This window comes from Muntiacus reevesi, chromosome 8 (genome assembly GCF_963930625.1).
Source record: "Muntiacus reevesi chromosome 8, mMunRee1.1, whole genome shotgun sequence".
In the NCBI taxonomy this organism is placed as follows: Eukaryota; Metazoa; Chordata; class Mammalia; order Artiodactyla; family Cervidae; genus Muntiacus; species Muntiacus reevesi.
Window position 1 is genome coordinate 29,328,673 of NC_089256.1, and position 72,089 is coordinate 29,400,761.

Genomic DNA, 72,089 nt, shown 5'->3' on the forward strand with positions numbered 1-72,089 from the left:
ATTACTCAGTGGGTTCACTGGGTCCTCAAACCCATCCTGTGGTTATTTCCCCAGTTCCGGAGTGCATAATTGGAATAGTCATCTGAGTTATCTGAGGCAAACCATTCAATATCACAGTAATCCAAGTCTATGCCCCAACCCATAAAGCTGAAGAAGCTGAAGTTGAACAGTTCTATGAAGACCTATAAGACCTTCTAGAAGTAATACCCCCAAAAGATGTCCTTTTCATCACAGGGGACTGGAATGCAAAAGTAGGAAGTCAAGAGTTACCTGGAGTAACAGGCAAATTTGGCCTTGGAGTACAGAATGAATCAAGGCAACGGCTAACAGAGTTTGCAGAGAACTGTTTTGCAGCAAACACCCTCTTCCAACAACACAAGAGAAGACTCTGCACATGGACATCACCAGATGGTCAATACCAAGATCAGATTGATTATATTCTTTGCAGCCAAAGATGGAGAAGCTCTATATAGCCAGCAAAAATAAGACCGGGAGCTGACTGTGGCTCAGATCATGAACTCCTTATTGCCAAATTCAGACTTGAAGTTGAAGAAAGTAGGGAAAACCACTAGACCATTCAGGTACGACCTAAATCAAATCCCTTATGATTATGCAGTGGTAGTGACAAATAGATTCAAGAGTTTAGATCTGATAGACAGAGTGCCTGAAAAACTATGGATTGAGGTTCGTGACATTGTACAGGAGGCAGGGATCAAGACCATTCCCAAGAAAAAGAAATGCAAAAAGGCAAAATGGTTGCCCAAGGAGGCCTTACGAATAGCTGAGAAAAGAAGAGAAGTGAAAGGCAAAGGAGGAAAGAAAAGATATACACATTTGAATGCAGAGTTCCAAAGAATATCACAGAGAGACAAGAAAGCCTTCCTCAGTGATCAATGTAAAGAAATAGAGGAAAGAAATAGAATGGGAAAGACCAGAGATCTCTTCAAGAAAATTAGACATACTAAGGAATATTTCACGCAAAGATGAGCAGAATAAAGGACAGAAATGATATGGACCTAACAGAAGCAGAAGATATTAAGAAGAGGTGGCAAGAATACACAGAAGAACTATACAAAGATGACCATCATAACCCAGATAACCATGATGGTGTGATCACTCACCTAGAGCCAGACATCCTGGAATGTGAAGTCAAGTGGGCCTTAGGAAGTATCACTATGAACAAAGCTAGTGGAGGTGATGGAATTCCAGCTGAGTTATTTCAAATCCTAAAGATGATGTTGTGAAAGTGCTGCACTCAATATGACAGCAAATTTGGAAAACTCAGCAGCGGCCACAGAACTGGAAAAGGTCGGTTTTCATTCCAATCCCAAAGAAAGACAATGCCAAAGAATGTTCAAACTATGGCACAATTGCACTAGTCTCACACGCTAGCAAAGTAATGCTCAAAATTCTCCAAGCCAGGCTTAACAGTACATGAACTGTGAACTTCCAGATGTTCAAACTGGATTTAGAAAAGACAGAGGAATCAGATATCAAATTGCCAACATCTGCTGGATCATCAAAAAAGCAAGAGAGATCCAGAAAAAACATCAACTTCTGCTTTATTGACTATGCCAAAGTCTTTGACTGTGTGGATCACAATAAACTGTGGAAAATTCTGAAAGAGATGGGAATACAAGACCATCTTACCTGCCTCCTGAAAAATCTGTATGCTGGTCGGGAAGCCACAGTTAGAACTGGACATGAAACAACAGACTGGTTTCAAATCAGGAAAGAAGTATGTCAAGGCTATATATTGTCACCCTGCTTATTTAACTTACATGCAGAGTACTTCATGTGAAATGCCGAGTTGGATGAAGCACAAGCTGGAATCAAGATTGTTGGGAGAAATATCAATAACCTCAGATATGCAGATGACACCACCCTTATGGCAAAAAGTGAAGAGGAACTAAAGAGCCTCTTGATGAAAGTGAAAGAGGAGAGTCAAAAAGTTGGCTGAAAGCTCAACATTCAGAAAACTAAGATCATGGCATCTGGTCCCATCACTTCATGGCAAATAGATGGGGAAACAGTGGAAACAGTGAGAGACTTTATCTTTTTGGGCTCCAACATCACGGCAGATGGTGACTGCAGTCATGAAATTGAAAGATGCTTGCTCCTTGGAAGGAAATTTATGACCAACCTAGACAGCATATTAAAAAGCAGAGATATTATGTTGTCAACAAAGGTCCGTCTGGTCAAAGCTGTGGTTTTTCCAGTAGTCATGTATGGATGTGAGAGTTGGACTACAAAGAAAGCTGAGCACTGGAGAATTGATGCTTTTGAACTGTGGTGTTGTAGAAGACTCTTGAGAGCCGTTTGGACTGCAAGGAGATCCAACCAGTCCATTCTAAAGGAAATCAGTCCTGAATATTCATTGGAAGGACTGATGCTGAAGCTGAAAGTTCAATAATTTGGCCACCTGATGAAAAAGGACCGATTCATTGGAAAAGACCCTGATTCTGGGAAAGGTTGAGGGAGGGAGGAGAAGGGGATGACAGAGGATGAGATGGTTGGATGGCATCATTGACTCAATGGACACGAGTTTGAGTATACTCAGGGAGTTGGTGATAGACAGGGAGGCCTGGTGTGCTGCAGTCCATGGTGTCGCAAAGAGTTGGACATGAGTGAGCAACTGAACTGAACTGAACTAGACTGATTTGGAAGAGATAAACCCAACAACTGGCAGAATCTCCATATGGGTCCCCTGAGCTATGGAGTGGGGATTTCCTGATGGCTCAGCAGTAAAGAATTTGGGTGCAATGCAGGAGACCCAGGAGACATAGGTTCAATCCCTGGATGGTAAGATCCCCTGGATGAGGGCACAGCAACCCACCCCAGTATTTTTGCTTGGAGAAACCCATGAACAGGGTCGCAAAGAGTCAGGCATGACTGGAGCCATTGAACACATATGCAAGCACAATCTCTGGAGTAAGGGCGTCTGGTAGGAAAGGTCAAATGGTAGCCCTAGAATTGCCTTTACCCACAAAAATGGTAAGTCAAATGTAATGTCTTATATTGGTGCCAGCACTGAGGACTGATGCTGAAGCTGAAGCTCCAGTGTTTTGGTCATCTGACGCAAACAGACGACTCATTGGAAAAGTCCCTGATGCCAGGAAAGATTGAGGGCAGAAGAGAAGAGGGTGTCAGAGGATGAGATGGCTGGATGGCTTCACTGAAGCAGTGGACATGACCTTGGGCAAACTTCGGGCGATGGTGAGAGACAGTGAGGGCTGGCGTGCTACAATCCATGGGGTCACAGAGTTGGACATGACTGGGCGACAGAAGAACAACAACAGTAGTGATGATTGCCACCACCGCCCCATCCAAGTTGCCTATTAGTGCAGGAGACAGATGTATCTCAGAGAATGACAATGGATTTACCACTCAACCAGATGACAAGTCAAACTGCAGCTGCTGCTCCAGATGTGGTTGTGTTGCTTGAGCAAATGAGCACACCCCCTGGGTGCCCAGTGTGCAGCTGTTGATTTGGAAAGTATTTTCTTCTCTACGCCTGCTAATAGGGATCACCAAGATAGTTTGATTTCAGCTAGCAAGGCCAGCAGTACACCTCCCTCATCCAACCTCAACTCTGCAGTCTAATGTCGTAATACAATTTTCAGGGACCTTGATCACTCTTCCTTCCTATAATACATCACACTGATTCATTAAACTGGTGTGTGCATGCGGGTTCACATGTGTGTTCACATGCGTGTTCGACTCTTTTCTGCCCTGCGGACTGTAGCCCACCAGGCTCCTCTGGGATTTTCCAGGCAAGAACACTGGAGTGGGTTGCCACTCCCTATTCCAGGGGATCTTCCTGACCGAGGGATCAAACCTGCATCTCTTGCATTGGCAGGCAGATTCTTTTACCACTGTGCCACCTGGGAAGCCCTTAACTTGGTGTATGCTGATTGGACCTAGAAGGAGAGAAGCAGCAACTGCTGTAGACATGTTGGTCAGATGTTTGCAAGCCAGAATCTGGGAAATCAGTTCCACAAAAAGTTCAGGAGAATCACACCTTGATGAAATTGTTTAGGGTTCAGTGGGGCCGGGCACGTCAAGACATCCTTTCCAAGTTGAAGAATAGATTGTTGCATCTGGTCCCTCTTACAACCTAAAATGAGGCACAGTGGGCCTCTTTGGATTTCAGAGGCAGCACAGTCATCACTGGGGTGTGTCTACTCTGGTCCATGTGCTGAGTGACCTGAAAAATTGCTGGTTTATAATGGGGCTCAGAATAAGAGAAGGCTCTGCAACAGGTCCAGGCTGCTGTAAAAGCTGACCTGCCCCTCGGACCCTATGATTCAGCATATCCGATCATGTCTGAAGGGTCAGTGCAGGTTGGGATTCTGCCTGAAGCTGTTGGCAGCGCCTACAATTGAATCACAGTGTGGATCCTTAAGATTTCAGTAACTGAGTTATCATGTGACCTCAGCTGTCCAGCACATATCGGTTATTGCCTCATTCATTGAGCGATCAAGTTGGGTGTGCATGGCAGGACTCCACAGTCAAGTGGAGATGTTACATACAAGGTGGGTATAAACGGGAGTGCTATAAATGTCAGTCTACACCTGGTGATTCATTTTTCTGGAAGGAGACTAGCCAGGCGTGTGATTATATCCTGCCTCATGTGGTGTGGCCAGTAGTGTGGCTGACAGGTAGAGACCTGGAACAAACATGATCAAAAAACTGGTGACAGGGGGCCCTGGGAAAAGGTATGTGGTTAGACATCCTTGAATGGACAAAGAATGGGCCCTTTGTAAATGCTCATCAAAGGTTGACCTCCGTCAAGGGATGTTTTAATTATCAAATGGACAGGGTGGTCTGTCCTGTGGATACCAGTCTGCACCTTTTTCCAGCCACTCCTGTCATTGCACGGTGGGTTCATGGACAAACTGGCCACGGTGGCAGGGATGGAGGTTAGGCATGAATCAGGAACTCACAGGCCACTGTGTCTACAGCCATGAATGAAGGCCCAATCTGTGAGAAGTAATCGGCTCCTTGTGAATTCCCCAACGTGGCACACTTCCATGAGGGTAGCCAGTCTGCTACCTGGTGACAGATTGATTACACTGGACCACTTCCATCATGGAAAGGGAAGCACTTTTTTAAAAGACATGAATAGACACTTAATCTGGATTTGCCTTCCCTATGTGAAATTCTGCCAAAACTGGGATGTCCTTTAGGATGCAATATGTGCTCTAAATAGTGTCGGATATGTGGTACTGTTGCTCCTATAGATTCACAGATCCACTCACTATTAAACCTAGCAAACATTTTTGCTTCCCAGTCTCTCATTTTTCGGCTCTGCTGGTCCAGAAGTCTTGGTCTCTAAGAAGCAGTTCTTCCACCACAAGACACTAGGATCGTATTGAACTGAAAGTTACGACTGCCATCGGCCACTCTGGGCATCTCGTGCCTCTGAATTAACAGGCAATGAAGGGGGTTAATGTACTAACTGGGGCACTTGATTCTAATTACCAAGGAGAAGTTTGATTGTTACTACACAGGGGGTTAATGAAGAGTATGTCTGGAATACAAGAGATCCTTTAGGTCAACTCACAGTACTGCCATACTCGGTGATTAAAGTCAGTGGGAAATTACAAAACCCAGTACAAATTTGCAGGACTGATAATGGTCCAGACTCCTCAAGGATGACGGTTTGGGTCACCCACTGGGCAAATGTGAGTCATTCAGATACACCAATGTGGCTAAGCTACAGTCCCTAGTTATTCGCTCAAACCCCAATCTCGAAGTTGCCATGAAGGTATTTTGTAGATGTGATTAAAGTCCATAGTCAATTGACCTGAAGTGAAGATGATTATCTTAGATCATCTGGTCATGTGAGGAGTTGTAGAAGTGAGGACTGTGATAGTTATGAGTGTTTCTTCCTATTTTTAAGGCATATATTTGTATTATGTATTAACCAGCTAATTTTCTTTTCTTAGTCTCTTATCATCTAACATGTTCTCAGTCGCTTCAGTCACGTCTGACTCTTTGTGACCCTTTGGACTGTAGCCGGTAAGGCTCCTCTGTGCATGGGATTCTCCAGGCAAGAATACTGGAGTGGGTTGCCATGCCTCCTCCAGGGGGTCTTCCTGACCTAGAAATGATGGAATTCTAGGTCTCTATCCAATGGAATGCTCATCTCCTGCAACTCCTGCATTGCAGGTGGATTCCTTACCGCTGAGCCACTGGGGAAGCCCTATTATCTAACATAAAATCCATTAATAATCATTAACGTTCCATCTCAGATTTGAGGTACAGAATGTCAAAGAAGACAGAACATCACTTGAGGGCTTTGCCCTACACATTTCAGACTGGCCTCCACAACTACACAAACCAATTCCTTACAGTAAGTATCTTAATATGTGTCTCTTACTTGTTCTTCTTCTCTGGTAAACCTTAACAGATACACTTGATTTAATCTTCTTGTGGGTTTGGCAATGAGTATCTGCTCATCAACCTTAGCAATGGGGCTGAAAGACTGCTGGATTCAAGGAAACTTTCCAGATGGGTAATTTTGATTTATAGTAAAGACGGTAATGACCACCTCCTCTATAATGAGTATCTTTTGGTTGAGGTACACATGCATCACTCCCACAGAGTATGCCTTTTGGGGACAAAAGAGGCAGGGGTTTCTCTGGGCAAGTAAGTTTGAGAAATGATGTTAAAAAGATGTCTCTATTTCAGGATACCTTATACGGTGATACTGGGCCTGAGAAGTCCAAAAGGAACATAAAATAAGGTACCTTCTCATCTTGTTTGAATATGGAATAATTTCTCCCCCTTGGGGTATTGCAACACTAGAACTGCATGAGAGATATTTTAGGAAACACTTATCCATACATTCATGGTCCTTAAATAAAATTCTGAGTGAGAAGAATCTTATCTCCTTAGGTTGCCTTTTTCTTTAGCCACAGTAAATTAGACTATAACCCTACTTTTAAAGGCATTTTATAGTAAAGACAAAGAACCAAGAATTAAAGAGTGTTCTGAAATTATATTTGAGAGAAGAATTTTTGTATCCTAATCTCAAAAGGATACCCAGTGGAAGCGGTATGTCAGGAGAATTTATCATTATCTGCACATATTATTATGCTTATACCCAGCTGGTGAAATGGAAATCTTGTAGTTTGTACATTTAGGATTCCTTGATAGAAACCCACACATGCATGCACGTGTGTGTGCATGTGCACCCAAATACACACATCTTAGAGTACACATTCAACTAATTTACAGGTTATAGTAGATGAAAATGGCTTGTTTTTATTCAGGCACTTAATATTTATTTTGGAATTATCATACTTTTAAATTCCCCTCTCTGATTTTTCCAGCAGTGAAAAAAAAAAAAAGAAATTAAAGCAATGCTGCAAAATTAAATATTCTAAATTGGTTTAATTTTAAAAGACTAAATTATAAAGCTCAAGAGACTTGGGTAGAATGTCTCAGATTATGCTGCCACCTTAGTATTTTCCAATTTTTATCTGTATAGCATATGTTTCTCTTGCTCTTTACTCTCTCCTTGCCAAAAATTTTGGGGAGTTTCTTTAGTTTTCTCATTTTTATATTTTTTACTTTACATTCTAAAAAAACACTATTCTCCACTAAATCTGATAAAGTAGATTTCAAACAGGATAAAATCTAATTTACATATTTCAGTAGCATGAAGATACTGCTGCCATTTCTTTATGTTATACAGTAGTATATGCTCTGTGTGTATGCTGGACCACAGCATCAGTTCATCAGGGATGCTGTGAAATAATTGCATCTTCTCAGGAAAAGTGATGAGTTTCTGGGAAAAATCCTTTTCATCCTTAATTCATTAGCAAATTTAGTAGCAACTCACACACATACAGATTTATGCTCTTACTCCTCTAGCAAACAAAGGCCACTGCTGTTTGCGACCCCTGCACCTTATCTCTTCAGCGCCAACTCTGCTGTCTTTTGTCCGATGCATGGCTTCATTATCCCCAAGTCCTCTGAGTGACCTTGCCCAGCACTGGTCCAGCGCTTGCATTTCTACTCTCAGGACCCCTGGTCTGTACCACTGTATTACTTTTTTCTTGGGTTGTTACACTGGCTTCTTATATTTTGTCCTCTCACAGGTGTTGTCCATGCCATCATGCACTCCAGCACTTAGAATAAAGCTAAGCTCATGGTTAGTATTTTTAGAAGCTGAAACTCCAATACTTTGGCCACCTGATGCGAAGAACTGACTCAGTGGATAAGACCCTGATGCTGGGAAAGATTGAAGGTGGGAGGAGAAGGGGATAAGACAGAGGATAAGATGGTTGGATGGCATCACCTACTCGATGGACATGAGTTTGAGTAAGCTCCAGGAGCTGGTGATGGACAGGGAAGCCTGGCGTGCTGCTGTCCATGGGGTCACAAAGAGTCAGACATGACTGAGCGACTGAACTGAACTGAACTGAAGTACTTTTATTAAGTATTAGAAAGTGAAAAGTGAAAGCGTTCATCACTTAGTCATGTCTGACTCTTTGTGACCCCATGGAGTGTAGCCCACTAGGCTCCTCTGTCCATAGGATTCTCCAGGCAAGAATACTGGATTGGGTTGTCATTCCCTTCTCTAGAGGATCTTCCCAACCCAGGGATCGAATCCGGGTCTCTTGCATTGTAGGCAGAATTCTTTACCATCTGAGTATGCTTAGTTAATTGAAGGTGAAGAATTGGTATCTTGTTTTAGAAGGTGCATTGCTTTTTTAATGATAAGCATTAAGTGGAATGAACAGCCACCTATCAGCTGCCACTTCTGTTATGAACTCAAGCGTGCATGCTTGGTGGCTCACGTCCAACTCTTTGAGACCCTATGCACCATAGCCCGCCAGGATCCTCTGTCCACAGGATTGTCCAGGCAAGAATACTAGATTGGGTTGTTGTGCCCTCCTCCAGAGGATCTTCCTGACCCAGAGATCAGACCAGCATCTCTCATGTCTCCTGCATTGGTAGGTGAGTGAACTTCACAACACAAATCTTGCCTATTCTTTTGAAGGAAATGAAGTGTCTGGTGCAGACTTCTCACTCTGGCTCTTTTACCGGTGTTCCTGGTATTGGTTGATAGCAAGAAATGCTTCATAGTTTCTTGGAAAGGACTCTTAACCTTTACAGAAGAAAAGGGAGCAATAGATCCCGTAGGTGGAACCAGGAACACCAACCTTGACAGCAACCTCGCCCACTGGCAGCCCATTTTATCAAGAGCCCCAGGCATGGTCGCTCTCTGCAGCTCAGAGACTCAGGAATGATGCCTGTCTCAGAAGGACAGGAAAATGTTCCTAATATTCTGACCATCAAGCTGGTAACAGCTGTTTGAAAAGAGGGAAGAAAAACATGACCCAAAGCATCAAGGCCATCCTGCTTTTTCCAAGCCAGAAAAAGAACTGTGTTTGATCTATGGCAGGGGTTTATTTGAACTGAAGTTTCTAAGGGATTTGGAGTATAATTTTGTATGCTAGGGCTTGCCTGGGTGAGAATTCCCAAGGGAAGGACCTATTCCCCTCACGCATTGCTCTGTGCCATGTCAAAGTCAACGTTTCCGTATACATGGCTTTGAGCCTTTTCTGTTTCCAAGTTTGTTACACTAGCCCTCCAGACATAACTACCTCTTCCTAGAGAACTGCCTCTTCCTGGAAAATGTGGGAAAAGAATACATCACACTTCTGAAAGTGTTTCTCTTTTTCTTTTTTTGTGTTTTCCTAATTTTACAGAATGGAGCCACCAGGCTCCTCCATCCATGGGATTTTCCAGCCAAGAATGCTGGAGTGGGTTGCCATTTCCTTCTCCAGGAGATCTTCCTGATCCAGGGATTGAACCCCGGTCTCTTGCATTGCAGGCAGACTCTACCATCTGAGCCACTAGGGAAGCCCCAATTTTATAGAATGAGCTTGTATTATTTTTATGATGGAAAAAATGTGTGTATATACCTATACCTCTAAAGGCAGCAACAGGATTGGTTCTGTTCACAGCTCTTTTCAAATTTTTAAAGATTGTTTTTTTTTGTGTGATGTGGACCATTTAAAAAGTTCTTATTGAATTTGTTACAATATTGCTTCTGCTTTATTTTTTGCTTTTTTTGGCCACGAGGCAACCGAGATTTTAGCTCCCGGACTAGGAATTTTAGCTCCCGGACTAGGGATCGAACCCAAACCCCTGCGTTGGAAGGTGAAGTCTTAACCATTGGACTGCCAGGGAGGTCCCTGTTTGTTAGTCTTGCTTTTCAATTGTCATTAGAGAATTCTGTGCTCGGGATACTATGGCTATTGCTTCCATCTCAAACTCTGATGGAACTGTTGGGACCCCCCCCAGACTCTGGCCCTTCTCACTGTATTTCTTTTCATGTCTTTAAGACTCCTTTTCTATTTGAATTAAGACAACATCTCCCCATATGTCCTGTGTCCCCTCCCCTGCAGCACATGTCTGTCCCTTCGCTCTGTGCTTGCCTGCCCTTGGTGGCCTCCCTTCTGCCTCTGTGATGCTACCCGCCTGTCAAAGCTCATCACCGATTCACGGCACTTCCTTGAATCTCCTGAGTCCATTCAGGCATAGCTGTCTTTTCTCTGAATTGTTACTACCCTTATTATCTGCAGCAATAGTATCCTCCTTGCAGTATCACCTTGCATTTGAGCAGCCCTGTGATATTTTCAGAGCCTGTTCATACCCATTACTTCATCTGAGGACCCAGATTAGGGGAAGTGAGGCACTCACCCTCAGGCTTCTGCAAGTGCTGTGAGTTGGGTACCATCTTTTTTAAAATGTTGAACTTTTGTCCATGGGGTTGCAAAGAGTCGGACATGACTGAGCGACTGAACTGAACTGAACTGAATTTTGTTCACCGTGAAGTTTTCAGCGTTCATTTTAGTTTTTTAGTATATTGCATCAGAATAGGATTTGTCTTGATTCCTTGGTTTTTTGGTGCTTTTTGAAAGCTTGCACCTGTGGCCAGTGGCTCACTGGCCCCACCCTAGTCCTGACCCTACTTCAGGAAGTCTATTCAGTGAGGGGTGCCCAGGATATCACAGGTCCATTTTGCACACAATAGAAGTCCTCTTTCCCACTTGACTCTAAGTTTGTAGGCATCTTTGTGGTTGATTTTGTCTTGCCTTCCCATGTCAACATGCTGAGGTACCTGCTGGCGGCTTACTTCAAGGTGTAGCAATGTGGTTGGGACCATGTGTGATTGGGACCACTTAGCAGGACGCTATGGGACCTTCCCAGAACAAACTGCCCCCATGCCCTCTGCATGCCTTTTGTCTGTAGAAAAACTTTAGTCAAAGAATAAATTTAATCAGAGAAGTGAGAACATGCAGAAAGTAAAAAAGGCAAGCAAGACAAAATAATAATAGTTTAGCTATTAAACAAAGTCAAGGACCTTTAGTTCCTCATCAAGGCTGTAGATAATATCATGGCCAGGTCCTTTGAGCTGTTTTGCAGATGCTAAAACCCCCACCATGTGGAAGAAGTTAACTGCACTCTCTGCCCACCAGCAGAGACCCCAGACTGGTTGGAACCAGAAGGCTGATGATGGTGACTCCCAATTACCTCACCACCAAATGAGAAGAATGTTCATAAGCTGATCAGGTGGCCCATAACCCCTCTCCCTCACCCTGTCTTTAAAAACCTTTCCCTGAAAGCCTTCAGGGCCTTAGGACTCTTAAGCACCAGCTACCCAGACTCCTTGCTTGGCACCTGAAATATACACTGCACTTTCCTTCACCAAGATCCAGTGTCAGTAGACTGGCTTTACTGTGCAATGGCATGTGGGTGGACTTGAGCTTAGTTCAGTAACACACGTGGGGACCATGAACTTGTAAAAAGCCCAGTCGTTGCCTTTGACCTGTCCATGAGTGCCTCTGTCTGTAGACCTCCCTGCAGATCCAGGAAATGAACTTCCTCTGCTTTAGAAGTCAAGTGACCAAAGCTGGATTCTTATCCTACTAGGTTATGGAGACTTCCTTGTCATCTCACTGCACAGCTGTGTGTGTGTGTGTCTGTGTGTGTGTGTGTGTCTGTGTGTGTGTCTGTGTGCATGTAGGGGAGTCCCTGACTGCTGGTTATTCCTCTGTTGGTCTGAGATCATTCTGCCTGTTTGAAAATTGGAGACAGAGCGTGGGTCTAAATTATTACCTCGAGAGAACAAAGATAAGGAAAGAATGTGTTTCATTCAGTGATAAAAGAAATGAGCTATCATGCCATGAAAAGAGATGGAGGAATCTTAAATGCTTATTACCAAGTGAAAGAAGCCAATCTGAAAGAAGCCAATATGTGTGATTCTAACGATATGACATTCTAGAAAAGGCAAAACTATGGAGACAGTGACAAAGATCACTGGTTGCCAAGGGTTATGGGCTTGGAGGGGGAGAGAGATGAACAGCTTGAGCACAAAGGATTTTCAGGGCAGTGAAAGGATTCTGTCTGATACTATAATGATGGATTCCCTGGCGACTCAGAGGCAAAGAATCTGCCTTCAATTTAGGAGACGCAGGAGATGAAGGTTCAACCCCTGGATTGGGAAGATCCCCTGGAGGAGGAAATGACAACCCACTCCAGTAATCTTGCCTGGGAAATCCCACGGACAGAGGAACCTGGTGGGCTACAGTTTAAAGGGTCACAAAGAGTCACACACGACAGCAGCTGGACACAGAACAGCACATAATGATGGATAGATGTCATTTCCTTTGTCAAGACCCACAGAATGTGCAACAAGATAGGGTCCTAATGTAAACCATGGGTTTTAGTTGATGATCAAGTATCAATATCATTTCATCAATATTATTATAACTGTAACAAATGTACCATATTTAATGCAAGATGTTAATAATCTGGAAACTCTGAGGTGGGGAGGAAGGGTGTGTAAGGAAATTCTTGGTACTGTCTGCTCGATTTTTCTGTAGACCTAAAACTTAAAAAAATTAAGTCTCTAAGTTAAAAGGAAAGCAAAAGAGTAGGAAAGAAGCCTGGTTGTCTCATCTTCTAACCAAGGGCCTTGGTTCTAAACAGGGTGTTAGCAGGAAAGCTTGGTTGGGATGGGGTGAAGCAGGCTCTTTTGACAGGCAGCACACATCTGTTCCTGTCAGCCTCGCTCAGAGCAGCCGGGTTTCCATTTCCAACCCACCACCCATTCTGCACTTAGTCCAATGGAATTTTCAGCGATGTGGGTCATGAGGGAAGCTTCTTGACACGGCAGATGTTCCCCAGAGATGTCAAGTTTGATCCCCATTGGAGCTGCTTTGGTTGCGTGACAATGTTTTTGCTCATAAGCGTCATCCAAACCTTGGCAGAGGCTGGGGTGAAGAGGCAGACAGGGCGGTGTTCTCAGAGCCTGGAAGTGTTAGACTGAGATAGAGGAAAGTGTTTACACCTAGACAGCAGCCCCGGGAGGTGACTCAGAGCTGGGATTTCTTGCTAATGAAAAAGGGGTAACTGATACTTGCAGAGGGGTCCACATGCATGAATGATGAGGGTATGAGGAACTAGATGAGAATGGCCCCCACCCACCCAACTATGGTGATGAAGAACAAGATTAGAGTGACACCCACCAATGTTTCCCATGAGCCAGGCCCCAGGGTAAGCGTTTTATAAACAGAAAATTATTTAATCATGACAAAAACATGATTGGTAGAGAGGTGAGCTCTACCAATCTCCCACTCTACAGACGAGAAAACTGATATTCTCTGTCTAAGGAATTCTCCAAGCAAGAATACGAGAGTGGGCAGCCATTCCCTTCTCTAGGAGATCTTCTCAACCCAGGGATTGAACCCAGGTCTTCTGTATCACAGGCAGATTCTTTACAGTCTGAGCCACTAGGGAAGCCCCCCTAACAACAACAGAGGTGGGGGTCTACCAATATCCCATTCTACAGGTGAGAACACTGATACTAGATTTGGTTGCATGGATAAGACTGCATAATCAGTAGAAGCAGAATGAAATTAAAATCCAGTCTTCTAGCTCAAGACAAAGGCCTTTCCCCAAACCACATGGCCTCTGCTGCCCCACACATTAGCCCCCTGCTGCCACCCAGAGCCACGGATCGCAGCTCTATAAGTTAACATCCCCCCCTCGCTATAAGGACCTGCTGGAAGATTAGTTGGTCCATGGACTTTCCTGTTCGCAGCCAGACTCATCCCTCTGCCTATGATACTTGAGGAAGTTTAGGTTTGCAGTGGCCATGTGTAGAGGGGTGAATGTGTGTGCATGCTAATTTGCTTCAGTCGTGTCCGACTCTTTGGGACCCAATGGACTGTAGCCCGCCAGGTTCCTCTGTCCATGGGATTTTCTCCAGGCGTGAATACTGGAGTGGGTTGCCATGCTGTCCTCCAAGGGATCTTCCCAACCCAGGGATCAAATCTGGGGTGTGGGTGAACAGTGTCCCCCAAATTCATGTGTGATCAGAACCTCGGAAGATGACCTTATAGAAATAGTGTCTTGGCAGATGTAATTAAGTATCTTGATGGGATCATGGTGGATTTAGAGTGGATCCTAACTTGTCCTTTTGAGAAGAAAGGAGCCCAGAGAGAGAGGGAAGGAGCCATGTGAAGATAGAGGCAGAGACAGGAGTGATGTGGCCACAAGTCAAGGAATGGCAGGAACCACCGGAGGCTGGAGGAGGCAGAGAAAGATTCTCCCCTAGAGACGCTGCGGGGAGTGAGACCCCGCTGACAGCTTGATTTCAGATGTCTGGCCACCAGAATTGAGAGAAAATCATTGTTTCTTGTTTTCACCCACCAAGTTTGTGTGATTTGTTCTGACCACCCTGGGAAACCAATACCCCAGTGTTACAGGTATTTGAATCCACACCTGCCCTTCAGGAAAGGTGCCTCATTCCAGCTAGCATGGGGCCTTCCCTAGCATCCTGACACTCTGTGAGCTTGTAAACTCTCACGCTGTGCTGAGACAGTGAATGTCCCTTGGCTGCTCTCTGTCACTTGTTCTGCTGCTCAGAGGTCTAGTGATTGGGTCTGGGTTTCTCAGCACGGGCTGTGTGCCCACCCAGCCCCAGGGACGTATGAATTGCTAGCAGAGCTGGATCCTACAGTTCCCAACCAGCACCCCAGATTCTCCATCTGCTTGTTATGACTTGCATCTGAGAAACGCTCTCAGGATTCTCATAAACTGTTCTTCTAGGTGGACTTAAAATTTTCCTTCAGAAACTCCCCTGTTCCTTAGCTCTTCTAAGACTCAGTCATTAAGGAGACATGTTATTCTGAGCCCAGATCAGGGTTATTCTAAAGATATATCTCTTAAGAACCTCTAGACTCATATCCACCCCTTTTGAGATCAGCTGTTTTGTTAAAACAGAAGGGAGGAAGGGAGCACCTTCTTAGACCACAGAGCCCCAGGAACAGCAATTTCCTCCAGTTGATTGTCTCCAGAGAGGTTAAGGGGAGTTATGGAGGCTGATTCAATGGGGACTCATGGTGAGAATCAGTGCATTCCATGTATCAAAGTTCCATTGGCTCCATACACACCCAGGAGTGAATAGGACCAGGAAAACGTAGGTTGCAAACAAGTTCTGAGCAATAGAGAAAATTCTAGAAACACATTTAAAAGGAGATTTTAGACACTGGCACTGTTCATAAGTAAACCTCATCACAGTTTGCAGAGACACACTGCTGTGCTGTTATAATTAGCAGGCATCCAGGTCTTAACGTCTGGGAATAATGCACCAAAACTGCATTATCTCAGTGCATTGGATTTTTGTCATTGTTACATTTTGTTTATATGTTGTTAATACAGAATAACATGTACATTTGTTAGTGTGCAATATTAACAAATAAAAACAATATCTGTCCCTAGTTGAGTGCTTACTAGGGAGTAGAAAGGCAATGGATAAAGTGGTTTATGTGTATGTGTTTGCTCTGGAGGTTATGACAAAATGCCATAGGCTCAGTGACTTAAACAATATTATTTCTCACTCTTCTGGAGGCTGAGAACTCCAAGATCAAGTTGCTGGCAGATGTGGGTTTTGGTGAAGGTCCTCTTCCTGGTTTGTAGACCACAGTCTTTTCTCTGTATCCTCATTTGAGTCCCCTTTTCTTCTTATAAGGGCACTAATCCTATTCTGGGGGCTCCACCCTCAAGACATCATCTAAAACTAATCATTTCCCAGACGCCCCACCTCTCAATACTTTCATGTCGGGGGTTAAAGGTTTCAACATATAAATTTTGAGGCAAAGCAAACTTTCAGGCTATAGAACCTTATTATTTTTTTAACCTCTGAAATAGATCTTTGAGGAAAGTTTGTGCATTTTGCAGGTAAAGAAAGTAACGGTGAGAAAGGTTGAATTTGCTTGCTGAGGGTCACACAGGAAGTGGAGGCAATGTGAACATAGGTCTGGGTGGCCATTGCCCAAGGGTCATTCAGTAGGCAGTATGTATGCGACACCTCCCTTTCCCTCTTCCATGGGAGGCATTGCTAACGAGCATGGTGCTTTTTTTCTTTTTCTTTTTTTTGTTTTTTTGTTTTTTTTTTGGTGCTTTTTTTCTTGATGAGTTCTGATGTCCTACCACCCTTTTCAGCCCAGCCCTCCAGGCAGTCAGAATTAATCAGCTGGAATTGGTGTCGCCACAGGAGATGCAAACTCCTTGCTCTCTTTTGGACACAATGCTTTCCATTTTGGTGTGATGCTGGTTCATTGCACTCAAGCCAGAAGTATTATACTAGCTGCCACAGTGGGGAAGAGGTAGAGCTAGGGAACTTTTATGTGCAATGGAATATTGCTCAGCCATAAAAAAGAGCACATCTGAGTTAGTTCTAATGAGGTGGATGAACCTAGAGTCTATTAAACAGAGTGAAGTAAGTCAGAAGGAGAGAAAGAAATATCGCATATATATGGAATCTAGAAAAGTGGTACTGATGAACCTGTATGCAGGGCAGCAATGGAGACTCAGATTAGAGAATGGACTTGCGGACACAGTGGGGAAGGAGAGGCTGGGATGAATTGAGAGAGTTGCACTGAAACATATACATTACCCTAAGTATAATAGATATCCAGTGGGAATTTGCTGGATGACTCAGGGAACTCAGACCCAGTGCTCTGGGACATCCTTGAGGGGTGGGATGGGGTGGAAGATGGGAGGAGGTTCAAGAGGAAGGGGACATACGTATACCTACAGCTGATTCATGTTGATGTATGGCAGAAACCAACACAATATTGTAAAGCAATTATCTTCCAATTAAAAATAAATAAAAAACTTAAAAAACTTATTTAATTTTGGCAAGAACATTTAATATGAGATATACCCTCTAAGGGCTTCCCTGGTGACTCAGAGGTTAAAGCGTCTGCCTGCAACGTGGGAGACCCAGGTTCGATCCCTGGGTCGGGAAGATCCCCTGGAGGAGGAAATGGCAACCCACTCCAGTATTCTTGCCTGGAGAATCCCATGGAGAGAGGAACCTGTGGGCTACAGTCCACGAGGTCGCAAAGAGTCGGACACGACTACGTGACGTCGCTTTCACCTTTGCTTCATACCCTGTAAACAAAGTTTTGAGTGTACAATATAGTATTGCTTACTATAAGGACAGTGCTATACATAAGATCTCCCAGAGCTAATTCATCTTGCTTAACACAGCGTCTTGAAATGTGGCCAGCACTCAGGTGGACTAACACCTTCCTCCTCCACGTGGGGCATCAGACTCTGGGCACCTTTGCCTGCCCCACAATTCAGCCGAGCGGGGAGGTCAACAGGTATAATACAGCTGCCCCAACTCTGGCCGCCTCAAAGGCCACGTACAGAGCCTGGATCCACTTCTCCACCCACCTCTCTGCCTGGTTGATGCCTGCTGCTGTCCTAACTTGGAGGGACGGGATGGGGCTTCAGAGTGAGGTCAGGTGGCCTTTGACTCTCGCATCTGCTGCTTGCTAGCAGTGTGCCCCGGACACCTCATCTAATTTCTTTCAGCAGTGATCTCTTCATTTTATTTAATTTTTGAATTTTTTTTTCTAAAAAAGATTTATTTACTTATTTTGTTTTTTGACGACAGTGGGTCTTTGTTGGTGCTTGGGTTTTCTATAGTTGCAGTGTGAGTGAAAGTCGCTTGGTCGTGTCTGACTCTTTGTGACCCCATGAACAATACAATCCATGGAATTCTCCAGGACAGAATACTGGAGTGGGTAAGCCTTTCCCTTCCCCAGGGGATCTTCCCAACCCAGAGATGGAACCCAGGCCTCCCGCATTGCAGGCAGATTCTTTACCAGCTGAGACACCGGGGGAGCCCACAGTTGCAGTGAGCGGGGGCTACTCTCTAGTTGTGATGTGCGGGCTTCTCACTGCGGTGGCTTCTCTTGTTGCGGAGCTCGGGCTCTAGGGCGCTCAGGCTTCAGCAGTTGCAGGGCAGGGGCCCAGTAGCTGCGGCTCCCTGGCTCTAGAACACAGGCTCAGTAGCTGTGGCTCCCTGGCTCTAGAACACAGGCTCAGTAGCTGTGGCCCAGGGCCTAGGTTGCTCTGTGGCACGTGGGGTCTTCCTTCTCAGACCAGGGATCGAACCGGTGTTCCCAGCATTGCGAGGTGGATTCTCAACCACTGGGCCACCAGGGAAGCCCAGGCTCTTCATTTTACAATGAGGTCATTATGAGGACTGGACGTGATAATAAGAATACGGTGATCTTGGCAGCTGATGGGCACTCAGTAAATGGAAGATACACATTTCAGCCGTGATTGCTGACAGCTACTTTCTCTGTGTCTGTTCTATTGACGTTTCTCCGAGTAGAGGGTAAGTTCTTTAAAAGTGAAGGCTCCCTGGGAGCACCTCGCAGAGCTTGCTCTGCACACAGTAGGGCTGACTGAACAGTATCCCCTGAATCATGGTCGATGCAACTATTTTTAAATTCTGGCCTCAGTTGACCTGGATTTTGTTCTCTTTTGTCCTCTACCTTGAATCCAGGCCAGCATCTGGGAAAATAGTTTAAACGACAGCGAGTGAACAGGGGGTTGGGACGTTCTCCCATCAGCTGTGTATGGAACGGTCTACAGCTGTAAACAGACTTGCTTGGAGGCCCTGGTGGGATGAGCTGAGCCTGGGAGAAGGGTGGGGGGAGGGTGGTCGAAACCCAGGAGTGTCCTGATGGGCCTGGGGCTCTGCATCTCTGGACGCTCACTGCAGACCCCTCTAATGGGGATGTTGTAAAGGATGCTGATGTTTTCATGTTGAGGAATACTGAATTTTTATGCAGCATTTCAAGAGGATGGATCTGCTGCTCTCCCTTGGAATCCCCAAATACATGAACGCATTTCTTTGGGAGTTTGCAGTGAATTTTAATGAACACAGTCATGCTGGGAATAAAACAGAAAAGGTGGTGCCTGATGCCCAGGGGAATCTAATACTGATTATTTTTGAAAGTAGAAGGGAATTGGACTACAAAAAAAAAAAAAAAATCAGCAAACACATTTAAAATGGAGTTAGAAAGAGCTGGCAGAAGAACTATGAGGAATATTAATAAAGTGATAAGTTTGAGCCGAGTCATGGAAAGGTCAGAAATGTTTTCCTTAAGGTCGTGGATCCATCCATAGTGACTTTAATTAAGAATAATAGGGTTGGATCGATGACGACACCCTCTCATGCATTCCTTGGAAAATCTGAACAACATGAGTGAGAACTCACTACCGTCTCCTCATCGAAACTGAGGTCCAGCACGTTGAAAAAAAAAAAAAAAAAAAAAGAATAATAGGGTTGGAACACCTCTGCTCTTATCCCTGAGTCACTATCATCCCAGGTGGAGAGACCCCTTCTTTAAGGACTTGAACAGAAAGCTAAAGTGATGAAGGCCTGATTTTTACATTTCTCCAGTACCAAACGTGTGGGGACAGGAGAAGGTGACAAGAAAGATCTCTTACTGCTCAAGGCACTTGCTCATGCAGTTTTGGAGCCATTCAGTACTTACTGATCACATAAGGAAGCTGCTAGTGGATTTCCAGCTTTCCTCCTGCATTAATTTTAGACAAATAATATCCATCAAAGGGCTTGTCATTCTTGCTTGGATTTAAGTATATGACAGTTTAGCAGAGTTTGGGACCCATGACAGAAGCTAGTCATGGAACAGGGAGCTTCTTTTTAAAAAAAGCTAAAAAAGAATTATTTTATTTATTTGTTTACTTTTGGCTGTGCTGTCTTCGCTGTTGCCCAGGCTTTTCTCTAGTTGTGGTGCATGGGCTTCTCATTGTGTGGCTTCTGTTGTTGTGGGGCTTGGGCTCTAGGGCGCAGAGGCTTCAGTAGTGGTGGCCCGCAGGCTCTGGAGCACAGGTGTGGTAGTTGTATTGTACCAGCTCAGCAGCTACGAGGCATGTGGGACCTTCCAGGACCAGGGATTGAATATGCGTCTCCTACATTGGCAGGTGAATTCTTTACCACTGAGCCATTTCAGTCCATCAGTTGTGTGACCCCATGGACTGCAGCACAGCAGGCCTCCCTGTCCATCCCCGACTCCCAGAGTTTACTGAGCCACTAGGGAAACCCTAAAAATGTTTTTTTTGATGTAGGCTAGAATGTTTACTTTATTTTGCTCTGGGAGAGTTATTAATGTAACACAACAAAATATCTTCTTATTAAGAACATCCTTCTTATTCTCACTTCCACATTTGTTCACATGCTTCATACTAGGTGACCAATGTCCACATGACCATGATCGATTTAAGACATGCCCTCCATATTCCCAGTCTTTACAATGTGACCTTGCCACTTCATCCAACAATGGGCAGAGTCTGATCCCCTAAACCCTTCACCTTAACTCTGGGCTGCTCTTGGGATTCACTTCGGACAACAGAGGTAAAGGTGCCAGTTCTCTTTGTCTCTTGGAAATGAGCCCAGGTTGGCCTGTGTCAGGATAGAGAGACCACGTGGAGCAGAGCTGAGCCATCTCGGCCAACGTCATAGCTGATCTGGATGCGTGTGTGACTCCCGTCAAGACTGGGAGGAGAATTGTCTACAGCAGTCCAACTCAAGTTGCTGACCGCTGAACTTTGGAGAGCTTTGTTATGCAGCAAAAGTTAGCTAATAACCTCTCTCTAACCTAACGGAGGTTCTTCTGATAATCTATCAAGAACTCCTTAAAAAAAAAGTGACCCTCATTGTAGAGTCATCATCATAAAGATTGGTACTTCTTTTGGAAGCTTTATCATTTCATTACTTTAAAAAAAAATTAGGGTAAATAGTTACATCGCTTTTGTCAGACTGTGAACATGGTCAGTTAAAGCCTCTTCATTTCCAGTCACCCACCTCCCAGTTCTAAGTCTTCTTTGCAGCTGGGGAAGGACCATAGGACATAAAGTGGAAGTTAGTCAAGGAGTTCTTTCCTAGGTTGTGGAATTCTAGTTGAACTATTCAAAATTCTAAAAGATGATGCTGTTAAAGTGTTGCACTCAGTCTGTCAACAAATTTGGAAAACTCAGCAGTGGCCATAGGACTGGAAGAGATCAGTTTTCATTCCAATCCCAAGGAAGGGCAATGCCAAAGAATGTTCAGAATACCATACAATTGTGGTCATTCCCCATGTTAGCAAGATAATGCTCAAAACCCTTCAAGCTAGACTTCAGCAGAATGTGAACTGAGAACTTCCAGACGTACAAACCGAATTTAGAAAAGGCAGAGGAACCAGAGATCAAATTTCCAACATCTGTTGGGTCATAGAGAAAGCAAGGGAATTCCAGAAAATAATGTCTACTTCTGCTACATGGACTCCAGTAAAGCTTTTGTGTGGATCATGACAAACTGGAAAATTCTTCAAGAGATGGGAATACCAGACCACCTTACCTGCCTCTGGAGAAACCTGTATGCAGGTCAAGAAGCAACAGTTAGAACTGGACATGGAACAACAGACTGGTTCAAAATTGGGAAAGGAGTACATTAAGGCTGTATGTTGTCACCCTGCTTATTTGAATTCTATGCAGAGTACATCATGAGAAATGCTGAGCTGGATGAATCAAGCTTGCTGAGAGAAATATCAATAACCTCAGGTATGCAGATGACACCACCCTTATGGCAGAAAGTGAAGAAGAACTAAAGAGCTTCTTGATGAAGATCAAAGAGGAGAGTGAAACAGCTGGCTTAAAACTCAACATTCAGAAAACAAAGATCATGGCATCTGGTCCCATCACTTCATGGCAAATAGATGGGGGGGAAAAGCAGAAACAAAGACAAATTTTATTTTCTTGGGCTCCAAAATCGCTGCAGATGGTGACTGCAGCCATGAAATTAAAAGGTGCACTTTGGAGGGAAAGCTATGACAAACACAGAGAGCATATTAAAAAGCAGAGACATCACTTTGCTGACAAAGGTCCATATAGTCAAAGCTATGGGTTTTCCCATATGCACGGATGGGAGAGTTGGACTATAAAGAAGTCTGAGCACCTAAGAACTGATTATTCTGAACTGTGGTGTTGGAGAAGACTCTTGAGAGTCCCTTGGACACCAAGGAGATCCAATCAGTTCATCCTAAAGGAGATCAGTCCTGAACTTTCATTGGAAGAGTCAATGTTAAAGCTGAAACTCCAATACTTTGGAGTTTGGAAACTCCAATACTTTGCAGTAAGTTTCACTTACTGCAAAGAGCTGACTCATTGGAAAAGACCCTGATGCTGGGAAAGACTGAAGGCTGCACAAGAAGAGGTAGACAGAGGATGAGATGGTTGGATGGCATCATGGACTCAATGGGCCCAAGTTTGTGAAATCTGGGAGATACTGAAGGACAGGGAAGCCTGGCGTGGTTCAGTCCATTGGGTCCCAAAGACTCAGATATGACTTGGTGACTGAACAACAACAAAAATATTTTTTTGCACTCCTTTCTTCTTTCTATTAGAATTGCAATGCCTAGATTATGTCAGCCACATTTACCCCTTACTATGCACTGAACTGTATTCCCCTATAATTCATGTTGAACTTTTAAGTCCTAATCTGATTACATTTGAATACAGGGCTTTTTTTTTTGAGATTAATTGAGGTTAATGAAGTCATAAGAGTGGGGATCTTAATATGACTGGATTAATGACTTTTAAGAACAAGAAGTGAGATGTCTCTACCATACACATACCAAGAAAAGACCACATGAATTCCAAAGAAGGTGACTCTAAACCAGAAGGAGAGCCCAGCCCGGGAACCAAGCCTGCTGGCACCCTGGTCTCAGACTTCATGCCTCCAGAACTGTGCAAGCATGCATGGTAAGTCACTTTAGTCATGTCTGACTCTTTGCAACCCATGGAGTAGCCCACCAGGCTCCTCTGTCCATGGGACTTCTCAGGCAAGAATACTGGAGTGGGTTGCCATGTCATCTTCCAGGGGATCTTCTCAACTCAGGGATCAAAACTGCATCTCTTATGTCTCCTACATTGGGATGCAAGTTCTTTACCACTAGCACCACTTGGGAAGACAGGCGTGTTCTCCAGAACTGTGAGAACATACATACATTCCTGTTGTTTAAGCCACTCCGTCTAGATATTCTGTTCTGACAGCCAGAACAGAGTAAGATACCCCATAAGATGACAAGATTGAGGATGAGAGGCTACTTGCGAAGACGGGCAGAGAAGGAAAGAAAAGCCCAGGGGTCTGGGTGGCAACTTTGGATGACGGAACCAACTCCCACTGCCTATTTCATATTATGTGACAGAAGCACACGCCCTCCTGTTGGTTAGTCCACAGTTCATCAGAGTCTCTGTTGTTGCAGCCAGAGGTGTTCCTGGGTGATGCAGGTAGATACAACCTGAGGTGTCTTGGGTCCCTTTGGGCACATATGCATTTATTTGTGGTCCAAGTGGAAGACCAGTAGTTCTAAACACCTGTACAGCCCTCATGAACCACCACAAATCCAGGCGTGTGAGTGATGGAGTGGGAGAAGGGCTGGAGGTCAAACCAGGGTGGGGAAGGACCAGCCCGAGGTTCTGGTGACTGTGGGAGGGACTGCAGTCATGTCTCGACTGTGACCAGTCTAGTCTTTCCATCTCTGACGACCACGTTTAAAACCTCTCTCTTTGTGACTTCTTGGGGCACCAGGCTGTGACTCCTCGAATTGTGATTAGCATGCCTTCTTCTGCTTTGATGGCACCAGGGAGAAGATATCAATTCATGAGACGTTCCCATCAAATTGAAATGGGAAAGGAGTAAGGAGGGAGTGGAGCCTGTCTGCCGTTTAATGCCCCACCAACCTGAAAAACAATGACTAGCATCGGTTGTTGCCTTCTTTTTTGCCAGGCAGCATCACTGAATATTTTACAAGTATTCCCTTCAGTCAGTTCAGTTCAGTCCAGTCCCTCAGTCATGTCTGACTCTTTACGACCCCATGAACCGCAGCACGCCAGGCCTGCCTGTCCATCACCAACTCCTGGAGTTTACCCAAACTCATGTCCATTGAGTCGGTGATGCCATTCAGCCGTCTCATCCTCTGTTGTCCCCTTCTCCTCCTGCCCCCAATCCCTCCCAGCATCAGACTCTTTCCCAATGAGTCAGCTCTTCACATCAGGTGGCCAAAGTATTGGAGTTTCAGCTTCAGCATCAGTCCTTCCAATGAACACTCAGGACTGATGTCCTTTGGGATGGACTGGTTGGGTCTCCTTGCAGTCCAAGGGACTCTCAAGAGTCTTCTCCAACACCACAGTTCAAAAGCATCAATTCTTTAGTGCTCAGCTTTCTTTATAGTCCAACTCACATCCACACATGACCACTGGAAAAACCATAGCCTTGACTAGACAGACCTTTGTCAGCAAAGTAATATCTCTGCTTTTTAATGTGCTGTCTAGGTTGGTCATAACTTTCCTTCCAAGGAAAGTGTTCTCTTAGGTAGTTCTGAAAGTAGCTCTGTGGTACAGCCATAGTTATTATCCCCATTTCATCGAGGAGGAGCCTGAGGTTTAAGGCCATTAAATACCTTTCCCAAGGCTGTGCAGACCACAGGTGGCAGAGGCAGGATTGAAGCGGTTAGCTTCTTCACGCTGCAGAGGTCTATATGATGAAACCAAGTGATATAGAATGAAGATGGATCTCCAATGACTGTAGGAGATCTCTAATATCCTCCCTATGACTGGGGGAGCTGTGGCTCTTGTCTCCTCAAAATGCAAAAGTAACTGTTTGCTATAACCTTCTTCCCCTTTTCCCCCCACTTCGCAAGCATGGGCAGAAAACTTTGTAAACAGGGCGGGAGCAGTAAGGCTAATCAAATCAAAAGCATCCTCCTCTGCCCACCCGCCCCTCACCTGACAAACCCACAGGCTCACACTGGTGTTTGCTAATGTGAATCCTCTCTGTTCAAAGTTTAATACCTCATGCAAGGGCTCCACAATTACATTTCTATTACTTCCCACTGTTTATCACAGTTGGATTGCAAAAGGCAATTTATGTTGTGATTTCTCCTTTGCTGGATCTCTACCGTCTATTTTTAAATTTGTCTCTCGGTCCAGTTGGGAGCCTGATCACAGTGTTGGCTCTGCAGTGGTGCTGGGACTTTGTCCTCTAGCCGCACAGTGTCCTCTGGACCAGCCCTGAGGTCACAGGAGGACTCTGTCCTTGGATATGTCTCTAGCTCTTTCTCTCTCCCCTAGGGCAGTTTCTGATTAACCTTATATCAAAAAAAAAAAAAAAAAAAAAAAAAAGACACAAACATTTCCTTGCAGATTCTAAAATGAAGAAATATGATTGTGACTCCCAACTGTCTCTGATCTGGGGTTCATGATCCCAGACTCAAGGGCTTTCATCATATGACCATCCTCCTTGGCAATCTTATGGTCCATACTGAAGTGACCTGGGTTTTAAGCTGGAGGTCAGGTTTGCTGGGGTTTCAGGGAGGGGTGGAGAGAAGTGAAATAGGGACAGAGATCTCGTCCTTTGACAAGAAGAAAGAAAGGTTTCCAGACAACCTTTGGAGAAGAGCTGGTAGCCTAGGACAACAGTATTTTTATGGGCATAAATTACTTCTGATGAAAAAAAGAATCAGGGTCCATAAAAAACTATAATTTGAGAGTGGTTTTGACCATAGCAGTCTAATATTTGAAGAGGTTTTTTTTTTTTTTTTTGATGGGAGGTTTTATTGTGTACCTGCCTTTGTTTAACTCTCCTGTTGATTGGCAATCAAATCGGCCTATCTGCACTATTTTTCTAATCTATTGGCAATGATTGAAGTATTTTTTTTTTTAAGCCAGTCTTAACAATGTCCCTATTTCCTCCTACCTTATTTTCCTCATATAAATTGGTTCAGGGGCTTTTTATTAGGATTAGAGAGATGTGACCCTATTCATTCATGGTTGAGTTGTAATCTGCTCTGTTTAGTTGCCAGTGAATGATACATGGAGGTGTGCAGCCTCCTGGGCCAGGAGGAAGAGATGAAGAGATGAAGAGAAGGCGAGTGAAGAAAAACCCCCATCCTCGGACCACCGATGCTGGATCTTCTGCTGCCTCCCGTCCGTTTGCTGTTCTTTGGCCATTTGTCCTTTGACATAACTGCTGGGAGAAATATCAGTAACCTCAGATATGTGGATAATACCACTCTAATGGCAGAAAATGAAGAGAAACTAAGGAGCCTCTTGATGCCTTTGAAAGAGGAGAGTGAAGAAGCTGGCTTAAAGCTTAATATTCAGAAAACTAAGGTCATGGCATCCGGTCTCATTACTTCATGGCAAACAGATGGGCAAACAGTGGAAACAGTGACAGACTTTATTTTCTTGGGCTCCAAGATCACTGTGGACGGTGACTGCAATGAAATTAAAAGATGCTTGGTCCTTGGAAGAAAAGCTGTGACCAACCTAGACAGCACATTAAAGAGCAGAGACATCACTTTGCCAACAAAGGCCCATTATAGTCAAAGCTGTGGTTTTTCCAGTAGTCATGTATGGATGTGAGAGGTGGATCATAAAGAAGGCTGAGTGTTGAAGAACTGATGTTTTTGAACTATGGTGTTGGAGAAGACTCCTGAGAGTCCTTTGGACTGCAAGGAGATCCAACCAGTCCATCCTAAAGGACATCAGTCCTGGGTGTTCATCGGAAGGACTGATGTTGAAGCTGAAACTCCAATACTTTGGCCACCTGATTCAAAGAACTGACTCATTGGAAAAGACCCTGATGCTGGGAAAGATTGAAGGCGAGAGGAAAAGGGCACGGCAGAGGATGAGATGGTTGGATGGCATCACCGACTCAATGGGCATGAGTTTGAGCAAACTCTGGGAGATGGTGAAGGACAGGGAAGCCTGGCGCGTTGCAGTTCATGGGGTCACAGAGTCAGACATGACTTACCGACTAAACAATGACAGCCAAGTCTCCAGCAAAACTTGCCCAACTCTAGGTGCTGTTCCAGTTCTGCAGGCTCAGCTCTGAGCCCTCAGTTGCTCAGCTCAATCACCAAGTTAATTATATTTGTTCTTTGAGCTCAATTTCTCCCCTGCCTTTATCCCCGTGGAGAGTGAAAAGCACAGCGACACCTCTCTTTGCCCATCTCTTTGAGGAGCATGATGCTAGAAATTTGCAAGTGGCAAAGCCAAACTTTATGGAGTCTGGTGGGAAGGGCACATATTTGGGGTCCGGTGGTGCAGGAAGGGGAAACGAGAGATTGGTTGGGCATCTTCTACATCCCTCCAAGGGTTTAGCACTTGTTATCTCATTCCCTTGGACTGCAAGTGTATCTATTCAGTCCATCCTAAAGGAAATCAAGCTTGAATATTCTTTGGAAGGGCTGATGCTGAAGCTGAAGCTCCAATACTTTGGCCACGTGATGGGAAGAACTGACTCACTGGAAAAGACCCCAATGCTCGAAAGATTGAAGGCAGGAGGAGAAGGGGGTGACAGAGGATGAGATGGTTGGATGGCATCACCGACTCAATAGGCATGAGTTTGAGCAAACTCCGGGGGTTGGTGAAGGACAGGGAGGCCTGGCGTGCTGCAGGGCATGAGGTCACAAAGAGTTGGACATGACTGAGCGACTCAACAGCAGCACCTCGTTTAATCTCCACAACAGGTTTCATTATTGCTGCAGTTTGCAGATTGGGAATATGTGTCAGGCAAGGGTGGGTAATTTCCCCACCATCACACTCGGGCACCAAAGTGCTACTCTTGTTACTCTTCCTGCACCCTTATCATATCCTTGACGGTGAGACTATCTGCCTACTTTAATCAAGGGCTGTTTATCCATCAAGGTTCATGAGACAACACACAGGAAAGAAGCATATTTGCAAACTCTGAGGCACTCGACGAGAACTAGTTCCTATTGCTTTCCCTGTGGAAATACTCCTGGATTCCAGGTGGTTTGGCCAGTTCCACAAAGTAGGCTGGTCAGTGTCCTGTGATGTATGAGGCCTTCTCTGAAGATGCCCACTGTACTGGAGTCACCTTTACAGGTGTCAAGGGCACAGGTAAAGGCGTCCCTTGGAGGAACTTTGTCCTTTCGGGGTCACTGAGAGCCTTACTAGGGAAGGTCTGTCAAAGCCATGTGTACCCCATTAAAACTGGAAAGCAGTTTCTTTCCATTTATCAGAATGGGGTAGCCTCTGAGAAGCTGGAAGGTTTTTGGGGTTAGAAAATCTTCATGAAAAAAAAAAAAAAAAAAGAAAGAAAATCTTCATGGCTTAGGTGTTATTTCTAGAATGTTCCTTCTTCATTAAGGAACAGGTTCTTTTCAGGCTTCCCTGGTAGCTCAGATGGTTAAGCGTCTTCCTGCAATGTGGGAGACCTGGGTTCAATCCCTGGTTGGGAAGATCCCTTGGAGAAGGGAACGACAACCCACTCCAGTATTCTTGCCTGGAAAATCCCATGGACAGAGGAGCCTGGTGGGCTATAGTTCACAGGTTGCAAAGAGTCAGACACGACTGAGCAACTTCACTTTCTTTCTTTTCTTTTGAGAGACTAGTTTCTCATGGCTTTTCAAACAAAGCGGATTCTTTCATGCATTTTGGGAAGGAATTCATACATGAAGGCTGTGAACGGGTGTCCATGCAATCAGAGGGGCTGCCCAGTGAAGCTGACTTCCCTGTCACAGCGAGTCACCTCCCTCTCCCCACATCCCCAGCCCTTAGTTGAGACGCCTGGCAGACATCACAGCGGGCAAAGCCACCTCCTCCTGGTCACACCTGCTGTGGAGTGATGAGTTTGGTTAAGGGAGCAAGAGCTGCTTGCCTTGAAGGCTTACTGAGGGCCAGGCTCTCTACTAAGCATGCGAAGTGCATTGTTGTGTTTGGTCCTGGTGGGAACCACACCAGGGAGGAACCATGCTAAGAAGGAACCATGCAAGGGTGGGTGCTAATTGTAGTGGAACCTGGTGCTGGGGGAGGTTGAGTCATTTGCCCAATTGGGAAGTTAAACGCTGGGTTTGAACCCAGTTCAGTCTGATTCCAGAGCCTATTGGCTTGACCACATCACCACACAGCTTAGGCAAGGCCTGGGGCCTGACTTGGTTTTCTAGGTGGGGGTTTGCTTGAAGTAAATTATTACTACTGTCCTTGTCATAAATGGAAGGCAGGAAATCTTGCATGCATGAAAGTAAAAGATAATCCATCCACTAGAAGAGGTCATATGGCCTAGTGCATTGGTTTTCAAACTTTTTTGGACAGTAACTCACAATAAGATAGAGAAGGAAATGGCGACCCATTCCAGTATTCTTGCTTGGAAAATCCCATGGACAGAGGAGCCTGGTGGGCTACAGTCCACAGGGTGGCGAAGAGTCAGACTTGACTGAGTGACTTCACTTCACTTCACAATAAGAAATATTTTTCCCCCATAATTCAGTGGACATATGTATTTGTGTATACATGCACTTGTGAATGTGTGTGTGCTTGTGTGTGTGTAGACTCAACCCCAAATTTCATGGGATAATTCTCTCTAATTTACTGTGTGCTTCTGTGTGCTCAGTCACTTAGTGATGCCCAGCTCTTTGCAAACCCATGAACTGTAGCCTGCCAGGCTGCTCTGCCCATGGGATTTTCCAGGCAAAAATACTGGAGTGGATTGCCATTCCCTTCTCCAGGGGACCTTCCCAACCCAGGGATTGAATCTGAGTCTCCTGCATAATTTATTGTGTACTCCACACTGAAAGGTTTCTCTGTTCTCTTTTTCTTTATCTCAGTTTTTTTTTTTTACAGTGCTAGTTAAATTTATTTTTATTAAATTTATTTATTTTCACAGACTTTAGTCTGTGACCCCCTTGTCACAGATCCTGGTTAGTGGAGGCTGTGTCTCTGGAACAGACTGTCTTAGATAAAAGTTAAGATCTTCTACTTCTGGGCTGTTTGACCTTGGCTAAATTCCTTAAACCCTCATGCCTTGGTTTCCTTATCTATAAAATGAACATAATGAAATAGCACCCACCTCAAAGAGCTGTTATAACAAATAGGTGCAGATGAAGTACTTGCCCCAAGGAATAATGAAAGCAAATACTCAATTAATATTAATTTCCTAATTATTACAAATGAATTTTCAACAATGTGTTTATTTTGCATCTGTATCTGCTATTTAATAGCAGAAAAAAAATTAAAATTAAGGCAGTGGATGTCTATGGGAGGGATGCGAGTCTGTCTTTGAGTGGGTTAGAGGTCTGGGTAATGTTCATACAAACCCTGCATTTCTAGGGCTTAGAGACAGGTGTGGCCAATCTGAAGTAGAAAACAATGAATCTAAAATTCAAACCCAACTCTATGTCTTGAAGTATGCTCACAGTACAGACACAAAGTCATAGACAGAAGATTAAATTATACTTAGCCCAAACTCGACATAAAGAAGGTGGGGAAAGATGGAACATATTTTAGAAAAATTTCCATTGAGATAATAAAACGAAGTGTTGGCACTGCGAAGGGGTAAATTCTGTTATCTGGAAGACTGGTTCCTGTGGAGACACATTCCCCATGACGCCTGTGGGAGGATGAAAGCTTGCTTTATGGAACCTTTCCCGTTGTGATTTACGGCTGGTGTATCATGAGGGGCTGGGGTGAAATCAGGACAAGAATGGGCTCCATCCACCCTCAGGGCAGGCCGCCATTTTTAAAGGGAACAAGGGAAGTTCCTCGAGTTCCTGTGAAATGTGAGATCACCACATGGAATTCAACCCCAATTTGGGGATTTTAAAAGAAAAAAAAAAGAAAGAAAATTAAGTAATCTCTTTGAGCCTTAAATAATCTCTTGGAGTAGGTATTCTTTTTTTATGCCCATTTTATAGATGAAGAAATGGAGGCATGATAAGGGTAAAAAATTTCCCCTTAGACATTAAGGTACCTTTTAGGCATTGACCTCCTGGGATTTCTCCCTATTTTGATGGAGTGTGATAGAGTCTTATCCTGCCCTTGCATTTAAGATGTAGAAAATCAGAGAATCTCTGGGAGACTGAGGGATTTCCTGGTGGCTCAGTGATAAAGAATCCACCTGCCAATGCAGCAGACTCCGATTTCATCCCTGGGTTGGGAAGGTCCCCTGGAGAAGGAAATGGCAACCCACTCCAGTGTTCTTGCAGGCAGAATCCCATGGACAGAGGAGCCTGGCAGGCTACAGACCACGGTTTTGCAACAGAGTTGGAGGTGACTTAGTGACTAAACAACAACAGTGAGAGACTGAGGTGAAGGGATGATCTTTTAGGATGTTGTTACATGGGAAAGACCAGGAGTCTGCCATAACACAGCAGAATTATGACTGGACACTGTTTGTTTTGAGGCCAGAAAGTGGGGTTTATGTGTGCCTTGATCCTAGGTTGCATCTAGGTTTGTCTTCATGTCTCAGTGGGCATTGCATGGAAGTGAAAAGGCTCGAATGTTGCCAAGATTAGTTAGCAAATGTGATGCTATTTGCTCTTAGCTGGATCAATGACATTCTTCTTGCCTCTTCTTTGAAGCTTGATGTGTTAGAAACTAAGCAAAATTAAAGCAGTATTAGAATGGATTAATTCATTAAAATGTATTAAACCTATGAACCCAAGGAAAGATTGACTTCATTGTCAAGGGGCAGAGTGCTAGCTGTTTTGGGAGTCTAAGCTAACAGGGTCAATGCCAGTATCCTGGATGAGTGGTCACAGACAGGACCAAGCTTCATTTCATTCAGATGAATTTGGGTCTAATTCTGCTTCAGTTCTTTCCCACACAAAGTGAAGTCCTTGGATCAGACGGTCTCTGAGCTCCCTCCTGGTGCTAATACTGAGACTTAAGGTAGTGTAAACAAGACCCTCCCTGTTTTCTCAATCAGGTCTACCCGGAGACCACTTGCCTGCATGTGGATTTCGTTACCGTACACTGAATCCTCGTGTTATTTGCCTATACAGTTGCAGTTGGCAGTAAGATGCCCTCTCTGGATTCTCCTTTGTGCCTTTTTGTGGCTACAATGCAGCAGGATTTGGGTGTGGGTTGCAAACAGTGTAACAAGTGGGATTTCTTGTGAAGCCAGGAAAATCTGTAAAAACCCACTATTGGGAATAAGTGGGCAACAGAATACACAGTTTCTGAATCAATACGGTTTCATAACCATAACATGGAATTATAACAGCAATAAAAATGTTGCCCATTTACTCCCAATAGTGGGTTTTACAGATTTCTTTTTGAGGTGATAAAATGTTTGAAAGTTGACTTCAGTGATGGTTGCATGTATTGAGAATATACTAAGAATCAATGATTTGTCCATTTTAAATGAGTGGATTGTATACTATGTGAATTATAGTCACAGTTCAGCTGTTAAAAATAGTATAGTGCCTCTAGGAGGGAAAGCAGCTTAGTCAGCCATTGTCATTGGTGGGCTCTGGCTGCAGCAACTTTGGGGAGCAGAAAGGGGGGAGGGTTGGAGAAGCTGGAAATGGGGACATGTCAGCCAGTGCCATTGGGGTCTGCATGGTGACAGAGGATCTCTCCTTGATCAAGCTCTACTCGGGATTCCTCGAACTCTTTTTCAACCAGGTCTTGGCCTTCAGTGTTCCATGTTTGTCCCTGCATTGTCCAGTTTTAGCTAGGGTTCTCCGAAGACAGTTTAACCAGAACTCCACACCTTTGACATCTGATCTCCCTCCATGTCCGATCAGGTTTCCTGTCCTCCACCACCCCGGGGGGGTGTCTGATTACCCAAACATTTCCTCTAGGTCATTCCCCCTCCCACTGACCCTGCCCTGCCCTTGACCATATCTCCCACTTGCCTATGCTGACCTCAGAGTTGAGTCCAGCTTCTCTCCTGCAAGACCCCACTTCAGCAGCAGCTCCATGACCTAGGGCGACAGCCCTCTTTGAATGACATCTGCCTTCCTGTTCTTTAGCAAGTACCACTGAATGGTTTGCTCTTTAACAGCAGTGAGAAGGTTTGTGTATTTTCAGGTGAGGGTGAGACAAGGTGTTCCCAGGATAACTGTTCCTTTTCTCACTACCTTGAATGTTGGGAGCACCCCACACACAATAATTATGTCTGACAGACAAGAGCAAAAGCTCTGCTTGGGGTGGAAGAAATAACAGCTCAGCCAACTGCAGTTTAGATCACAAAACTTTGTGCAAAGAAATGAAACAGTTCTACCTTGTAGAAAAGAAAAATGCCTAGAAAATATCTACTGAAATATTTGTTCCACGTTCGCTCAGAATAACTTGCTTGATGTTTTCTAGGGCTTTGATTCAATTTCTTATATGACATTGGGAAAGATTATTCTTTTTTTTAAATAATATATTTCTTTAAAAAATATTTATTTATTTGAGAAAAGGGAACCCTCTTACACTGTTGGTGGGAATGCAAACTAGTACAGCTACTATGGAAAACAGTGTGGAGATTTCTTAAAAAACTGGAAATAGAACTGCCATATGACCCAGCAATACCACTTCTGGGCATACACACTGAGGAAACCAGATCTGAAAGAGACACGTGCACCCCAATGTTCATCGCAGCACTGTTTATAATAGTCAGGACATGGAAGTAACCTAGATGCCCATCAGCAGAAGAATGGATAAGGAAGCTGTGGTACATATACACCATGGAATATTACTCAGCCATTAAAAAGAATTCATTTGAATCAGTTCTAATGAGATGGATAAAACTGGAGCCCATTATACAGAGTGAAGTAAGTCAGAAAGATAAAGAACATTACAGCATACTAACACATATATATGGAATTTAGAAAGATGGTAACGATAACCCTATATGCAAAACAGAAAAAGAGACACAGAAGTACAGAACAGACTTTCAAACACTGTGGGAGAAGGTGAGGGTGGGATGTTTCGAAAGAACTGCATGTATATTATCTATAGTGAAACAGATCACCAGCCCAGGCTGGATGCATGAGACAAGTGCTCGGGCCTGGTGCACTGGGAAGATCCAGAGGAATCGGGTGGAGAGGGAGGAGGGAGGGGGGATCGGGATGGGGAATACGTGTAACTCTATGGCTGATTCATATCAATGTATGACAAAACCCACTGAAATGTTGTGAAGTAATTAGCCTCCAACTAAAAAAAATAAAAAATAAAAAATATTTATTTATTTGGCTGCATCAGGTCTTAGTTCAGTCATGTGGGCTCCAGATCACTTGGGCTTTAGTAGTTGTGGCATCCAGGCTTAGGTGTCCTGTGACATGTGGAACCCATATCCCCTGCGTCGTAAGGCAGATTCTCAAACACTGGGCTACCAGGAAAGTCACTATAGGTTATTCTTTACTTAAATACTTTTTAAAATTTGGTTTTATTTGGGATTTCCCTCAAAGGTCCTCATTTCAAGGGAGCATTTTCAGAATAGATTTGGTTATTCCTCCTATGGACTCTATTTTAAAGCTGTGTTCTAGTTGCTCAGTTGTGTCTAACTCTTTGCAACCTTGCTCCTTTGTCCATGGGATTCTCCAGGCAAAAGTTCTGGTGTGGGTTGCCATTTCCTTCTCCAGGAGACCTTCCTGACCCAGGGAGCGAACCTAGGTCTCTTGAATTGCAGGAGGATTTTTTAATGTCTGAGCCACCTTAAAGCTACAGTTATATTATTTTTTTTCTTTAAAAATTCTTAAGAAAATGGGGCATCCAACCCCCCTTTTCTATTCAATCTTGGACTCCTCACCCCTAGGATAACACAAAGAGATGCTGACAAGTTTACCCTAGGCATTGATTAGAAAAGCTCATTCCTTGACTGAAATTCTCAAATCCTAGAAGAAATTGGAAAAAGAGAAGAAGGTCCTAGAAGAAGTTGGAAATAGAGAATTCTCCAAAAGAAAAGGAAGATGTGGCTGGAACAGACTGAGCTCAGCTTTGCTGGAGCAGAGACTTCTTCATGGGTACCCTGGTGGGGTGTCAGCTGGCCACACACCAGGGTACCTGCTTATTCCACACAGGATGCTGGATGCAGAGAATGCAGTGTAGGACTCCCTTATGAGGCTGGGGAAAGACCACAGGGGAATCCACTTAAAGAAAACATCATGCTGAACAGTGAAAAAAATGAGCAAAAAAAAGTATGCTCGTTAAGACTTTACCTTGAAAACTGAAACAGAAACTATGAAAATAAATTTACTTTCTGTTCTATTGAACATGCTTTTAGTTATCATCATAACTACGCAAAAATTCTTAGGGAAAAAGCAGAAATGAAGTGTTGATTTTTTTTTTTTTTCATCTGAGTGATTTTTCTGGCAATATCGTGTGTTAGTAGCAATCAGATCGCCTTCATTTTACACACTGAGATGACCAAGAAGGTCATAAAGAGGGTCAGATCTGCAAAAATATGCTGAAGCTTTATTTCCCCAAGGGCCTCTAATAACCTTTTGCTACTTGAATAGTTCTCTTTGAAGGCACCTCCTGTTTGCCATCTTCCTAATTATTACCTCCTCTTCAGTTGTCACGGCCCATCTCTGCCAGGTCATGCTGTATTGATGACGCCCCCAGTGATGGGAGGAGGTCCCCAACTTGACCACTTTCAATTGACTTTATGAAATCCTGCATCTATTGTAAGATTTCATAATTCACTTGTGAGGGATTACCAGGCGATGTCTGTGACTTAGAGAGACTGACCCATAAAGGACTTAATGCCTATAAGAAGGATTTAATTTTGATGAGAGGTAAGGAAGAGAGATGTTTGGGATACAGGGAGGACGAGTTGCTAATTTAGCCAGCTCTTGGGGAGGCATTCTTGTATATGACAACTTCTACTGCCTTACTCAATTCTCCAATTTCTCAATCTCAGATAACAAGGGTCCTTCTATATAATCTGGATATGTGAACCTAACCCTTTGACCTCTGCTCCTAGATATTCTGGATCAAGGTACACCCCTATCGTGCTTGAGTAATCTTGCAAACAGTCCCAACTTTTCGTTTCAGTTATTGTCTGTGGTTTGATACCAACCCTTTGGAGCACCCACTTTGTATAAAACTCTCAGAGGACAAATAGGATTACATAAACATCCTGCCTTTTCATACTGTTCATGGGGTTCTCAAGGCAAGAATACTGAAGTTTTTTTGGGAATGGTTTGCCATTCCCTTCTCTGCATATTGTATATGTACACGTATAAAAAGGCTGTATTTTGTCACCCTGTTTATTTAACTTATATGCAGAATACATCAAGAGAAATATTGGGCTGGATGAAGCACAAGCTGTAATGAAGATGACTGGGAGAAATATCAATAACCTCAGATATGTAGATGACAGCACACTTATGGCAGAAAGTGAATAGGAACTGAAGAGTCTCTTGATGAAAATGAAAGAGGAGAGTGAAAAAGCTGATTTAAAGCTCAACATTCAGAAGACTAAGATCACGGCATCCAGTCCCATCGCTTCATGGCAAATAGATGGGGAAACAATGTAAACAGCGACAAGACTATTTTTTTGGGGCTCCAAATCACTGCAGATGGTGACTGCAGTCATGAAATTAAAAGATGCTTGCTCCTTGGAAGAAAGGCTATGACCAACCTAGACATTACTGACAAAGGTCCATTTAGTCAAGGCTGTGGTTTTTCCAGAAGTCATGTATGGATGTGAGAGTCAGACCATAAAGAAAGTTGAGTGCTGAAGAATTGATGCTTTTGAACTGTGGTGTTGGAGAAGACTCTTGAGAGTCCCTTGGACTGCAAGGAGATTCAACCAGTCCATCCTAAAGGAGATCAGTCCTGGGTTTTCATTGGAAGGACTGATGCTGAAGCTGAAATGCCGATCCTTCAGCCACTGACGCAAAGAACTAACTCATTAGAAAAGACCCTGATGCTGAGAAGGATTGAAGGCGGGAGGGGCAGGGGATGACGAGGATGAGATGGTTGGATGGTATCACCAACTCGAAGGACATGAGTTTGGGAAAACTCTGGGGGTTGGCGATGGATAGGGAGGCCTGGCGTGCTGCAGTCCACGGGGTCGCAAGAGTCGGACACGACTGAGCAACTGAACTGAACCATCCTGTCCCCATATTTTCTCCTGGATACTGTCTAGAGAATTCCATTCTTTTCAAATTCAAACAGCACTTGTGGAAACTGCCCACCCTCTGTGCACACTCAGCGTTTTCCCCAGGACTCTTTTGCCTCTTATTCTGAGGTTGTCTATGTGTCTCTCCCATGGCCCCACCCCCAAAGGCAAGGCTTCCTGAGGGTGTGAACTCATCTCCACCGTGGTTCTCCCGCTCTTGTGCTGCTTTCACTGCAAAGTGGAGACGCCCACCCTTTCCCTAACTCAAGGGGTACAGTCAGGACCAAGAAATAATGTCAAACAACTTACACTTACTTGCCATTTTGTTTATGAAAGTCCCTTTCCATACATTTTATTAAAAGTATTGCCCCTAGTCAGCTTTTGTGGTCATTATGAAAGATACTGTCCCCACAAAGGGTTGATGAAAGTGTAGCTATAGGGACTACACTCAGGGAAGGTGTGATTGGCCGCATGTTATGCAGCCCGTGGCCTGTGGGTGCTGAAGCTGGCGTTGACACCCAGCTCTCAGTCCTTCCCATAGACACAGAGCAGTTTTAAGGCTTTGACTGCACCGCATGTCAGGGTCTATCTCTCTCTCTGGTGGAGGAGAAACCACAGCAAGGATGGAGGATCTGAACGTCTTTCCATTATATACTTGTCAGGTGATATTTTTTCAGTCTCCTCTTTTAGCAAGAAGTAAATCCTTTCACAGGGGGAAAGGTCCCCAGTCCCCTGGTGTTCAATGTTGGGGAGACTCCACTGGGCTGAATCATGGACCCCACAAAATGTCCATGTTCTAGCTCCCAGAACGTTTTAATGTCACCTCACAGTGAAAAGATACTTTGCGGACGGAATTTAGTTAAGGATCTTGAGATGGGGAGAGTCTCCTGAATTAACTGGATGGGCCTTGAATGTCATCACAAGGGTCCTTATAAGGGGAGTCAGGATGAGAAGAAAAAGACAACAGAGATGTGATGACACGGAGGTGGGGGTGGAAGAGACAGCGAGAGAGGGAGTGACCCCATTGATGACTTTGCCAGTGAAGTACGGATGGGTCCATGATCCAAGGACTATAGGCATCTCCAGAAGCTGAGTATCAGTCACTCAGTCCCACTCTTTGTGACCCCATGGAATGTAGCCCACTACACTCCTCTGTCCATGAGATTCTTCAGGCAAGAATACTGGAGTGGGCAGCTATTCCCTTCTCCAGGGGATCTTCCTGGTTCAGTGATCAAACCCAGGTCTCCTGCATTGCAGGGAGATCCTTTACCATCTGAGTCACCAGGGAAGTCCCAGGAAGCTAGAAAATGCAAGAAAACAGATTCTTTCTTAGAACCCCCAGAAAGAACTCAGTCAGGCTATCTGTTTTAGATTTTTAGCTGCCAGAACTGTAAGGGAATAAATCCATACAAGTTTCCTGTTGCTGCAAATTACTACAACCCATGTTTGGGTGTTTTGTAGCCATCTCTCTGGAAAATGATGCTTTAATCAGTTTGAGGTTCATAGGAGACCATGACAAGAAAGACCTACTCAGAAGGAAATACCCAAAGAGAAGAGCAGAGGTGTCTGCAATAGTTCAAGAACCGATGCAACACTGCAGTAATAATTTATGTGTGCAGACTCAAGAATCTTCCACCCAAAGGCCGGTGAGCTCCTCTATTCCAGGACACCCACTCAGACCCTTCATTCCTGACTTGCTTGACCCAGGGGTAATAGCAGCGCTTTCAACTCTGCCAGATGTGGTAAGAACTCTGAAAGCCTTTTGAAGGTGCTGAGTTTCAAATAGGTGACTTTCTCAACTGACTGTTGTCCTAGCCTAGGGGACAAGTCAAGCTGCAAGTTTTTGACAGTATATTTATATTCTTCTCTCCAGGGCCAGTTGGAAGAGCAGGCAAGTGACGGGGAACAACAACAGCAACAAAAAAATCAACCCACCCCCCTGCCAGGGACGTCTTTCTACCCTCACAGCCACAGGATGGCTGAGCAGACCGTGAAGCTTAATTTTGCATTTTAGTGCTTTCCTCAGGCGACAGCTGGGCTGAGGATCTATGACCTCAAATCCACACTTCCCATTACGTAGTATTTGAGTGCTCTCCAAATGTACTTAATAGAACAAAACATCATTCCACCATGGAAATAATTCCCGGGGATGCTGGGGCCAGGTCAGGGGCAGAAGATTCATGGGTTTATAGTCAGTCTGCCTGAATCATAATTACAGCATTTGTCATAATTCCTGCCACTCTAATTGGCTTAAGTGTCTTCCTAGGACTGTGTTAGGCGGTATTTCATCACAGGGATTTACTTTTTGAGGTGGTTTTGTAGCCGAACGTCACCACTGTGACTGGTAATTGCTGCCTCAAATTGGTGGAGAAGCATTCTCCCTTCCCCCTGTGACCGATAGGCAGTGACAAGAAAGTGGTATTCTGCCTCTAATTAAGATAAACAGATGACTCTCTGCTTGAGGAAATAGCAGTATCCTACCCACTTTGTTTCTCCATTGCATCTGTGCTGGGCTCACCTTTCGTCTGTGTCCTGACTTCATGGTGGCCAGGGGCACAAAGGAAGGAGGTTGGGCTTCAGTGATGGGGATCCTTTGGGCAGAAAACTCTTGCTCATATTGTCTGTCCTTCACTCCTTTCCAAATCTCCCTCTTTGAATTTTATTTCTGGGTTCAAAACCTTTGTGTGAACAAGAATGCTCTGCACTGAGTTAAAGAAATGGACAGAGGATTTGAAGAGATGTTTCTCCAAAGAAGATTTTAAAATCACCCATAAGCACACAAAGAGATGCTCAGCATCATTAGTCACGAGGGAAACGCAAATCAAAATCTCAGGGAGGTGCAACTTCTCCCCGACCGGGATGCTGACAATTCAAAGGATGGACAATAACAAGTGTTGGTGAAGATGCGGGGAAACGGGACTCTTCATTCATTGTGTGTGTGTGCTCAGTCGTGTCTGACTCTTTGTGTCCCCAGGGACAGTAGCCCAACAGGCTTCTCTGTCCATGTGGTTATCCCAGCAAGAATACTGGAGCGGGTTGTCATTTTCTCCTTCAGGGGAATCTTCCTGACCCAGGGATCAAATCCGAGTCTCCTGCATCTCCTGCACTGGCAGGTGGATTCTTTACCTGGGAAGTGCTTGTAGAATTGTAAAATGGTGAAGCTGCTTTGGAGGACATATTGACAAGTGCTTCAAAAAATTAAGCATAGAGTTACCATATGACTAAGCAATTCCACTCCTCAGTATATATCCAAGAGAGTCGAAAACATAGGTCCACACAGCAATTACCATGCGAATGCTCATAGCAGTGTTATTCATAATAGCCAAAACAGTACCAAGTGTCCATCAATTGATGTATAGATAGATAGAATGTGGTGTACCCATACAAAGGAACATGATCCAGCTATAAAAAGGAAAGAACACGGATAAACCTTGAAAACCTTATGCTAAGTGAAAGAAGCTAGAAATAAAGTGGCCATATATTATACAGTTTTATTTATATGAAATGGCCATAACAAAAAATATGTCAAGTCAGAATGTAGGTTAGTGGTTGCCAGAGGCAGGGAAATATAGAATTACTGACAACACATAGAGTTTCTTTTTGGGATGATGGATGTCTTGGCAAGAGGTGTTTGCAATGATTCCTCAGTTTTGTGAGGAATATTAAAAACCACTACATTGGACACTGTGGAAGTGTGAACTTCATGGTATGTGAATTATATTACAAGAAAAAGATTATGTGAGAAAAATCCCCTCTGAGGAGTGATACTGGAGTTCCCAGGTGGTCCCATTCTCCTTGAATTTTGAAAATTATATTACTTTAATAAAGATAATGATGATGGTAAAAAAAAAAAGATATTTTTCTGATCTCTGTTGCCACCTCCCTCCCCAATGGCATTCAGTGTCCAGCTCTCACCTCTGAGCACAGGCGCCAAGGGTCTCTCGCCATTTGCTGTCTGAGCCTGGCTAACTGACTGAGAGTCTCCTGAGGGCCTCAGTCACCGCTGTCTTTCTGCTTTGTTGCGGGTGATATTGTGTCCCCACCCCAAGATAAGCTCAAGTCCGAATTCCTGCTATCTGTGCCTGTGACCTTGTTAGGAGATAGGGTCTCCGCAGAAGTAACCAACATCAGACCAGGTGATACTGGGTTGGGATGGGCTCTAATCCTATGACTGGCGTCCTCAGAAAGGGAAAATTTAGACACATGGAGAAGACAGCTTGAAGATGCACAGGGCAAACATCTTGTGATGTGAGGAGGCAGAGATTGAAGTGCCACAGCTGCATGCACACTGAGGAATGCCAAGACTGCCGGCAGCCAGCGGGAGCTGGGGGACATGAGGAGGATCCCCTGCAGGATTCAGACTGAGCACCTGGCAGCACCTTGATTCTGAACTTCGGACCTTCAGAGTGTGAGAGAGCAATGTTGGACCATTTGAAGCCACCCCATTTGTGACATTTGTTCTGGTCTCCCTAGGAGAGTCTGTGGTGCTTTTGAACTGTGGTGCTGGAGAAGACTCTTGAGAGTCCCTTGGACTGCAAGGAGATCCAACCAGTCCATCCTAAAGGAAATCAGTCCTGAATATTCACTGCAAGGACTGATGCTGAAGCTGAAACTCCAATACTTTGGCCACCTGATGTGAAGAGCTGACTCATTGGAAAAGACCCTGATGAAGATTGAAGGTGGGAGGGGAAGGGGATGACAGAGGATGAGATGGTTGGATGGCATCACTGACTCAATGGACATGAGTTTGGGTAATCTCCGGGAGTTGGTGATGGACAGGGCATGCTGCAGTCCATGGAGTCACAAAGAGTCGGACACGACTGAGCGACTGAATTGAAGTGAACTGAGGAGACCAGGATGCTGCTTCAGTGCGGAGCCTGGCACACGGAGACTTGAGCACATCTGCTGAGTGAAGGAACCCTCTGCCTCCACACCAGCTGTCCTGGCTAGGAAAGAAGGAAGCCTGAGCCACTGGTGGGTTAAAAAAAAGTTGAAGGGTAAATCCTTGCTTCTGCATGTGAAGTATCCAGAGAGAGCGGAAGTGGTTTGCCCCAAGCAGGGAGCAGAGTGGGGGACCTAGAATTCAGATCTTTCCACCCTGAGTTAACAGAAGAAGATGGAAAAGAGGAATGAGCCTAATGAAGAGTCTAATATGAGTCAGATGCAGTGAACTTGGCCTGATTTAATTCTCTCCGCAGCCCCATGTGACCAGTATTCTCATTGACAATCCTGCAAATTAGGCAACTGACATTAAAAAAGAGATATTGTGTGTGTGTGTGTGTGTGTTAGTTGCTCAGTCCTGTCTGAATCTTTGCAATCCCATGGACTGTAGCCCACCAGGCTCCTCTGCCCATGGAATTCTCCAAGCAAGAATACTGGAGTAGGTTGCCATTTCCTACTGCTAAAAACAAAAAGAGATTAGAATGCCTCTAAGATCATCTAGCATATGGCAAAGCCAGGGTTCCATCCCAGGGCTTTATGATTTCAAGGTCTTGCTTCCTCCAATCTTGCCAGGGAGAATCTATTGATTAGACAGCTTTCAAACTTCAGTCAAAGTCTTCAGTCAAAGCCTGAGGATCACAATAAACTGTGGAAAATTCTGAAAGAGATGGGAATACCAGACCACCTGACCTGCCTCTTGAGAAACCGGTATGCAGGTCAGGAAGAAACAGTTAGAACTGTACATGGAAAAACAGACTGGTTCCAAATAGGAAATAGGAAATTCCAAATAGGAAAAGGAGCAAGTCAAGGCTGTATATTGTCACCAAGCTTATTTAACTTATATGCAGAGTACATCATGAGAAACACTGGGCTGGAAGAAGCCCAAGCTGGAATTAAGATTGCCGGGAGAAATATCAATAACCTCAGATATGCAGATGACACCACCCTTATGGCAAAAAGTGAAGAGGAACTAAAGAGCCTCTTAATGAAAGTGAAAGAGGAGAGTGAAAAAATTGGCTTAAAGCTCAACATTCAGAAAAGTAAGATCATGGCATCCGGTTCCATCACTTCATGGCAAATAGATGGGGAAACAGTGGAATTAGTGACAGACTTTATTTTTCTAGGCTCCAAAATCACTGCAGATATTAACTCCAGCCATGAAATTAAAAGACGCTTACTTCTTGGAAGGAAAGTTATGACCAACCTAGACAGCATATTAAAAAGCAGAGACATTACTTTGTCAACAAAGGTATGTCTAGTCAAGGCTATGGTTTTTCCAGTGGTCATGTATGGATGTGAGAGTTGGACTATAAAGACAGCTGAGCACTGAAGAATTGATGCTTTTGAACTGTGGTGCTGGAGAAGACTCTTGAGAGTCCCTTGGACTGCAAGGAGGTCCAACCAGTCCATTCTAAAGGAGATCAATGTTGGTTGTTCATTGGAAGGACTGACATTGAAGTTGAAACTCCAATACTTTAGCCACCTGATGCAAAGAACTGATTCATTGGAAAAGACCCTGATGCTGGGAAAGATTGAGGGCAGGAGGAGAAGGGGACAACAGAGGATGAGATGGTTGGATGGCATCACTGACTCAACGGACATGAATTTGAGTAAACTCTGGGAGTTGGTGATGGACAGGGAGGACTGGTGTGCTGCAGTCCATGAGGTCACAAGGAGTTAGACAAGACTGAGCAACTGAAATGAACTGAATCGTAATGATTATAAAATCATAATTTGATTATACAATCAAAATCAGGATTTTGATCTGAATCATAAATATAAATTTTTCTCTAATCAATAGGACAAAGATAATATTTTAATATATGCAATGTGACTGCATGTTCAGTTGCTTTAGTTGTGTCCAACTCTTTGCGAACCCATGGACTGTAGCCCACCAGGCTCCTCTGTCCATGGGATTCTCCAGGCAAGAATACTGGAGTGGGTTGGCATGCCCTCCTCCAGGGGATCTTCCTGACGTAGGGATCGAACCCAGGTCTCCTGAATTACAGGTGGATTCTTTATAGCTGAGCCACTGGGAAAGCCCATATGCAATGTAGTTTTACCTTTTAGAGAGTACTAAATTGCTAAATTTATAATATGAATTTTATTCACTTATAATGAATATTATAACCAATCAATAGAACATGGATAGTGAAACCTTAAATTTAATGAAGCAGTTTTTGTATTCCATCTTTGCAAGTAAAGTGGCTGAGAGATATTTCTACATAGGCATAAGAAGTATTTGTAGGTTATATTGTTTTAGTATTTTGGGAGTAGTAAATAGAAACAACTTTTAATAGGATTTGGAAGATGTTTTTCTTTTTCAGCTAATTAAAAACATATTCTGTAACAATTTAGAAGGGATTGTCTTTCAGTTTCTTTCTCCATTTCTTAGGAAATCTCTATGAGGTTTGGCCTAATTTGAAGTTGGTAACATAGTTGTATGGTATTCCCAGGTGACTGGAATGGTAAAGAATCTGCCTGCCAAAGCAAGAGGCGCAGGAGATGGGAATTCAATCCCTGGGTCCGGAAGATTCCCTGGAGGAGGAAACGGCAACCTACTCCAGTATTCTCACCAGGAAAATCCCATGGACAGAGGAGCCTGGCGGGTTACACACAGGTCACAAAAAGTCGGACTCGACTGAGCAACTGAGCATGTAGGCAGCAACATATCTGTACACTGGGGGACAACTTTTAACATCCAATGACCTACACTTACCCTACATGTCAGGGGCATGGAGTGTAGATAAGCCAGTGTTTTATAATCTTTGGAAAAATTACTTTCATTAGAGCAACTGGTAACGTAGTTGGGGAGGACTTAGTCCATTTTCCTACGGCCTTGAGAAAAACGAAAAGAAAACTGTATGTCATAATTAAATTAAGCCAGTAGAAAGAAAGGCAACACTTTGGCCCTGAAATGAGTTTCTCAAGCTTGTAAGTCAGAAACATGTGACCCTGAATGTCAAGGATTGTGGGAGATTTAACAGCAGTCATCCCTTTTAAGAATATGCTGTTTGGCCCAGCCTGCTCCCATTCGGCAGGCCCAGAGCCCTGCTGGGAGAAGTGGTTGAATTGTGGTACCTCTTTTCTTGCTGACAAGCAGATGAGACAGCCTGGTTCACCGCAGACCCTGCAGGGCCGAGAGACGTGAGGCCTGCCTCCTCAGCCTCCTGTATCTCTTGGGTAGCAGTGAGTCTGGGAACCAGCCCAACATACAGGGTTTGAGTTAAGAGGGAAAATACGCAGCGGCCATGTCCTGGGATGCTGCTGGCTATTTATGGCTAATTTGTGATGCTCTCTTATGCAAAAATCTTTCTCTGTAGATTCAAGGTAGACATGCATTTGCTATATGATCAGATTAGTGTGAACTGCATGGATTTCTTCCCATGAATTAAATAATAAATGGCAATTTGCTAGTCTGATGACCTTAGAATACAGTTTAATTGGACTGCAAGGAGATCAAGCCAGCCAATCTTAAGAGGAATTAACACTGAATATTCATTGGAAAGACTGACGCTGAAGCTCCAGTACTTAGGTCACTTGATGCGAGGAGCTGACTCATTGGAAAAGACCCTGATGCTGGGAAAGATTGAAGGCAAAAGGAGAAGGGGGTGGCAGAATATGAGATGGTTGGATAGCATCACCGACTCAATGGACATGAGTTTGAGCAAACTCCGGGAGTAGTGGAGGACAGAGGAGCCTGGTGTGCTGCAGTCCGTGGGGTCACAAAGAGTCAGATACAACTTAGAGACTGAACAACAGCTACAGGTGAAATCTGTGGAATTCATCCCATCGTCGGGAGTGAGAGCATTATGTTAAGTGTTAATCGTAATCCTGTACGTGAGTTTGATGGTCTGATTATTTTGGACATGAACTATCAAGTTAGCTTTGCCGTGTCATTCTGAAGATGGAGGTAAAGGACTGCGAGCTGCCTTAAACAAAATTCATGGGTAAGGATCACAACTAAAGTTTAGATGGACTGCTGAAACATTGAATGCAAAGTTCTCCCACCACCTCCTCCCAGAAACACATGAATTATTCACTCTATGAGATTAAATCTGGCCTTGCGCTTGGTTTTAAAAAGACAGCAGATAATCCATTAATAATGCAATTGGCTTTTCCTTGTGTTCAAAATCAAATTCAGTAACGTCCTCCTACTTTGTACCCTAGAGGTCTAAGACGTGAGAACAGAAAGACGAGTTTTCTGAGCCTAAGGCCATCTCACTCTCCCAGCTCGTGCTGATTGATGCTGAAGTTGGGAGCACACAGAGAGAGAGGGGGTACCCTGACTCCTGGGGTGATAAAGCCAGTTGCACACTATATCAGTTCAGCATGACTTAGAGCTCCTGCCTTCTCCTGGGCTAGCTCTCTCAAATTATTTTAATTTCTCTCTCTCTCTCTCTCAAGATACTATTATTCTTAAAAAAGGAAATTTATTGCAATTTTTTTTTTTGTCTATAACAATAATAGCAAGCTCAGTTGGAAAATTCAAGCAATAGAGGAAAAACACAAAATCTTGGCACACCTGGGACGTGGGATATTCATGCAACTTCTTTCCTCCTCCCTGTGGAGTCACGGCTGTCCTGACTCCCTTGTTCTTAGGCAGGCCACGAGGAGGGGGCGCATGCTACCTCTGGGCCCGTCTCATTAAAGGTTTTCCTTGTGATACACCATAGCCTTTCTTTGATTTCTCATCAGGCTAGAATGGAAAGGTCTCCTAAACTGACCTTGGGGTCCACACACTGGAAATGGCAAAGCACAAAATGACAGGAGTCTGAATTCTCTGCACAGCCAGCCACCCCTCTCATGTGGGCTTTCCCCGAATGAGAAACAAAATTCCACCGTATTGGATCATCATGTGCCTGCATTTATTTCTTAATGCAGCATCATCCATCCTACTCTGACTAGTAAAATATCTTACCACGGGAGAGGACAGTGTAAGGTTTTAGTAAATGCTGTTCTAGATATCATCTCTTTATGAGTAACACCCATGCACACACATGGAAGCAAATACAATGTTTTCTTTATAGGATCATCTTATATACAATATCTGTTTCATTCAATTATTTCTGGTGCAGATATTTCCAAATACTGTGTTCATACATCATCCTTATAAAGGGCTTCATGCGATTTCACTGAAGGATCGTATCACAAATAAATAGATTGATTTTTCCTTGATGGAAATTACAACTATTTCCAGTTTTTCATCATTACAAACAACATTGAGATGAGCATCCATCCATATGTATACCTCTTCGTGAATTTGTCCAATTATAGAATCAGGATAGGTGTCAAAAGAATTTCGAGAGTTTGAGTCATATTGCTACACTGTTTTGCAAAATTTATGATAATCCATTTGTCAATTGACCGTGAAAGACACCCATTTTCTCCACTTTCATCCACCTGTGGTCAAATGTTAGAATCTTGACCCATATTAGCAGCAAAGAGAGATCGCATTGGTGATTTTATTTGCATTTCTTTTTTTTTAAATTACTTTTGTTATTGACCTTCCTTCACATATGACTGCTGACTGCCTGTCTTCTTTTGTGAATCATCTGTAGCTTTTGACTATTTTTCTGTTGGGGAGTTTGTCTTGTTTGTATTCATTTGCAAGAAAATCTTGCAAATGTCTTACCTTTTGTGAGGCTTATCTTTGGAGCCAGTGAAATGTGCTTTGAAACTGACAGGACTACCAAGCACTGGAATTTAAATGATCTAAGGGTGGTGAGGGTTGGCTAGGAGAGCATCCTCTGAACCTTGGATTATCAGGAAGCACCCTGCACCCCCAGAAGCACCCTGGTTAATACAGCTGAGCTCTACTAGGAGCAATGGAGGGGAGTTTCGGGGAAGCCAGCCAAGAGGCATAACATTGGGAAAACATTTTGCAAATAGAAAGACGTCTCAGAAGGGATAAATGGAAACAGTGCCAAGCTGGAGAGACAATTAAATGGCAGGGCTATTTATACCGCTCAGGTGGAGAAGGGACTAGACTCGCACCTTGGAAGAGCTGAGAAATGAAAGAAACGTGGGCAACGTGGGGGTCCCTCCTCCCCCACGAAACTGGAATGCATGTAAAACTAGCTTTTATCTTAAAAATAAAAAATGCTTTGACTACCCAAACCTTTCTGATAAAATCACATTGGGGTTGGTCACACTAGTATTTGAGAAATCGTCCTGGCTAAAATGACTCCCTGGGCAATCCCTGACCCCACCACATCTTTGGGTCATGCTGGAAGGTCCCAGACCCGAGTTCCTTCCAAGCTCAGAGTGTTGAGACTGAAGCGTTCTTCAGTCTCACAGTGTCTGGTTAGCTGCAAGAAGGAAAAAGAAACACATCCATCTAACCTAGCATCAGACCTGGGGATTCAACCAAAGGGTCATTGTATTCTGACATGAAGCAAATGGACGTGAGCAGGGAAACAAGTTATTATGGCCTCGCCTGGGAATGCTTCTATGCACGAGGTACCACGTGGAGATAAAATAAAATTTCCCATCCCTGTCTGTGTTGCTCTTGTTCCATGGGAAGATGTGCTGTTGGGGTAACAAATAACACGCGGAAGGATCCACGTGCTTTCGGCTAGTTTCCGCTTTTGGTCAAAACGAAATTTCTCACCTCTCCCACTCTGTTGCTGGTATGTGAACCATCTGACACCAGGAAAGGTCAGTTTGGACGTCACGGGAAGGTTTGTGCTGGCTGGAGGAGGGTGCATCTCCAGCGTGAAATCTGCTGACAAGGGTCTTCTAACAGGGGCAGGGACTGCCAAGGGCGCTAGCGGTGCTGAGCGTGGGTACTGGGGGGCCGTGGGCGCACTGACCCTCTGCTTGGTTCCCAAGGGGAGCAAGCCCCCCAACCGCCCAAGCACAGTGCAGCCACTTAGCAGCGCTGGACCAGGAGATGCCGCTCGGAGCCTGGCCACCAGCCACATGTGCTTCTCCAAGCTGCCTCCTTGATTGGTTTGTTTGTTTATTGTTCTGGTTGCTCTGGGTCTCTGTCGCTGCACACGGGCTTTCCCCCTCCTTGCGGAGATCTGGGGCTTCTCTTGTTGCGGAGCGCAGGTTCGGGGGCGCGTGGGCTTCAGTAGTTGCCGCGCGCGGGCTTCAGTAGTTGCGGCACGTGGGCTCTGGATCGCAGGATCAGTAGTTGTGGGGCAGGCGCTCAGGTCCTCCACGGCATGTGGGATCTTCCTGGACCAGGGATTGAACCCGCGTCCCCTGCGCCGACAGGGGACTCTTATCCACTGTGACACCAGGGAAACCCCAGGTCCTTGACTGAGCGCTCTGAAACTTGAATGCCTGAGTTCAAATTCCAACCCTCCTATTTTAGCTGCTTTCAGTTCAGTTCAGTTGCTCAGTCCGACTCTTTGCGACCCCATGGACTGCAGCACACCAGGCCTCCCTCCATCGCCAGCTCCCAGAATTTACCCATACTCATGTCCATGGAGTCGGTGATGCCATCCAACCATCTCATTTTAGCTGCTTAGCTTTGGGCAACTTTTTTTTTAACTTCTTTGTGCCTCAGTTTCCTTATCTGTAAGTCCATTAGCCCCAAACTTCATAGAATTGTTAAGTTTAAATACGTGGATACAGTAAAGCAAGTTGAATAAAAATGATTCAGTGCCTCTTTGTCTTGAAGCCAGGGACTCCAGCGTGGAGACAGGGCACCTGGGTTAAGAGCCAGGTGAGACGGGTTGGAATCCTGATTTTGTTCTTTTCCTCATCATGTGATCTTGGGGGAAAGTTCCTTAGCCACTCTGTGCATTAGTTCCCTCCTCCACAGCATGAGGATAACAACTGCATTCATTCCCAAAGGCTGCTGTGATAAACCAGTGAGAAAACCAAGTGCTGGCGTAAGCCTGTGACACATTCTAAGCGCTATGCAGACACTTACTCATTAATTTTGCTTTATAGATAGAGAAAACAGGTCAAGTAAATTCTCTGAAGTCACACAGAAGTTACATAGCTAATAACGGGGGTACTGGGACCATGCTCAGACCCCTAAATAAAAGGAGAATTTCTCCCCCTCTTCTCTGAAGTATTTTCCTTGTCGTGAGAGCAAGAGGGAGCCTCAGGCCTGAAACTTTCATCAGATTGTCCACAGCCCTTCCCAAACCAGCCAACAACAGGACTTCCTCCTGGTTCAGAAATCAACTGCCAGGGGTGGCTGTAGTTACTGTTGATGGGTTTGATATAGTTATGCTGACACTCACAGTTACTCTGCGAAGGGACTCCTTGTCTCCTTGACTCTCTGGGGAGAGTTGTGGTTCCACACCTGGCCACCATTCCCCCCTCACAGGAAGTCTTGCGCACTAAGGCTCAGCTTCCTCTCTACGCTCAGAACCTAGACAGAATGGTCCTCTCTTCCCTCTCCGCGGAAAACATAATCCAAAGGTTACAGATGCCTCAAAAAGGAGCCACCCCCAAACCTTCCCTGATCTGGTGTTAACTCCTCAACCCCCACCAGTGTTTTTCAGTCATCTCATATGTCTGCCTCCATAGCCATAGCCAGTTTGTCTAACTGAGAGCTGTGTGTGTGTGTGTGTGTGTGTGTGTGTGTGTGTGTGAAATAGCAGCAAAGCTGCAAAACATCTCCATGGAAACCGGCCTCTCAGTCCATCAGGCTTCTGCAGCGTGGATACGTCCTGTGCTAGGCAGGCAGGGACTAATGAGGCAAATTAACAGAATGCCCAACCTGCCAGCTTAGAATGCCACGGCCCTTCCTTGGGGCTTCTCATTAGCCAGCGACATCCCAGTGATGACAGAATCCCATGTTTCTACCCCGTGAAAGCTGGAGTGTGTGCCAGCTCTGATTGTCATGAAACTTTTTGTAGGTTCACCTCCTCACCAGGCCGTGCAATGTAGGTCTCTATAGTAACCTACAATACAGTCAATTTAAAAATGACAGTTTCTCCATCATGATAAGACTCCCCTCCCAGTTCCCTTTTAGGTCTCCCGTGTGATTCCAAGCCGTTTTCTCTTGTTCTTTTATCACAGTGATATTTTTAATCTGCTGAGAATCAGAGGTGATTTCAAGAGGAGGAGTTCTGATTTTTTAAAAAATGTTTTCCTCATCCTCTTCTACCTTTTCTCCAGTAGAGGATGTGTATTAAGGCTCTAAACAATATACACTCAATCTTTTTGCCTTTCAGTCAGGGTCAGAATGGTTCTGAATCTTGCTGGTAAGAGGTATAAACTTTAGGGTTGCTCTTGTTTAGTCCCTAAGTCTTGTCTGACTCTTTTGCAGCCTCACGGACTGTAGCCTGCCAGGCTCCTCTGTCCATGGGATTTCCCAGGCAAGAGTACTGGAGTGGGTTGCCATTTCCTTCTCCAGGGGATCTTACCAACCCAGGGATGGAACTCATGTCTCCTGCATTGGCAGGCGGATTCTTTACCACTGAGCCACCTGGGGAGCCCAAATTTTAGGCTACCACCCATCAAAGGTTAGGTGGCAACTTAAAAATATTAACAGATGGGATTAAACATATATTTAAGTGCATTGATAATTCCCACAAGTGTATTATTTTACCCCTTCATTAATATGAAAGCTCTTTTTGTGTCATTATGATTTTCTGGAGCTTTGAACAGTTTTCTACGTTATTTGGTCTCATCCACACTGGACCAGCTGGATATTTGCCTTGTGTGGTTATTGCTTTACATTTTGTTAATAAAATCTTCCGTTATTCTGTATTTTTCTGGCAACAAATAGTAAAAAATTCCAAATATCTTTCAGTTTGATTGACCACTTTGCCTGGAAAGCTCTGGGGGAAAAATGTAAGATCTGATTATTTGAGAAGTGTATTATGCCAAGTTTTAGAATTGAAATCAGAATATCATTGCCTCAAAACTTGAGGCTGTTCTTTTGTTTGCTTCTTAGGCTTGTTAACTCTTGGTATTTGAAAATCATCATTACATATTATTAAACCGATTATGGCAAGAGCGTGCTGTTTGAGAATGTTTAGAGATCTGAAAGTTGATAATATATTTAAAAGAAAAAAGATATCTATACTCCCTCTCAAATAATGTGCTACTTGTAAAATGTGATCATGCTTTTTAGTAAGTCTGTCAGTCTTCCTAAAGCTGGCTTTTTCTTGTATCTTTATACTATCAGTTCTCGTGTGTGTGCACGCACACGCTTGTGTGTGTGTGTGCATTAGTTGTCAGTTGTGCCCGACTCTTTGAGACCTCATGTACTGTGGCCCGCCAGCCTCCTCTGTCCATGGGACTCTCCAGGCAGGAATACTGGAGTGGGTTGCTGTTCCCTTCTCCAGGGGATCTTTCTGACCCTGAGATCGAACCCATGTCTCCTGTATTGCAGACAAATCTCTACTATCTGAGCCACCAGGGAAACTTTCTGATGTAAGTAAAGTCTCCTAAAAGAATGCAGGTACACCTTCCTAAAGTCAATTCATTTATCTCTTATGTTTGGCTATTGAAAAACCTAGTTCTCCTAGAAGCCATTAATTAAATTCTAAGCAATTTTCCCACCAGAAAAAACTGGAAAAAAAGGATGAGAGGAAAAATAGATTAGAAAACCCACCTCCTTTTCTAATTTCATGGGATTGGAAGAAGTAATATTTCTTCTGCTTGATAAAAAGGTCAAAGATAGCATTTGGAATATAATGAAAATAAATTACGTAGTTAATTACTAAAGGAGGCTTTTCTGTTTTGGTTCCCAAAGTTAAACTGTCAGAATGCTACCTGTTTAAGGATGTTCTTCACTGTCTGGTGAGGGAGAAGTTGAAATTTTATATATATATAGTATGGGGCTTCCCTTGTGGTTCAGCTGGTAAAGAATCTGCCTGCAATGCTGGAGACCTGGGTTCCATCCCTGGGTTGGGAAGATTCCCCTGGAGAAGGGAACAGCTACCCACTCCAGTATTCTGGCCTGAAGAATTCCATGGACCATATAGTCCATAGGGTCACAAAGAGTTGGACACAACTGGGCTACTTTCACACACACATATCTATAGTATATTATATATAATATATATAATTTCAATTTCTCCCTCACCAAATGGTGAAGCACATCCTTAATATGTACATATATATATGTATGTCTAGTTATGACCAACCTAGACAGTATGTTAAAAAGCAGAGACATCACTTTGCCAACAAAGGTCCATCTAGTCAAAGCTATGGTTTTTCCAGTAGTCATGTATAGGTGTGAGAGTTGGACCATAAAGAAGGCAGAGTGATGAAGACTTGAAGCTTTTGAATTATGGTGCTGGAAAGACTCTTGAGAGTCCCTTGGACAGCAAGGTGATCAAAGAGTTCATCCTAAAGTAAGTCAAGCCTGAATATTCATTGGAAGGACTGATGCTAAAGCTGAAATTCCAATGCTTTGGCCACCTTGGCAAAGAGCCGACTTGTTGGAAAAGACCCTGATGCTGGGAAAGATTGAGGGCAGGAGGAGAAGGGGGCGACAGAGGATGAGAAAGACGAGATGATTAGTTGGCATTATGAACTCAATGGACATGCGTCTGAGCAAACTCAGGGAGATAGTGAAGGACAGGGAATCCTGGTATGCTGCAGTCCACGGTGTTGCAAAGAGTCGAACATGACTTGGTGACTAAACAATAACAGCTAACTTAGATGGCCATAAATAAATTGATAGGGAAAATGGAATTTTCTAGAAGCACTTCTAGCACTGTTCTACAAGTACTTTTAGTACTTTTGTCTTATCAAATAGTTTGGCAGCATAAAATCTTCTCCCACTCAAGCATTTATTGACCTATGGATCTTTCTGCTTCTTAGTCACCACAACTACTGTTGCAAAGTTTTGTGAAGATGTGATTGTATTTGTTCTATGCCCAGTACATCAAGACATAGTATGGAAAGTATTTACTTGTTTTAAATTGAGGTTAAATTTCCATAACATAAAATTAACCATTTGAAATGGATAATGCTGTGGCATTTAATACATTTACAGTGTTGTACAAACATCATCTCTGTGTAACTCTAAAACATTTTCATCACCCTAAAAGGAAACCTTATACTCAAAGCTATTACTCCCCTTTACAGGGTAATTATCTTTCAACAAAATCTCTGATTTCAGTCATTCACTTAACAAATATTTACGTCTACTGTGTTAGGGATATGTGTCAAGTGCATTTTTTTTCTCTTGTCATTTTCTTATTTTTCCTAAATGTATTGTATGTGGTTATAGGAAGATTCCAGCCAGCTGGGTCTGGTTAATCAACTAGAAAATTCTACTCCATTGATACAGTCTGCATCTTCCATCTTATCCAGCAAAAAGGCAGACACACAGCAACAACATAAATAATTGCTGAATGACAGAGTTTTGCTGCAATCATATTGGGTTAGAATTATATTGTCAAACAGTTTGTATCATTTAAAAGATTTCTTTAGGCACATGTATGTCAGGAGCAACCAGAGATGTGATTTCACATCTGAGTCAATGTGGGGATTCACACAGGGGTGGAGGGTAAACTCACAGGAGCTGTCATACCTATTTGGTAAAAAAAAAGTGTTGCACTCATAGTGTTTCAAAGGCGACATTCTGAACTGAAATGCAGCTTGCAGCTGCTATTCCCGGATGAGTCAGTTGCCCAGAATTTGCCCTTTTGAGAGACAGTTGTAAGAACCATGGGAGTTGCCATGTCCCTGGTTATGAAGGTCCGGAGGTTAGGGAGTAGCCCTTGCATATCATTTGACAATGAAGAGCATATAAGGATATAGCGGTGACCCCACTCCTTGCGGGTGGGAGAGCCAGGGTGCCCGGGTACCCAATTCTATCCTCCCTGGTACCACTTAGCAACCAGCATCCATGGATCAGCTCTGGGGCTTCTATAATGAGGGAGCTCTCCTTTCTGAAAACCCACACGGCCCTGTTCTGCAGAGCTTCTAACTGACATCTGGCTACTGTTTTATGTGGGGTATTATTTGTCCAAAAAATCTTCTAAATTGCATTTTTCCTTCTCCGCACTGAGAGGAATATTCTGCTGACAGGATGTGTGATGTGGTAAGACGCTTTTCTTTCCTTTGGGTGTTGGGGTCCATAGCTTGGTGGTGTTGGTACAGGTGGATCAGTGGGAGGGGATTTCACACAGAACTCTAAATTGCCATAAATTCATCTCTCTTTTATAAGATGTGGATTTCACCAGCCATCTGAGGTTCACTGGGCGACAGCTGCTCGGTCTTGGAACCACAGAGCCAACCATTTGTTTCTTTATCTCTATTGGAGTGTAGCTGATTTACAGTGTTGTGTTGGTTTCAGGTCTATAGCAAAGTGAATCAGGTATACATATACATATATCCACTCTGTTTAAAGATTCTTTTCCCATGTAGGTCATTGCAGAGTGTCGAGTAGAGTTCCCTATGCTACACAGTAAGTAGGTCCTCATTCAGCTATCTATTTTATACACAGTAGTGTGTATATGTCAACCCAAACCTTCCAATTTGTCTCTCCCTCTCTTATCCCTTGGTAAACATTTCTGGGGCTTCCCTGGTGGCTCAGATGGTAAAGAATCTGACTACAATATGGGAGACCCAGGTTCGATCCCTGGGTTGGGAAGATTTCCCTGGAAAAGGGAATGGCTACCCACTCCAATATTCTTGCCTGGAGAATTCCAGCGACAGAGGCTATGGTCCATGGGGTCGAAAGAGTTAGACACAACAGAGCAACTAAGACTTTCACTTTGAAACATATGTTTATTTTCCATAATATGTTTTGTAGATGCGATCATTTGTAGCCCTTTTTTACATTCCACACATAAGCAATATCATACGATATTTGTCTTTCTCTGTTTGACTTACTTCAGACAGTATGACAATGTCTGAAGTGAAGTGAAGTCGCTCAGTCGTGTCTGACTCTTTGCGACCCCATGGACTGTAGCCCACTAGGCTCCTCCGTCCATGGAATTTTCTAGGCAAGAGTACTGGAGTGGGTTGCCATTTCCTTCTCTAGGGGATCTTCCTGACCCAGGGATCGAACCTGGGTCTCCTGCACTGCAGACAGATGCTTTACCGTCTGAGCCACCAGGGAATCCTGACAGTGACAATCTCTAGATCCACCCATATTGCTGAGAGTGGTATTAATTTCGTTCTTTTTTATGACTGAATAATAAATATTCTGTTGTATATATGTATCACATCTTCATCCATTCCTCTTATATACAAAGTTACAGTTGTCAAAACAGTGTGGTACTGGTGTGAAAACAGAAATATAGACCATAGGAACAGTATAGAAGATCCAGAGGTAAACCCACACACTATCATTGCCTAATCTATGACCATGGGAGCAAGAATATACAGCGAGGAAAAGACGGCCTCTTCAATAAGTGCTTCTGGGAGACTGGACAGCTACATGTTAAAGAGTGAAATTAGAACACTCCCTAACACCACACACAAAAATAAACTCAAAGTGGATTAAAGACCTAAATGTACGGCTGGATACTATAAAACTCTTGGAGGAAAACACAGGCAGAACTCTCTGACATAAATACCGGCAACATTTTTTTTTTTTTATGAATCTCCTAGAATAATGAAAACAAAGGAGACCTAATTAAACTTAAAACTTTTTGAACAGCAAAGGGAATCACACACAAAGCTAAAATACAGCCTCAGAATGGGAGGAAATATTTGCAACTGAAGCAACCAACAAGGGGTCATTCTCCAAAATATACAAGCAACTCATGCAGCTCAATATTAAAACAAACAACCCAATCAGAAACTGAGTGGAAAATCTAATTAGACGTTTCTCCAAAGAAGACAAACAATGATTAAAAAGCACATGAAAAGGTGCTCAGCATCATAATTATTAGAGAAATGCAAATCAAGACTACAGTGAGGTAAGTAGTTCTCACACCAGTCAGAAGGGCCATCATTAGAGAGTCTGCAAACAATATATGCTGGGGAGGATGTGGAAAAAAGGGAACCCTCTTACACTGTGGTGGGAATGTAAACTTGTACCACCACCACGGAGAAGAGTATGGAGGGTCCTTTAAAAACTAAAAATAGAGCTATCCATATGAACCTGCAGTCCCACCCCTGGGCATATATCCAGAGAAAAACCATAATTCAAAAAGACACAAGCACCTCAATGTTTATTGCAGGGCTTCTCCAATGGCTAGTGGGTAAGGAATCTGCCTGTCATGCAGGAGACACAGGGCTGGGAAGATCCCCTGGAGAAGGAAAGAGCAACCCACTACAATATTCTTGCCTGAGAAATCCCACGGACAGAGGAGTCTGGCAGACTACAGTCCAAAGGGTCACAAAAGTTGAATATCACTGAGTGACTAAGCACGCACAATGTTCATTGCAACACTATTTTCAATAGCCAGGTCATGGAAGAGTCAAGCCATTTCTAAGAAACATTTAGACTTTGTATTATACGACAGCACAAATTGCTTTAGGAGAATGGACCTCTAGTGAAGTCGCTCAGTTGTGTCCGACTCTTTGCAACCCCATGGACTGTAGCCCGCCAGACTCCTCCATCTATGGGATTTTCCAGGCAAGGATATCAGAGTGGGTTGCCATTTCCTTCTGGGGATCTTCCTGACCCAGGGATTGAACCAGGGTCTCCCGCACTGCAGGCAGACTCTTTACCATCTGAGCACCAGGAAAGTCCTCCAAAAGGGGTCTTTATAAACAATAATGCATATTTTTGTTCCGGTTGACCTAGAGGGTCAGTAAATATCAGGATGGATCTTCCTAGGTGGTGCTAGTGGTAAAGAACCCGCCTGCCAATGCAGGAGATGTAAGAAACCTGGGTTTGATCCCTGGGTCAGGAAGATTTCCTGGAGGAGGGCATGGCAACCCACTTCAGTATTCTTGCCTGGAGAATCCCTTGGACAGAGGAGCCTGGCGGGCTACAGTCTACAGGGTCTCAAAGACTTGGACATGACTGCAGTGATTTACCACACAAGCAAGTATCAGGATGTCTCAAAATTCTCAGTTGGTAAATCCCTGGATCTTCTGGCCAGGTCTTTTCTTAATCTCACATTTCCATCTTCATAGTGGCATAACTGTTCAGTTCAGTTCAGTTCAGTTCAGTTCAGTTCAGTCACTCAGTCGTGTCTGACTCTTTGCGGCCCCATGAATCACAGCATGCCAGGCCTCCCTGTCCATCATAAACTTCTGGAGTTTACTCAAACTCATGCCCATTGAGTTGGTGATGCCATCCAGCCATCTCATCCTCTGTCGTCCCCTTCTCCTCCTGCCCCCAATCCCTCCAAGCATCAGGGGCTTTTCCAATGAATCAACTCTTCACATGGGGTGGCCAAAGTATTGGAGTTTCAGCTTCACCATTAGTCCTTCCAGTGAACATCCAGGACTGATCTCCTTTAGGTTGGTTTGGTTGGATCTCCTTGCAGTTCAAGGGACTCTCAAGAGTCTTCTCCAACACCATAGTTCAAAAGCATCAATTTTTCAGTGCTCAGCTTTCTTCACAGTCCAACTCTCACATCCATACATGACTGTTAGACAAATGTAATTCTGAGGAAAACTGTCATTCAACTAACAGCCCCCCTTGGGTTCATTTCTTAGGCCCTGCACAACAGATTACCCAAACCTGGGGGGCTTGAAAAGGTAGAAATGTGTTCTCTCCCATTTCTGGAGGTGAGCAGTCTGAGACCAGAACTTCAGGGGGACCACACTCTTTCTCCCTTGCCTCTTCCAGGTTCTGGGGGCATGGGATTGTGAGTAGCCCTTGGTTTGTGATTGCATTACTCTAAACTTCAAGGCCAGCATCTTCACATCTTTCTGTTCTGGCTTCACGTTGCCACCTCTGCTGTACATGTGTGATTGCATTTAGGATCCATCTGGATAATGCAGGGTAGTCTCCCCAAGTCAAGATCCATAACTTCATGACATTTGCAAAGATCTCTCCCCGCTTTATCCCCATATGAGGTAACATCCACAGATTTCATTAAGGCATTAAGATGTGGATCTCTTGTGGACCCTAGTGTTTTACTCAACTAACTAATTTCAAATTAGTCAATCCTAAAGGAAATCAACCCTGAATATTCATTGGAAGGACTGATGCCGTAGCTGAAGCTCCAATAATTTGGCCACTGATGCAAAAGACTGATGCAAATAGTAGCCTCATTGGAAAAGACCCTGATGCTGGGAAAGATTGAGGGCAGGTGGAGAAGAGGGTGGCAGAGGATGAGATGGTTGGATGGCATCACCAACTCAATGGACCAGAGTTTGAGCAAACTCTGGGAGAGTGGACAACAGAGGAGACTATCATGCTCCAGTCCATGGGGTCACAAAGTGCTGGGCAAGACCTAGAGACTCAAAAGCAGCAACAGCAGAATTTAAGCGGACTTCTGTCTTTCAGAGCATCTTAAAGCCTTTATGACACATACAGACAGTGGGAATCCTAAGGGGAGGTGCAAGTAACTCCTACAAGTGTTGAATCACTAACAGTGCTCCTCAAATCTGAGTTTTAAAAAATTAGTCCGAAGCTAGAAGTCACATGCTGCAGTAAAAGCATGAGTAAGGTAGTTCTGTTTGAAAACTTGGTTCTGCCTTAAGTGGTTCTGTGATATCTCTGGCTAGTCTTATAACCCCTATGAATAGTTTCCCTCATCTGTAAAAAAAAGATATTAATGTTAGTTATACCTACTTTGGGGCTTCCCTGGTGGTTCAGTGGTAAAAGAGTTTGCCTGACAATTCAGGAGATGTGGGTTTGATCCCTGGGTTGGGAAGATCCCCTGGAGGAGGAAATGGCAATCCACTCTAGTAATCTTGCCTAGAGAAATCCCATGGACAGAGGAGTCTGGAGGGCTACACTCCATTGGGTCACAGTCAGACATGACTGAGCACAATACCTACTCTGCAAGGTTAGTATAATAATTAGAAATAATTTACTTGAAAGACCAAGTCCAGTGTAGCGCTCAGTGAATTCCAATCATTATTATTATTATTTCTCTTGCTTATATTAGGCAGAGGGATTAAAGGTGATTTTTCCCCCCACTGTTACTGAGATATAGTTGACAAACAGCACTGTATATGTTTAAGGTGTACAACATAAGGATGTGACATGCACTTTGAAATAATTATCACAGTAAATTTGGTTAATGTCCTCATCTCATACATATATAAAAAAATTTAAAAATGAGAGAAAGAAAAAAATTTAGTCTGAGGATGTCACAGAATCCATGGCCCAGGAATAAACTTCAGAAAATGTTAGGCTTTAGAACAACTTAGCTGAGTGCCAAAGAATTGATGTTTTCGAACTGTGGTGTTGGAGAAGACTCTTGAGAGCCCTTTGGACTGCAAAGAGATCCAACCATTCCATCCTAAAGGAGATCAGTCCTGAATATTCATTGGAAGGACTGATGCTGAAGCTGAAACTCCAGTACTTTGATCATCTGATGTGAAGAACTGACTCATTTGAAAAGACCCTGATGCTGGGAAAGATTGAAGGCAGGAGGGAAAGGGGACAACAGAGGATGAGATGGTTGGATGGCATCACAGACTCAATGGACATGAGTTTGAGTAAGCTCCGGGAGTAGGTGATGGACAGGAAAGCCTAGTGTGCTGCAGTCCATGGGGGTCTCAAAGAGTCAGACACGACTGAGTGACTGAACTGAACTAAACTGAGAGATTTCTTTTCCAGCATTACCTAGAATGCCCTACCCACCATGCTTAGATTTTTCTTTCTATTTCCCTACTTAAAATAAAATGTCCAGCTTTAGCCAATGTGTCTTGATCACTGTTCTCCAAACCCACCTGTGCTGTCTTGCTTCCAGGGTTCTCTTCTGAGAGAATGGTCACCTCCAAGCTGGCTACCACCCTCTAACAAGCAGCCCTGTGACCCCCCTCACCTCCCGGTAAAGCCCTGTCCATTTTCCAAGGTCCAGCTTTCCTGAAGCCTTCCTGAATCCCCCAAGGAGCCTCTCCCTTTTCAAATTGCAGCTTCAGGGTTGAGACATCTCAGGGACAAAAGTCAGAAAGAGAAAAACAAATATTGTAGATTAATGCATCTATGTGTAATCTAGGAAAATGGTCCGACGACCCTATTTGCAGGGCAGGAATAGAGATGCAGACGCAGGGAAAGGATGTGTGGAGGTGGCGGGGGTGGAAGGAGAGAGTGGGATGAACTGGGAGGTTGGGGCTGACATGTGCTCCTCCACGGGTGAAATAGACAGCCAGTGGGAAGCTGCCGTGTAGCACAGGGAGCCCAGGTCGGTGCTCTGTGAGGACCTAGGTGGGTGGGATGGAGGTGGGGTGGGAGGAAGGCTCAAGAGAGGGGAGACTATGGACACAGGGCTGATTCACTTCACTGTAGAGCGGAAACCCACACAGCATTGTAAAGCAGCGATACCTCAACTAAAAAAAAAATACAGAAATGTGCAAATTGTTACTGTTTTTGTTTCACAACCAGCAGTTTCAAAAAGTATCCCCATAATAACCCTGTGGTCTTTCCAATATGGAAAGACAGGGAGGTGAATTTCAGCATGACCTTGAGGTTCCTCCAGGAAATGTGCTGTGAGCTCCACTTCATCTGACTTCACGTCTTGGTTAAAAAAAAAATCAATAAATAAAGATGAGGTTTTTCCTAACTCTTGTTTTACAATTTACCTCCCCTCCCACACATGCTCACAAGCCTGCTGCTAAGTACTTGTTAATCACTGGGTTAATTATTTGTGATGGGCCCACCCTTGAATTTTGGGCTTCCCTGGTGGCCCAGAGGGTAAAGAATCTGCCTTCAATACAGGAGACCTGGGTTCGATCCTTGGGTTGGGAAGATCTCCTGGAGAAGGGAATGGCTACCCGCTCCAGTAATCTTGCCTGGAGAATTCCCACGGACCAAAGAGCCTGGTGGGCTACACACTTGATGGGATCGCAAAGACTCGGACATGCCTAGCGACTAACACACACATACCCTTGATTTATTTAAAAAATTAGATTAAAAATGTAGGATGCAAGGAGGAATCCTGCACTTTGAGGAACACAACCCTTGATTTATTCAGAGTCTTATTTCTTCCTTCGCTGATGGTCATGGAGTAACGTGTGCAAATCTGGCAGGAGAAAATGGTGAGAAAATCTTTTCCATGGGAGGATCTCAGACATGCGTCTGACACCTTCTCTTTCATTAAAGCCACGGGAAGAGAATGTGGATCTTACATGGGAGGAGAGCATCCTGAATTTAAAAAAAAGTCCAGACTTATTTCTTCCTATCTGTTCTTTTGTGAGAGCGTTCTTGTTGAGACTGTGTGCTGGGGGGTGGGGGGGTGGGGAAGAGGGGCTGCAAAGTCATAAGTCTACCGGTTAGGGACCCAGCAACTTGGAGGAGAAAATAATTTGGGGAAGGGGATTATTTAGAAGTCAGAACACAGTGATATGGGACACCTTTCTTTGATTTACTTGGACATTTATTCCTAGGTGAGAGCCAGGGCCATCATCTGAATTAAATATCTACTAAGAAGGAAGCCCTCGCAAGCCAGCAGGGAGTGATGCCTGGTTTGGCTTCAGGATATCTGCAGTCAGGTTTATCTCTCTTAATTCTGTGAACTGGACCGTGTGAATCCAGGGAGCAAACATCATCAGTATCACATCTGTTCCAGGAGAGAGCATATGATATTGGGAGGAAAGCGTCTGCATAATGAGTGGAAAGGATTACAGTTTACTTAGCAATGAAACCCACGAGGAGATTCTTTGGCCAGGATGAAAGTTCAAGTAGAAGGTGAAATATTACTTCTCAGAACAAACAGGCTACAGGTAATGAACACTGCATACTAAAATCCCCAAGGTAACAAATCAGTCAATGGAAATTTTTAGTACCTAATGTCAACTCATAAAATCATATAGTCACGCCATAACCCTTGCATCTTTAAGAGAGTAGAACATAGAACAATGGGACAAACTCTCCAGTATGAATAGCCTTATAATGGACTTGAGAATTGTAAGTAAAGTGAGGTGTGGGGCGCATTAGAAGGTTCATTTTTGTGTTTGAGTGCCTGATGGGGACAACTGCTGTGCTAAATGCTTTCTGTGCATTATATATTATGTGACATATGAATATATATATTTATTAGCTTTCAATCATGTCTATTAGCTTATGCATGTATATACATATTCAAATGCACTTATTTATACATACTCATGTGCGTAAGCATACATATTAGCTCATATATACATATCCATTAGTTTTATATACATTATCAAAACACTGCCAGATGGCTGTTAAGCTCCCTTGCAGGAGCTCAGAAAAGTGAAAAGTGAAAGTCACTCGGTCGTGTCTGACTCTTTGCAACCCCAAAGACTATACAGCCCATGGAATTCTCCAGGCCAGAATAATGGAATGGGTAGCCTTTCCCTTCTCCAGGGGATCTTCCCAGCTCAGGGGTCAAACCCAGGTCTCCTGCATCTCAGGCAGATTCTTTACCAACTGAACCATCAGGGAAGCCTGCAGGAACTCGAAGAAGTGGCAAGTAATTTGTGAGCGGGACTCCCAGCTAGGAGCAGGCTGAGTGGCCATCAGATCCTGCAGAAGACCACACTGATGGACGGAGCTCTCCCTAGAAGGATCACGCTGCCCCAGCATGCCAGGAATGTTTCGCTAACTATGTAGAAACCTTTATGAATGCAATTCTGGGCTTCAGGGAGACTCTCTGAGTCACTATTGAAACATCAAGACGCCCCCTGCCTCCCTTCCTCCTAACGCCTTTGAGCCTGAAATTTGATATCTTGGGAGAAATGAAATCAAAGCAGAAAAGCATATGAGAAATGTAGGCAGGGATGTTTTTACTGCTGAACACCCTCCCACCCGCCCACCGCAGCCCTTTCCTCTTGGTGAAGCCGAGACTCGGTGAAATCTGGGAAGTGACTCCCTCCCATCAGCTGTCATCTGCCTTCACCCGAGTACAGCCTTGGCCAGCACCCGTGTGTCCCCTCTCTGGGGGAAGGGGAGGGGTGGCCAGGGGGAGGGGCGTCAGCCCAGCCTGGGGGATCAAGTTGGGAACAGGTGAGTGGTGACCAGCTCCCTGGAAAGCATCCTTGTCTTGCCGCTGGGAGTGTCAGCCAAGGCAGAGAGGGCTGGGCAGGTTGAGAAGAAAATTCCTCCACCCAGGGGCTCCCATCAGCCCGGGTCTGAGAAAGGCCCGGCCCGAAGGTGTGGAGGGCACCCCTCCACCCCGCCCCCCAACGTGTGCCGCGCTCTCGGGAGCCTGGGACGTCAGCGGTGCCTGCTGCTCTCCGGACCATCTGTTCACTCTCAGCGCACCCGCCTTATCTCAGGCTCGGCGCTTGCTAAACACACAGGGGATCGCGCCCTTTGGCTCTGGGTTGGCATCTGTCCCTGCCTTCTGGCCTTTCTCGCGGCCCCACGCCTCTGGGCGGGGGACCCTTCTGTCTGCAGCCTGAGGGCCCAGACCGATGCCTGAGACCCCGAGTTCCCCTTTTCTGGCCCCACGCTAGTGGCCACAGCATCTCTTTCCCACTCTTTCCCCTGATGAGACCTGTCCTCCGCAGAGGCTCCGCAAAGGGGGTCTGACGGTTGGTGGGACGAGGAGGGCAGGAACTGACGCAGTGGGAGGAGGGAGGGAAGGGATCAAGTGAGGGTGACAAGCGGTGGAAGGACGGGGCAGGCTCCAGGGGGCAGCGCGGGGGAGGGGGAGGGGAGGACAGTGAGACAGGTTGGGGGGGGCAGAGGGCAGAGGATGGGAGGCAGGAAAGGGGAGCAGAGAAAGCAGGAGGGAGAGAGGTTAAACGTGCATTTGTTTACTTTTTCCCTTTAGGTTGAAGCTAAGGCAAGCGGTGGGGTGGGGGTGAGGTGGGGTGGGGTGGGGAGCTAGGCCCCCAACTCGGGGGAGGGGTGCTCTGTCCTTGGGTCCCATGGGAATCCCAGCTCCTGGATAGCCCTGGGGTGTCACCTGTACTCTCCATGGGCTTGGCAGAGAGGATTGGGGGGCATGGCTGGCTGCTGAGATGTGCGTGCGTGGGGTGGGGGTAATGTTGGAGGCAGAGAGATTTTTGGTTGTTCTTGGCCCCCCCCCTCTCCCCCACCCATGGATGGTGGTGGCAGCCTGGCTAGGGTGACGTCTCCAAGCTGCCAAGCCAGGCTGGTGGCATGGCGGGTTATATGTCTCGAACACATTCTTTGTGTGCTCTGACCTTTTGTAAGCAGGGTGGAAAATGAAGGAGGCCCAGAGCCTAGGTATGGAGGGCGGGAGAAGAAGGGGGCGACAGAGGGTGAGATGGTGAAGGTGGCATCACCGACCCAATGGACGTGAGTTTGGGCAAACTCCAGGAGAGAGTGAAGGACAGGGAAGCCTAACATGCTGCAGTCCATGGGACTCTTCGTCCCGCAAAGAGTCGGACACGACTGAGCGACTGAGCAGCAACAGCAGAGTCCTTGTGACCCCAAATGAGAGAGAGACACCAGTGAGGTGCTGATGGCACTCACTCACTCAGGTGCCCCCTGTGCTCGGGGCGCGTGGAAACCAGGGAAGGGCTGAGCTGATGCAGTGCCCCAGAGTTGGGCTTCCCACCATCAGCAGCTCAGAAGGGCAACGGGAGAGAGCAAGCTATCAGCAGAGCCAACGGGCACGTCCTAAAACTGCTCTTTTGCAAAGAATGATATTCCTCCTGGCTTCTGGGAGAAAGGAGGTCTCCACCTCCTCCCCACTCCCCACCTTCCCCTTTCCCCTTTCTGCCAGCCTCAGGAGTTGTGCCGTTTCCAACTCTCCTCTTGAACATTATCATGCTGGAAAATTCCCTTTATCTTCTGAGCTTCAGTCAATGGCATCATCAATAGAAACAGAAATACTAGTGACTTGGCTGCCCCTGGAAGCAGGCAGTCGAGGCGGATAGATTCTCTTGGTGGCCACCAGGGTTGACTGAGGTTTCCACTCCTGCGTTAATCAAGTCGAAGGTGGTGGCTTCAGCGGGGAGTGATACCGGGGACTGAAACCTTGGGAGGATCTGCAATTGACTAGGAAAACCCACCATTGCCGCAGAAGCACAAAGGACAGGTGCTCATTTGTCTAGAGCAGGGATTCCCAGTCTCCCACCAGGGCGGTGACCTGCCTCGCAGGACAAATTTAGTGACGTTGGAAGGTTACTGGGGGAAGGTGACATGGATACCTCATGAGCTAAGGTCAAGTGCCAGTTGCTCAGTTGTGGCTGACACTTTGCAACCCCATGCGCTGTAGCCTGCCAGACTCCTCTGCCCATGGGACTCTCCAGGCAAGAATACTAGAATAGACTGCCATTTCATTCTCCAGGGGACCTTCCCAACCCAGGGATCAAACCTGGGTCTCCCATATGGGAGGCGGATTCTTTACCATCTGAGCCACTGGGGAAGCCCCAGCTAAGGTCAAGGATGCTGCTAAACATCCTTCAAAATGTACAATGTCACAATGAAGAATTATCCAGGGACTTCCCTGGGGGTCCAGTGGTTAAGAGTGTGCCTGCCAATGCAGGGGACATGGGTTCAATCCCTGGTCAGGGAAGATCCCACATGCTACGGGGGCAACCAAGCCCTTACACCAGAGGTACCGAAGCCTGTGAGCCCCAGAGCTGGTGCTCTGCCGAAGAGAAGCCACTTCAATGAGAAGCCTGCAGACCTCTACTAGAGAGCTGCCCCTGCTTGCCGCAATTAGAGGAAGCCTGCGCTCTCAGCAGCAACAGGGCACCACCGACCAAACAATCATCCAGATGCAGACGTCAGTGGTGCCAAGGCAAGAAGCCGTGATGGAGCTCTTCCGAGCACCCTAGAGGAGTGGTTGGTGCCAGATGAACTTCTCACCAACTGAGTCAGAGACATTAATCAGAAAGTGAGGACCGAGGTGACCTCCAAAATCATGACGGGAGGGAAATGAATTTGAGAAAATAGTTTTTCCCCATTTCCTGCATGAAGGACAGTCATAACCTGGACAAACGTCAGGTATCCTAAGTTGAAATTTACTTACTTTGCTGTTTTTTGAACACGACTGTGTGTTTCTACCAGTTAAATCCTTTAAGTGGCATGCTTGTTGCGGAGATGGCAAGGAGGAAACTGCATTCTTGTTTGGAGCTGGGTGTTAGAGGCAGGGGAAGCATAGAAGCAGGAAAGTCCCACCAGGAGGGACATGGGAGAGAGGAAAAGGGGGGACTGGGGAGGGCGTGGTGGGTCGGACCATTAAGTGGCAGGAGGTCTGTGGTCCTTCTCAGGTCCTCTCACCTCTGAGCTAGAGTTTCTGATTCCAGCTCAACAGGTCCATCATCTCAAGCAGGATGCGATCATCCCTTGAATTCGAAAGAGATGTCTTCCAGTAAGGAAAGCGTATGCCTCTTAGTGAAAAAAAATAATAACAGCTTTCTAGAGGAGCACACCCAGAGAAGAGACTCTATCGTTTTGGATGGAAGGAAGCATTTCTGCCTAACGGCGGGACTGAAACGATGTATGGTGTGTCTGGACCCAACATACAACGCCATCTTCTGCACCTCCACGCTGGCCCCTCTGAGCATCCATTCTTAGGCACCCGCCCCACCTTGTCCTGAGCCCAGGAAAAAAAGACACAAAAAAGGAGAAGGCACCCCTCAAGAGTTGCTGATTGAGCCAGTCTGGCAAGTGTGAGTGTGGGCGGGATGGATAAGGGCAATGATGCAGCGTCCAGAGCTCCTGGGAGAGTCAGAGACCCAGCCTGCAGGCTGGGCTTCCAGAACCTGGTCCCGGAAGCACGCGGCAGGGCTGCTGGGGAAGGCGGGGCTGCTTGTGGCCCGTGTGCCGGCCGGGCGCCCAGCCCCCCGCTTGTCTGCATCAGCTCACCTGCAAGGTGGGGACGGGCTGTCATCTCAGGTGGGGGGGGGGTGCAAAGGAGGGGAGGTGGGAAGCCCCCCAAAGGAGAGTCTGGAGGAGACTCTGGGCGGCGAGCAACATGTGTCCTCTATTGACGAGGAAGCCACGTGAGGAGGGAGACTGGATGAGGCAGAGGAGGAGGAGACAGCAAGGAAAGTCGAGGGCACACGGCCAGAGAGAGCTGGCAGTGACGCGGGCCAGGGCGAGGTTTAGGAAACCCTGAAACCTCCCTGTTAGAGCCAGGAGAGGCAGCGACGAGTCCCTGGGCGGCTGGCACAGGAGCTCATTTAGATACTCATCACAAGTAATGAAGCGACAACTTACCCTGTGTAAGGGCAAGAACCAGCGCTCAAGAACCCTGAGTTTGACTTTAAGTCATGCTACTTGATTTTTTTTTAAGGGGATGCTTTTTTGAAGTTTTGTTAAATCTTTTATTACAAGTAATTATATCCAAACTGAAAATAAATGCAGATAATAAGTGTATAAAACACAAAAAGTTCTTCCCACTTTCAATCATCAAAAGCAATAAGGTGAGGCTGTTTCCAGTAGTCATGTGTGGATGTGAGAGTTGGACTATAAAGAAAGCTGAGCACTGAAGAATTGATGCTTTTGAACTGTGGTATTGGAGAAGACTCTTGAGAGTCCCTTGGACTGCAAGGAGAGCCAACCAGTCCAGCCTAAAGGAGATCAATTCTGGGTGTCCATTGGAAGGACTGATGCTGAAGCTGAAACTCCAATACTTTAGTCACCTGAAGCAAAGAGGTGACTTATTTGAAAAGACCCTGACACTGGGAAAGATTGAAGGTATGGGGAGAAGGGGTTGACAGAGGATGAGATGGTTGGATGGTATCACCGACTCAATGGACATGAGTTTGGGTGAACTCCAGGAGTTGGTGATGGACAGGGAGGCCTGGCATGCTGCAGTTCATGGAGTTGCAAAGAGTTGGACATGACTGAGTGACTGAACTGAACTGAACTGTTGACAGTATCTGGCTTTAGGTCTAGTGATTAGCATGAATTTTACAAACTAGATTTATACCTTTACTTTCGAAAATTTCCACTTCTTTTCACTGCTCTTGTAACCCATCTGGTCTTCCTTCTTGTATTCTTTTTTTTCCTTTTCTTGATTTTTTTTTTAAAGGTTGCATGGAGTCAGGGGCTTCCCTGGTGGCTCAGATGGTAAAGAATCCACCTGCAATGTGGGAGACCTAGGTTCAGTCCCTGGGTTGGGAAGATCCCCTGGAGGCGGGCATGGCAACCCACTCCAGTATTCTTGCCTTGAAGGATCCCATGGATAGAGGAGCCTGATGGGCTACAGTCCACAGGGTCGCAAAGAGTCGGACACGAATGAGTGACTAAGTATAAGTTTTCTGATTTTAAAATGCCAGTCTTCTGTCCTTCAACTCAGCCATCAGTCAGACAGGTATAAATTTTCAGATTGAAAATAATTTCACTCAGAATTTGAATTTAGTGTTCTGTCATCTTTTTCATTTTTTAATTGAAGTAGCATTGATGTTATCAAAAACCTCAGGTATACAGATGACATTACTGTTATGGCAGAAAGTAAAGAAGAACAGAAGAGCCTCTTGATGAAAGTGAAAGAGGAGAGTGAAAAAGTTGGCTTAAAACTCAACATTCAGAAAACTAAGATCATGGCATCTGGTCCCATCACTTCATGGCAAATAGATGGGGAAAGAGTGGAAACAGTGGCTGACTTTAGTTTTTGGGGGTTCCAAAATCATTGCAGATAGGGACCACAGTCATGAAATTAAAAGATGCTTGCTCCTTGGAAGAAAAGCTATGACCAAACTAGACAGCTTATTAAAAAGCAGAGACATTACTTTGCCAACAAAGGTCCATCTAGTCAAGGCTATGGTTTTTCCAGTAGTCATGTATGGATGTGTGAGTTGGACCATAAAGAAGGCTGAGTGCCAAAGAATTGATGCTTTTGAACTGTGGTGCTGGAGAAGACTCTTGAGAGTCCCTTGGACTGCAAAGAGATCCAACCAGTCCATCCTAAAGGAAGTCGATCTTGAATATTCATTGGAAGGACTGATGCTGAAGCTGAAACTCTGATACTTCGACCACCAGATGCAAAGAGCTGACTCATTTGAAAAGACCTTGATGCTGGGAAAGATTGAGGGTGGGAGAAGGGGATGACAGAGGATGAGATGGTTGGATGGCATCACTGACTGGATGGACGTGAGTTTGAGCAAGCTCTGGGAGATGGTGATGGACAGGGAGGCCTGGCGTGCTGCAGTCCATGGGGTCACAAAGAGTCATACATGACTGAGCAATTGGACTGAACTGAGAGTTGATGTATAACATGATATAAATACAGGTGAACAGTACAGAGATTCACAATTTTTAAAGGCTGTAGGGAGTAGAACAGGTATTTTATAATAACTATAAATGGAGTATAACCTTTAAAAATCAAGTCGCGTTACTTTTGTGATGATTCTGTGATGACCTGGGAGAGTGTGAGTGTGAGAGACAGATTTCCATATTGAAAGTGTCGAGTTTTATTGGGAAGGAGAAGATACATTTTACAAAGCACCATCTGATGGGTCTGATGCAGATTTAGTCCCTGAGGAGAGAGGGTCATTTCTCTCCCCGATGACCTTAATGCAAAGAATAGCTCTGCCCTGTCCTAAATGCCCTCCAGCATCCTACATCCAGTCCAGCTATGGGGTCTCTTACCAACCAGGAACAGAGACCAACATCTGGGTACCCACCTCTGCCTGGACTGCGACATTGTCCTTTTCCATTGGGGTTGTTGTTTGCTGTTGCTGTTTTAGTCACTAAGTCATGTCTGACTCTTTTTTCGACCGCATGGACTGTAGCCCACCAGGCTTCTCTGTCTGTGGGATTTCCCAGGCAAGAATACTGGAGGGTGTTGCCATTTCCTCCTCCAGGGGGTCTTACCTACCCAGTGATCAAACCTGCATTTCCTGCTTTGACAGCTGGATTCTTTACCCCAGCCCCCTGGGAAGCCCTTTCCACTGGGGAGGGATTGGCGAAACTGGTGCCTTGTGTTAAAATCCTACAGCCTGCCGAAGAGGGCTTGGGGCAGATGTGGGCAATAGTGCCTTGGAGAGGGTGGGTGGGCATTTCCCAATGGGGATACAGGGGGCTTTCAACATCACAGCAAGCAGTGCAGGGCCAGGGGGTTGATACAAAAGGGGACTGTCTCCTTCCTCCTGCCACAGGAACCCCAACACTCCGGGACAAACGTGCTCCTGCGGAGAATCTCGTTGCCTGCTCTCCTGGGCTCCTGTGGCTCCCACTTGAGCTTCCTCTTTTATGGGCCAGTTCCGGAGCCATGGTGATGGTCATCCCTGCCCTTGAGGACTCTTCTGGTTTCCTCTGGACCCATCCTGGCTGTTGGTTCTCAGCTCCCGGACTCACCTTTCCCCTCTTAGCTCTTTGCTGCGCTTAAGTGCTTCCCTGTTGCCCATGGGAAAAAAAAATCCAGGCTTTGGACTCGCCTTTTTATGACCTGACTCCTGCCTGGGTGCCCAGCCATCAGCTGTCTCCATGCCCTGACTCCTCACTGCTGTTCCATTAGTGCTGGCTCTCCCTAAAGCTAGCCACTCCCTTGCTTTCCTGAACTGGACCCTGGGTGCTGGGTGCCGGCACTCACTTTCCCACTGACTGCCTGGCAAAACCCATACATCCTTTTGCTGTTGTTGTTTTGATTTATTTTTGGCTCTGCTGGGTCTTGGTCAGGCGCTTGGGCTCATTGCACCCTGGCATGTGGGAATCTTAGTTCCCTGGGATAGAACCTGCATTCCCTGCTTTAGAAGGTGGATTCTTAACTACTGGACCCCCAGGGAAGTCCTGAAGCCTACATATTCTTTGGGTGCCTATATGATGCCTGCACACAGCTGGTGGTGGTTTAGTCACCAAGTCGTGTCTGACTCTTGTGACACCGTGGACTGCAGCCTGCCAGGTTCCTCTGTCCATGGGATTTCCCAGGCAAGAATCCTGGAGTGGGTTGCCATTTCCTTCTCCAGAGGATCTTCCTGACCCAGGAATCGAACCCGGGTCTCCTGCCTTGCAGGCAGATTCTCTACTGACTGAACTATGTGGGAAACCCCTGTGCACAGCAGTGGCCTCAAACCTGGG

At 45.0% G+C, this 72,089-nt stretch overlaps 1 non-coding gene across 1 annotated transcript; it reads left to right on the forward strand.

Moving 5' to 3' along the window:
* The first annotated feature begins 19,553 nt into the window (after positions 1-19,553).
* On the forward strand, positions 19,554-19,646 carry LOC136173870 (small nucleolar RNA SNORD116). Its single transcript, XR_010664341.1, has one exon. It is a non-coding gene; the product is annotated as a small nucleolar RNA SNORD116 (small nucleolar RNA).
* The last annotated feature ends 52,443 nt before the right edge of the window (positions 19,647-72,089 follow it).